Here is a 72,089-nt window from a genome sequence, read left to right as displayed (position 1 = left end):
CCTCGTATCTTCTCATGCTAAATTACTAATTTATCACAAGACATGAGCACCTATGATGTTCTAGGTTGGAAAGGATCTTCTTTTAGATGGTTTACATGTGCTTGGGAGAGACTCCGCCATGGCTGGTCCCAAGCCAGTCATACCGGTCCCAAGCCTTGATAAAGGGGGAGGGTTGTATTAGTGGGGCAGCCAACATAAACCTTTGCCACATCTTTTGATGAATCCTGGATCTGACTGAGGGATGACCCTTGATGTAGTAGAATGGCATAACAAGATCCATGTAGCCCACCCCATATAGTTGGGATAAGGCTTGGATGATTATGATGACCTGTGTTTGGGAGCATTTGAAACATTATTGTACCCTGTGCAAGGACATGGAGATGGCATCACTTTTTAATGCATTATGCATTTTATTCATTTCAATGTGCCATGGATGCCCATTCCACCCTAGGTCTAAGTTTATCTAACATCCATGGAAACTCTTTCTTAATTCCTCACCATTCTAGGGAATCCTTTTAGTTTCTTAATCTGGTTTGCCAACTGTCTTTAGTGACCTTATATAGCAACATGTAATAGATCTAGTTACTTGCCAAATTGTATTTTAGAAGCATGATGCTCGACTGTTATTGGACTCCGTGGAGTTTAAGGGGCACGCTCACAGAGTGTAAATCGTAAATATGATGATAATAAGACCACCTTATGCACACTTCACCCAGAGTCTTGGCTCTCAATGTATGGGCATCAATGCCCATCAGTTTGGATCATTCCAAATTTATTGTTTCTCCATAGCCTTGCCCAAAGCATTTAAACATGAATTTTAAATGGTAGCTGTTCAACTGAATCTTCTCCCTATATGTATGATTTTGCTCAGTTTTAGACATGACAAAAGGGGAGGGGCTTGATTCATCTTTGAAAAGAAACTTTCTACAGTGTCAGACAACATTCTCCATAGTAGCACCTTGACATGGAGCCAAGAGATGTCCTTGCCTAATACCTGGGTGTCACGTTTCCATTAGTCACGACGGGAAGATGTTATAGAAATTCAGCTTGCGTCCATAAGATCCATGATCCCCTAAAATCTTTCTCCTTATGCAGAAATAGCACGAGTTCCTAATCAATGTAGCCATATTCCTTTGGCATCTATCTTTTGGATTGAGCTCATGAGCAGGCCAGGAGCCCTCAAGAATGTGCCCAGCTTGCACTAATCGTCCTTGAGCTGAATGAATAACAACATGAACTCTTTGAGTCTCCTTGAGAGTGATGATCTTATAGAGGAATGAAACATCTTACCAATCCAGAATCTATTCTTTTTATTTGAATTCCCCACCTCTGAGGTACGTGGTGATAAAAGTAACATCAGAACATTCAGCCATCCAACTTCCATTATGGAATTCCTGAAACACTTCGTAAAATCCCTCTTAATGAACTTTCTAAAATTTTGAAGGTACATACCCAGGAACTCGACCATAACATCAAAGAAAATTTTTCTTACTTCTTCCCTAATGATGTTTATCTAGATCCATAAAGCACTTGTACATTTATTATTTTGAGATTATATTGCTCCAAAGGGGGTCTTACACCTTCGCTTTGTTAGAAAGTCAACTATTTCATCATTTATCTCATTACATCGACAAAAGGTCACCTGATTTACAGCAACTTAGATAACCGCTTCATTGCTTCTATTAGAATTTGAGAAGACATGATAAAATGGAGTGTTCCGATCTCCTTTAAGGCCTAGTGGTCTAGGATCCAGCCTCCAACTGAGTTGGTCGTGCCAATGAGCTCCTGAACAAGACCTTAAGATGGTCTCCATCCCCCATCTTCATCTACTAGCACACCTTGCTCTTCCTTCTATTGAGATTTCCAGTTTCCTTTTTGAAGAATTCTTGTTCTTTTTTCTCTTAGTTCTCTTTTTGTTCCATATCTGGACAATGTGATTTTGTTTTAAATGCCAATTAGTATCTATGAGAGAGCAAATGCATATGCTCAATTTTTAGATTTATGTAACTTGATTTGTTCCTGTTAGGATACAACTTAATATGTAGCCCTTTGTGTTGAGTTTTGAGAATCATGTTCACATTGAAGTCTGGTTAGGTAACTTTATCTGTTCATGTTGAGAATCGATATTTGAATTATAGCCATTTATGTTTCGGTTACCATATTTATGATGAAGTTTGGCACATATTAGTTGGAGAACATTGTTGCTTCACTCAGACTCTATCCAATTAATGGCCTCATCTACTATGTTCTAAATGTCTTTTCTTTTGTGTACATCACTCCTCATTTTCTACTTATTGTTCCCATCGTTGTGATGTGCATGTTGTACATGTGAAGGAGATCAATGTTAAGAGGAGTTGGCTTTTTTCTGCCCATCATTCACATTCCATTGTTGTCCTTGGGCCTATAAAAGGCACATTCTCGTAGAAAAATATTTTAATTACCAGAAAGGGTTGAGAATTTACCCGATTTGGATCCCATCCAGATCTGGATATGGATCCAAGATTTGGATCCGACGGGTTGGATCGGGATCCAAAATTTGGATCGAATAGCAATTTGGATTGGATCCGGTATTGGTGGATCTGATCTGGATCCGATCTAGTTATTAATATATTATATCTTATTTTATATATATACATGTATATGTATGTATTATATATATGTTATTTAGGATTTTTTGTTATATTATTTTATAGATATAAAATAATTTTTTTGGATCCGTATCCGAAAATATATCCTAGTGGATCTGGATCTGATCTGACCCATTCTCAGCCCTAACCAGATCATCCCTCTGACTTGAGGAACCTGCATGTCATTTCCTATTTGTTTTGTCAAAGAAACCTGCAGGTCATTTCCCGGTTGTTTTTTTACAACCTTGTTGTGGGCATATTTTCCCTAAAAAAGGTTGGGTCCATTTATTTTTTCTTATTTTGGGTTTTTTTGGAAGGCTAGATGGAAAAAATGCATAAATTTAGGCTACTCATCCTCTTGTTAGGTTACTTATTTTTGCGTATTCATAGACCCTTTCTACTTGGCATCCTTTTTCTTCCAAGCCATACTCAGAGCCTCACATGGTACCTCTTTGCTACTCTTCTTTTCTCTGTTAGATATTCTGTTCTCAATTATGTTTTGGCTGCAATCACCAAACATCACCTAGCATCCATTTTTATCATTTTTAGGCGGTTCTCTTGACTTTTGTTGCCTAGTTGTATATTTTTCTACTTTTCTCTACCAAGGGACTATTTTGTTCTAGTGCACTGACAGCCATGTGCACTCTATTTTTCGTCACTTGATGAATTCCTGGTCTATTTCTTTTGGAAGGGATAAAGATTCAAGAACTTTAGAACTGTGATTTGTCCATATTGAGTTTGAGAATATGAGTTGAACATCTCCCCACTTGATTCCAATGTTAAAGATTGTCATACTGATGTCCAACAAGTTTAGTTCTGGATAAGTTGGAGATATTCCAAAGGGTTTAAAATGTAACACCTATAGCTGTGGGGGGCACTTTCTCCGTAAGAGTTCCCAAGTGATGAAAATCATCCAGATATTAGGATGCTTAGTTTGTTATGATTGGTGATTAATATTTTTGTTTCTGCTTTTTCTCTTGGTATGTAATCTTAATCAATTTATAGCTAATGATGTTTAGAAGAAGAAATGAATTCATTCTGAGATTAGGATGGCTTGACGAGACTAGTAAAAACTAGACATCATGGAATCAGTTTACAAATAGAGGCTCATGTTTTCCCTTGAAGATTACCATGGTCAGTTAGGAGATTATGCTACTTTCTGTGTTGATACTGTAGATTACCTATTGTTTATTTGAATGCTGATTTAAATATTGCATCGAAATCCTCCAACTGCTTGTCTATTGTTATCCCATGGCCATATGGATATATGACATACTGGAATTTTTGGTATCTATCCCACTTCTCTATGTTGATAAAAAAATCATTTTTTAAAAAAAAAAATTTATGATGATTTTATCTGCTGCTTTTCTGGGAATCCTAACTACAAGGTCATTCACATAGTTATCTGTTTATCATTATTGAAATACTAGATTTATATGTGCCTGCTTTTAGCATTTCTTTACCCATGTATAGCATACAACATATATGTGAAATAAATCTATAGTTTTGTGTTCTTCTCATGCATTGCCGGCTTACTACTCAATGCTGATGATCCTTTTATGCTGAAAATTGTCATATTTGCTCCATAGAATTTTGACTCTTCTTACATCTTGTATACAGCTGGTGCTTCAGATATTTCTGGATCAAATTGCTCTTCTAAAGAGTTGGCAGTTGTGCAAAGAGATGTCTCTGGTCAACCTCCTGTCCATACTCAAGACCCTATTTATAGAGCCAACTCTTCTAGCATCAAAGGGGACATTCATAGGAATTCTAATAGCCATGAGAGAGTTACTGGTGAAGAAGTAGGGTTTCAGCGTAGTTTGTCAGAAAAGAAAGTCGGGTTTGATAGTTTGGAGGGTCTTGTGAAGATGAAAGAAGCAGAGGCAATAATGTTTCAGAGCCGAGCTGATGATGCCCAAAAGGAGGCAGAGGGGCTCAAGAGAATCGCTCGAGCAAAGAGTGCGAAACTCGAAGAAGAGTATGTTACCAAGCTTGCAAAGCTTTGCTTGAATGAAGCAGAGGACAAGCGTAAAAAGAAGATGGAGGAACTGAAAGTCTTGGAGAGCTCCCACTGTGATTACCACAATATGAAGATGAGGATGGAAGCAGAAATTGCAAGTTTACTTGAGAGAATGGAGGCGACAAAGAAGCAATGGGTGTAAGGTCCATGGGTTTTTTGTTGCTTTTCGTTTTGGTTCCCATGGCTCCTGGGCCTTGTATGATTGTGAGAGAGAGAGAGAAAGGGAGAGAGAGAGGGAGAGAGAGAGAGAGAGTGATTTCTGATGTTGCTATATTGTGTGATACTTTCCTAATTTCGGTCTATAATATTCGGGTAGTTCAAGCCTGCATGAAATTGGTAGTGTTCGTGTGATTCAGTGAGAGAGAGAGAGAGAGATTCTTCTGATAACATTAAAAAAGAGAGGGATTCTTCTGATAGATTCGTGATGTGGTGATAGATTTGTGATGTGGTAGGTTCAATTTCGTAGTGGATTCACACAAAGGTGACATGTCATTTGATAATGAAGGTCTTATGAACAGAAGTCATGAAAGTCTTGTGGGAGATGATAGCCTAGCAGAGCACATTCATGTCGAGCCGAAATAGATGGACTAGGCCAAGAGTGATGGTGAAGTAGAAGGGAAAGAGTGGTTGCCTCTGAACTACAGTTTACATTTGTTTCTTTCCTCTTATGGAATCATATCTCTCTCTCTCTCTCTGAGGGAAGATGGGCGACCAAGATCTTAGGCCTGCATCTTAAGCCTCCTTGATCTCTTTTGGATTTAACATCCAAATTAGAATTCCTATGCTGTTAACAAGTGTTTACTGAGTACTGAATGCTAAAGCCAAAGAGTTCTTTATATTCCTGAATGCACAGTAGAAACAATTCAATTGCCCAAGTGGACCACAACTTAAAAGAGGAATGACATCTAAATCATGCGTTGAAAAAAATAAAACAGAGGTGCTAGGATTTCAAAATACATCTAAAATGTGAACTAGTTCAAATATTAAGTGTGTTTTGATAATTTATTCGTTGGATTACGTGTGTTGTACATAAGAAAATGATCATGTAAATAATTATATAAATATGTGATAGAAACACAATGAAATATATAACATCATCGCAATAAAACAACAGCTGTTGTCATTGTTGTGATGGAAATATATACATGGTTTCTAAGGATTTTTTTACAAATTATTTTGATAAAAATATTTTTATTTTCTAATTATGATTTTTTATCCCATCTCCTCTAGCTTTCTCTCCCTGTTTTTCATTTGCACTATGTCTCTCTTGATTCCTCTATTTAAAACAACATTTAAAAAATTTTGGTCTGCATCTAATCTTATTTTATCACAAATAGTATATTTGAATTATTTCTTTCTTTCATAATTTTAAAGAAATTATATTATTCTCGTGTTGTTGCTAATATTATATTGCAATAATATTTAATATCATCTATAACTATTTAATAGAAGTTTTCAATTGTGAAGATAAATTCAATAGTCTTTAAGACCATGTTTTATTAAAAATGTTTTTCAATAAACAACCATGTTGAACATTAAAATAATTTGGAGATGTGACCAATCGAAGAACTCGACGTCGATTATGATCCTTCGGGTAAAAGAAGTCTGCCGCACAGGATCCGTCGGGTAAAAAAAGTCCGCCACACAAAATTCTCACTATTCTTGAGTTGATTATCGCTTGTTTCACAACACTGATTTGTAGGCGGAAGGTTAGTTGATTATTCAATTATCCTTCAAGTGATAAAAAGGCCAATTCAGATGATATAGCGGTGATTTGTAGGCAGAAGTTTAGTAGGTTAGTTGATTGAGTTGTGCTTCATGCGTTACAATTTCAAAATGTTCCCATAATCTCTTTCTCTCTCTCTCTCTCTCTCTCTCTCTCTCTCTCTATATATATATATATATATATATATATATATATATATATATATATATATATATATATATATATATATATATATATATATATATGATAATGCTAAGATTAGCTTATTGGTTTAACATATGAGCTCAATGGTCTAGATTGAATTTGGGTCGATCTAACGGTCGCAACTTCATTTCGTATTTGATTAATTTTTTTGTTTTTACAAATCTAAATAACTTAAAATATTAGGCGTCTATTATTCTCATCAAGGCACACCTAATAAAAATATTGAAAAAATAATTAAAAAAAAAATATGTTTCCTCAAAACATTTCAAAGGTATTTTGATCAATTTATTTATTGCAAATTATTTTTTTGATATTTTTATTAGATTCTGCTATTTTTGAAGGATACATAACTAAAATTGCAAGTTATTTGGATTTGTAGAAAAAAACTTAAAATTCAAATACAAAATGAAGTCGTGACCGTCAAATCGGCCCAGAATCAATCTGGGCCGTTGAATTTATATGTTCATATAAACTAGTGGGCTAATCCTAACATTTTTCATATATATATGTATATATATATATATATAAGTGGGCTAAAATATGCATAGAGGGACAATTTTGTTCAATATGCATAGAAGAACAATTTTACTCTATGGAGCGGAAGGTTGGGCGAATAAAAAACAATATACCCATATAATGAGCATAGCGGAGATGAAGATGTTGAAATGGATGAGGGGCATGACAAGAAATGATAGAATTCACAATAAATCTATTTGAGAGAATTTAGGCGTGACACCAATAGACGATAAAATGAGTGAAAGTAGACTTAGATAGGCTGGCCATGTATGCACCGATCAAGTACAACACCTGTTAGGAGGAGGTACAAATTAGTTCAAGTGAAAAGAACTGAAAAGGGCAAGGGGCAAGCCCAAAAGGAGATGGTTGGAAGTAGTCCAAAAAGATACGGAGACTTATGGTATGACATTTAATAGAACGGAATAAAGAACCTGAATTCATATAGCCGATTCCAATTAATTAGAATAAAAGCTAAAATAATGGGCAAGCAAAAGCTCTTACAGCTCTCAGTGAAAACACATTGTTGTACTTCAGTGAAAACACATTGTTGCAGTTTGCCAAGATTCTGATTGAAGTAAAACTCCTAAACTTATCCACATTTAGGTAATTTGTGCAACAATTAACCAAATTGATAACGACTATCCAATCCGGCAGCTATGTACCCGATTTCAAACCAAATTCTAATCTCTATAGAGATCATATTAATCATAACATATCGCGATCCCTATAGTTTGGTTTTAATGCAAACTGGATTTTTTATTTTATTTTATTTTTTAGAGCATTGAAATTTAGGTTTCGGTTATTCGGATTTATAGTTCTTCGAGACCTCGCCGTGTTGGACAAATGGGCTGATTCTATCAGCTCCTGATGCACTTCTCATCCTTCCTACCAATGAAGGGATTAAGACATGGTTTCAAAATTAACTTATCCCTTTTATGTTTTAGAAAATAACCAAATACCTCTTAATCTTTAATTCAAAAATCTAAAAATTACTTATCTAAAAATCCTCTCTCTCTCTTCAGTCTAATGACTATGCATATTGGAAATCCGAAATCAGGTAGAAGCATGACAAAACTATCTAATGAAAACACAGAATTTAACGAAATTGAACCAATATAACATAACAAAATCATAAAGCATAAGAGGGAACCATTACCTCAAAGAAAAACCATCTAGGCATGTTGGAAATCCAAAATCACGTAAAAGCATAACGAACAAATATAAAAGTATGAAAATACAAAATTTAACGAAACTGAACCAATATAACATAACAAAACCATAAATCATAAGGGGGAACCATTACCTCAAAGAAAAACTATCTATGCATATTGCAAATCCAAAATCACATAAGAGTATAATGAATAAATAATTATGAAAACACAAAATTTAACGGAACTAAACCAATATAACATATCAAAAGTTACAAAACTATAAAGTATGAACAGAACCATTACCTTAAAGAAGTCCAAAATCAAGTAAAAGTATGAGGAAACTATCTATGTATAATGGAAATCCAAAATCTCGTAAAACATTGCCGCACCGATATATAAAAAAACCATAAAGCACAATTGTTTTTTCATATGGTAAGGATATGGTATGTTTGATTTTTTATATATATATATATATATATATATATATAATTAGGATATCAAATCTCCCTCTCTCCTCCACGTCAATCTCTATCCCCCACGTCAATCTCAATCTCTGTTCCCCGCATCAATCATGTGTCTATATCTTTCTCCTCAAATATTTAACTCCCCAAGAAAATAAGAGATTTTTTTTCTCACTTTTCACCCTACTTCTCCATAGCAACTAACTAAATTATAATCATAGGATACAATATGGCAAATATCTCCCTCTCTCTCTTAGGACGCACCTATCTGTCTCTCTATATAATTAACATATAAAATCTCTCTTAGATCTCTCTCTAAATGAAAAATTAATCTGCATACTCTCTCTCTTAGCACGCACCTATATATATCTATCTCTCTCTTTAGCTAGCACTATTTTTAAGAGATTGCTTTTTTTTAGCTCTCTACCCTTAATACTCTCTTAGCACACACCTATATATCTATCTATTTTTTGGAGATTGATATTGCTATATTTGTCTCTCTCTTGTCTTCAAATCGATTTTTAAGAGATTGCTATCTTTCTCTTTCTGTTCCGTTAAAATCTATAACACTCGCTGTTTTTTGGAGATTGAGATTGCTCTCTTTCTCGCTCTTTCCTTAAAATCTATAGCACACACTATTGTTTGGAAATTGCTCTCTTTTTTTTGGGTACGTGGAATTGCTCTCTTTCCCTCTCTCCTCCCCCTAAAAGTGGGAATGTCTCCAACAACCTCTAATGAATTACGGTCTTTTCTTATTTTCATGACATGTGTCCACACCTTAACTCTAGCTTAATAATAAAACTAGTGATATGCATGTGTGTTGCACGTGAAATTACTTATTAACTACATAAATAATTCTTGATCTTGAAATTATATTTTTAAAATGGCGATCTATTATGGAAAGAAAGAGAGACATAATTAAAACATTTTAATTGCATAAGTAAATATATTATTTACTTATAAGTAAATATTATAAATTAGATAATATGAAAATATAAAAAATATGTCACATGATACTTATAAAAAACTCATAATAAACATGTATCTATTGCAATCAAAACTAATCATAATGGTAGCGAAATTTTTCTTTTCTCCTTTTCTTTTCAATTTTATTTTGGATTTTCAAAATTATAAAGAAATACAGACAAAAAAATAAAGAAATATAAAAAGAAAACAGAACTGAGAAAATAAAATTAGAAATTTGTTTGTGATTTAGAAAATTTTCATAATAAACATGTATTTATTGCAATCAAAACTAATCATAATGGTAGCGAATTTTTTCTTTTTTCCTTTTCTTTTCAATTTTATTTAGGATTTTCAAAATTATAAAGTAATACAGACATAAAATGAAAGAAATAGACAAAAATAATAAAAATAAATATAAAATTGCTTTTGATTTTGAAAATTTTGGAAATTATTTAGTTTTCTTTCTCAATAAATTTGCATTTGATTTTGAAAGTAGCAAGCTCAGATGATTTCTAATAGAAGCAGATAAGTTGTTTCTGTCATATGATTAAATCAATAGCATTGTCTGCATAATATCATACATTGTTTAGTCTTAAACTTGAGCCATCCAAATCAAGACATTGTTTTGCCCTTTTTTGATGAGATAAACAATGAAACCCATGTAAAGGTCAATAATATTTGTTCCAGAAAAGAAGAAAAAACTCATGATGCAACTAAACACCAAGATCTAAATTGTGACGAGAAAGCCTCATTTTCACTTCCTCGCTCTTTGGACGATTAAAATGAATAAATCTTGATTTATTGTAGATATTTGAGAGATTGCATTGGTGTTTCTGATGCTAAACTTGTCAAGCTTGAAACCATAACCCCATAAAAAAAAAGTTTGACAATAAAGGATAAGCAATTACTTAAGGCCAATAAATAGCTCAACTATTTAAAAATATTGCATGCATGATAGATAAACAATGGCTATATCTATGAAGCACGATCACCTTATTGAAATTTTAACAATTATGAAATAAAAATATTGTTTATAATTTATAATTTTATAATATTATCTATAAATTATAATTTTAGATTATTTTTAGTTTAATATATTATCATAATATCTCAAATAATATTTTTTGATTAAAATTATGCATTAATTAATTTAATTAATTATCTATATATATATATATATATATATATATATATATATATATATATATATATATATATATATATATATATATATATATATATATATATATATATATATATCATGGTGACGTTCTATCTCTATTCAAAATTGTCTCTCTTTGAAAACCCTCTCTCAAACATTGAAGCCACATCATCCCAAATAGATGATATATATATATATCATGGTGACATTCTATCTCTATTCAAAATTGTCTCTCTTTGAAAACCCTCTCTCAAACATTGAAGCCACATCATCCCAAATAGATGATATCACTCGTATAGTAGCAATTGCAAAAAGCATGAAAAAGCAGGAATTAAAAAACATGAATTTGAGAATGAATTAAAACTATTATCAACAATTTCTAGCATTAAAAAAAAAAGAAACCATACCCTAGTACATGTCTCCATGAAGTTAGATCAACAATAAATAAAATTAAAAATAGAATAACAAAATAAATAGACATAAACATACCTATTTAGAGAACACGCATCATCACCTTAGAGATAAATAGATAATCGCTAACACCGCGAATGAAAAATTAAAATATTAGATATATAAATCGTATCCATATAAAGTGTTTATACTAAGAGAGAGATAGAGGTGTGCATGTTTGAGAGACAGAGAGAAATGCATGTGAGTACTCGAGAGACAAAAAGGAGAGAGAATCCGTGAGAGAGAGAGAAAAAGCTATTGATGGTTAAATAAGGAGAGAATACCTGAGAAAGAGAATGGAAAGTCTCCCAATAAATAAAAAGCAACTTAAATTTATATTTAGTGCAAGATGCACATGGGAGAAGGCGTTGAAAGATGAGTAATTTGTATAATTCAGGGATTGCATGTATGTTATGGAGAGAGGATTTGAGATAATCAAGAAATGAATTTGAATGTAGAGAAAGAGAATAAAGATGAGGTAGCGTTACACATAAAAAGGATTTAATATGGTAGGTGAGAGAGAGAATAGTAATATTGGGTTACCTAAAACGAGTTTCTCATTATATAAATGAGGTGCTCTTTTCCAAAAAATTGAAAAACAAGGTCAAAATCGTAATAATAAGAAACTTAAAGGCTAAATATAAAAGATAAAAATACATAAAAAAAATCAATAAATTTAATAAAACAAAAACAAAGATTAATCTTTTCCTCTTTTTTTCATTCACCAATATAAATATTATTATTATTTTTATGAATAGTATATAATTATCATAAATAAAACTATGATTAACATTGTTACCATTCTAATTTTTATTTTAATAAATTGAAATTATAAATTATAAATGTTTCTATTATTATAATAATGAGTATTATTTATTTATAAATATGAATATAGTTATTGATAATTATTATGACATATTTGTAATAATTGTATAAATAATTTTAGAGAGATGGAGAGATGATTGGAGGAAGAGATGAGGAGAGGGACAAGAGGAGAGAGAGAGAGAGAGTAAATAAATATTTACTATAAATGCTTAATAAGAGTTATGAAAGAGAGAGAGAGGGAGGAGTTAAATGAGAGTATGGGGGAGGAGAGAGCTTTATTAGAAAGTATGGGGTAAGAGAGAGAAGAAAGAAAAATGTGGGGTGAGGAGTTCTTAGGAAATATGAGTTATGAAATATATATATATATATATATATATATATATATATATATATATATATATATATATATATATATATGAGTTACGTGAGAATATATGGGGGAGGAAAAAAAAGAAAGAAAACGTGGAGGGAGAAGTTATTACGAAAGATGGATGATTAAAAGAATGGAAAATTTGAGATGAGAGAGAAGTTGGATGGGCACTCACGGATGGAGGAAGAGAGAGAAGGGAGAAAACTTGAGGAGGGGGAGTTATTAGGAAAGATGGATAATTAAAGGAAAGGAGAAGGTGAGATAAGAGAAAAGAGGGATGGACATAAGATGACATGCATGAGCATGAGAGAAAAATATGGCGGGGACAGGGGATTTATTAAGAAAGATGGATGATTAAAAGAATGGAAAGAATGGGCGTGAGATGACATGCATGACATGAGAGATATGTGGGGAGAGAGTGACTTATTAATATGGTGGGACAGTGGCTCAAAAATAGAGAAAGTGTTGCTCTCGTTTAATATATAATAGAATATATAAATATACATACATATATGTAATGTAGTATGTAGTATATAGATATTTTTCATAAACCCTTATACATTTTGGGTAGTGATTTCATGCAACACTTGTATCATGATAGTATAATGCAACCACACTTTTAGAAAACCATGTTTGTAGTATTTGTATGAATCAAAATTTTGCCCCCAAGACAATCAGTGGCTCCAAGAAGTACTCAATTGACCGTCTAAGCCCACATTCATGCACCAAGTTCCTCCCGCCAACCAAAATCCCAGGCTTATATCTCAGTTTTGTCCCTGTAGTCAACAAACAAACATTAAAAACTCCAAAAAACCAGAAATCCCCAGTAACAGAAACTTATCATACTTATCAACATTACTCTCAACCCCATAACTTAGTAAGAGCCTAACATCCTAACTACATCTTCCCAGAATTATGAAATAAAAAAGAAACAAAAAACCTACTCCTAATTTCTGAAAGAGTATTACTGATTTTACCATTTATCAATTGCATTTATCCCTGTTATTAAAATAACTAAGATGGAAAAACCAAGCAAAAGCTCAAATTTTAAGCCAAAAAGTTTGAAATGAACTAACAAAGGTAATAGATGTACTACAATAGATTGACCAGTTTACAGAATTCGAAAGTCCCTTTGGTAATAACATTCCATTGATAAAAAGTAAACTAACAAACAACAAAAAATAAAAAACATAATCATAGCTCCATTTCTTGGATACTAAATTTTGCAGTAATAATCATTGCAGATGGTAATTGTGATGCTCAAAATATTTATCTAAGTTTTACATCAGTCGAAAGACAAAAGAAATGAACTCCAAATTAAGAGTAGAAAATTTCAAAAAAAAAAGAAAAGAAAAAGAAACTCACGACAACATAGCCCTAAATGCAACAGCGACCGACATCTAACCCCAACCCTGATAATTAGAATTGAAATGGAGACATTTAGACAAGGAAAGTACAACATGACATCCTTTGGCTATCCACCATCCATTCTCAACAATGGATGGAGAAAATTAAGGAAAGTTCTCAAGGACGGTAGTTGATCATCACTGTCCATCATCAATAATGGACAGTAGATTTCCCTATTGGGTACTGTATACCCTACTGGTAGATGGTATACTCTCCTATCACACAATTTTCAAGAAAAAATAGAAACTTAAATTTAAACAGAAGTTGATATCAGAATGTCATGAGTTTAATTACCAGTTTCATTGATTTCAACAGAGCAGTCATCGGAGATCTCTTCGATCAATCGGAGGAAGGAAACCTCATGTGGTTTGAGTCCTGGCGAAGAATCATCAGCTCGAATCTCTTTAATTACAATTGGAGTCACAGAGAGGGTGGATAAAAGAAGGCGAAGCCTGAATTGTCGGGAGCCTTTGATCCTTAAAAATGAGGTCTTCATAGCTCAAGAGCTGCTGTTTAACAATCTGAACAATAAAATTCAGGAAGAAATTGGAAAATATTTCAATTTTAAGGTTGAAAAACAAAAGAAATGGGTAACTTGAGAAATTCAGTAATTATCAATAAATCAGCCATGTATTATAAAATACAAATAAAGTGGTTCAAAAGCTACGGTTGCAAAAATATAACCAGAAAATTCATGAAAAATCGAAATTTATTTTTTGAATTTTATACTAAGAGGTAACAAAAGAGGCATTAAAGCAGAATCTCTCAAAAATATCAAAAAACCAAAAAAATTCAGTGACTAACATAAACAACAGTCTGATTACCATTAAAGACCAGCTTGGGATTCCAAAAGGCGCAGAAACTCAACGCTTCCAATCTAAATAAATTTTAATGCACATTTTTTTATTGGAAAAACGATCATTCAAAGCTCGCAATAACTCTCCATTAACAACAAAATTATACAGAAAAATATATTTTCTATCAATCGGAAGAATAAACTAATTTAGCGAAGCAAAAACAAATAACTTCAATAACTAAGACCTACGACGGATACGGAAGAATATGAAGCAGAAGAGAGAGAGAAAGAGAGAGAGAGAGAGAGAGAGAGAGAGAGAGAGAGTTGGGTACCCGATTGTAAGGAAGAAGACCTGCACCTCGCTACGGTGTGCGTGTGGAGATGGTGGCGGGGGGAGGAGAGAGAGCAGCGTTAGAGAGAGAGAGAGAGGGCGGGGTTTGGGGAGGGACAGGGACTCCAAGCGCTCCCGCGGGAGCATTTGTACATTTAATCCCTCGGCCTAAAGAGCTGGTAAAAAGGATTTTTTTTTTTTGAAAAACGTTTATATAAGGTTGAGGTCGGCACCATCAAACTAAGAAGCATCTTAAAAATTGACTAGAAGATGTTTTTTATGCTGAAAATTTATCAAATCCGATCATCTCGATCTTGAGATCCATAAAGGTCAAAAACATTGAACTTTAATTTTTATAAGTATTGCTTCTTGTATTGCATTGTCTAAACCGTCAATTTTTTTAAAAAAGTTGATATAAAACCTAGGCTCTAAAGTCTAAACAATCAAATTAGAGCTTATCTCAAAACTTTCATTAAAAGAGGTTGTTTTGATGCCCAAATATAATCAAATTGATCATCTTGATATCAAGATGCATGGACATGAAAAAAAAATGGATTGCAGGTTTTGGAAATAGTGCATCTTGTAACGCATTTTTGGACCATCAATTTTCAAGTTTTCATAGATATGCTCGAACTACTATTTTTTAAACTTTAAATTTTATTAAATAAAAATAAAAATATAATTTAAGGCTATCACAAAACTTTCTAGTATTGAAACCATATTTCTCGATACTATTTGAAGGTGGGCTCAAATTTGATCATTCAGAGCCTCAGCTCTATACAACCTGCACGCTTAAATTTTATAACCAAAGATAAAAATAAATTTGCAGGTCAACATAAAGATATTTGGTAATGAAACGACATCTTTTGACACTATTTGATGGTGCGCCTTATTTTGAGTGTTCAGGGCCTCATCCTTATACAAATCGGACCTCTTTTTTTAAATATACGAAATTATGATATGGAAAAAGGTATTCATATGAATATTTTCTTTAAAGTATTCAATATTTTTTTATATTTTTTGACACGTGATACCATTATCTACTATGTAATAACTTTTTTATCTAGAGGTATTTTAAATAATTAATTAAAGATAAAGTATAAATTCTTAATAGAAAGAAAAGTATTTATTAATTATAGTGGAGGATGACATCATTTGATATCATCACCACTTATAAAATGTCATTAATTTCTTATAAAAATATATATCTTACCCCTCCTAATACCGAAAAATACCTACTCAAAAAAATTTATATTACAAAACAAGGGATAATGAGTGTCAAAAAAGCTGATTATATATAGGAAATTCTAATTTATATGCACACCCTAACATAACCCAAAAAGAAAATAGAACTTAGCTTAAAAATAATCCTAAGATATCCTAAATTAAATAGAGCGGCCATATTATTTTTTTAGAGTTTCTAATAACTCAAGACCCTTTTATTATTTTTTATATTATTCATCCAATAATTCTTTTATCAGAGCAAGCGCGCGTGTGCACAGTAAGCTTGTGTAAGAGAACGCCACAAACTATATTTTTACAAATGAACAAATATCCTTAAAAGGAAAAGGAGTTCATTATTTAAAACAGGATGAATACATGGAATATATTATGGGATTATTTGATTACTTTCTCCTTTTCCTTTTGAGGATATTTGTTAATCTGTAATAATATAGTTTGTGGCGTTATCTTACACGAGCTTATTGTCGCACGCTCGCTTGCTCTGATAAAAGAATTATTGGATGAATAGGGTGCAGCTTGCATACGAACACCTCCGTAGGTGTAGAGGTACGATGTCCTTCAAATTTTATCGTAGTGTATAATTTTGATGTAAAATGTTATTAGGATTATCTCAAAATCTATTTTTATATATAATTATAAAATTTTAAATTTCGAAAATGGTTAAAATCAAATAGATCTATAAACATATGAAAATCTTGAAAATGGACAGTGTATATAATATGTTATAAAATACACTATTTTTTAGATTTAAAATCTTTTTATTTTTCATAGTCATAAATTTTGATGTCGAGATGATCAATTAGAGGGTTTTTCAACATTAAAACCATCTTTTTTGAAGGATTTGTGAGAAGCATCCCAAGTTCTACATTATAAGGTAGCATCTTTATATAAACTTTTTCTTTTAAATAAAAAGTACTTTAATCACACATCCCCAACTACGCCACGTCACATATTACCGTCAATAATAATTGTGGCTGTCTACACCAAATGTACGTGGTTTTATTGTATACATTTTCATATTACATTTCATGTTTTCATCGCATTTCATGCTATTATAACATGACTTAACGAAAAATGGATTAGTAGATCATAACTTCAGTGCTTTATGGGTACATAGAATCTAAAAATTGTAAAAGTGAATTAAAAATAAGGGATTGTCTACAAAAATATCATTTATCTTTCATACATGGAGGTCACAATCATTATTACTCATTAGATGTCAAATTGGATGGCTTGGGGTGAGTCGTGAAGTTCGATAAAAAAAAATTGAAACTTTTTGTCTGTTCAATGACACGTTTATAGCCACCCATTTTGTAATTTAAGGGACAAGAATGATTGTGGCCTCAATATACAAAAGATAAATAGTCTATTTGAAGACAATCCCTAAAAACAATGAAAAGTATTGAATCATAGTTGTTTATCCGTGTTTTCATACCCCGATCTAAAACCACAAATGGAATAGTCTAAGTCAATAAGCTAGGAGTCTATGTCGGCCTTGGCCAAGTATTTAAATCTTAAAAGGATGACAAAAAAAGTTGAGGAACTAGTATCCGAGTTCTCAAAGCTTTCCATTCTCACTCAACACCTCACGGGGTCAAATGTCATGGTTGAATCCGAATCAAACTCAAATTTAAGAAACACTAGCCTAAACTCAAGCTCGTGATGACTGAAGCAAGACTCAAACCATACATGTCAATACGGCTCTAGCGGGAAGGAAATACCCTAATAGGAAAGGAGTTATTCCCTTCCCTTGCAACATTTGGGCATTTGTATCAATATGAAAATGGGAAGAGCAGATCTCTTAATCATTCTCACTCATTAGATGTCAAATTGGATGGCTTGGGGTAAATCATGAAATCCAAAAAAAAAATTGTGTCTATTCAATAATACTCTTACAACCACCTATTTTGAAATTTAAAGGACAAAAATGATTGTGATCTCCATGTACAAAGATAAATAGTTTATATATATATATATATATATATATATATATACATTCTGAACCACATGATGAAGATCTGACAATTGGGATTCCACCTATATTACTATTCATTATAGCTCCTAAGTGTTTGAAAAATTTACTCATCTATTGGAAAAAGCTAACAAACACCTGCAGTTATAATGAATAGTAATATAGATGGAATCTCAGTCGTTAGATCTTTATCGAGTGGTGCAAAATACATATTACTATTTTAATTTTATTTATTTATTATAGATATGATTAAGATAAAATTTTGGATGTATATGCCTAACATTATTGCAAACCATATAAAAATAAAAAAGAATTATTTTCAATAATTTTAAATGACCAAATTACCCCTATCATTTTTCAAGGGTATTTCTATCATTTTATATTTTGAAAAATATTTTTTATATATTTTTTAATTGTGCGCCTTATTTTTTGATACCCACGTCTATCATTATGATCTGATTTCAAAAAAAAATATTAAAATTCATATAGTGATATGCATTCTGAACCACATGATGAAGATCTGATAGCTCGAATTCTACTTATATTACTATTCATTATAGCTATATGAGTAAACCTTCCAAACACTTGGCAGTTATAAATAAGTGTGTGGTATGCTTCTACAATATCATAGTACATTATGGGTTTCTTTTAGCCGTTGTTGATTGATAGATAAAGTCAGACATTTCAAAACTTGAATCGGTGGGTCGGATTCATCCACGTATCCATGTCGAATCGCTAGATTAGTGATTTAGATTGGGCATGGATGGGTATGAATTGTTGATCTAAAAAATATAATAAAAATAAATAAATAAGAATTAAAATTGGGTTTTATAGAATGGAGATTTAAAAGGTAACTAAAAAAATATTAGATAAGTTTAATATATATCTATATATATATATATGGGTGCAGTTTGTATAGAGCCTAGGCTCTAAACAATCAAATTAGAGCCTACCTTCAAATAGTGCCAAGAAATGTGGTTTCAATCCTGAAAATTTTTGTGATAGCCTTAAAATATATTTTCATCTTTATTTATAAAGTTTAAAGCTTCAAAAATAATGTACATTGACATATTTATGAAAACTTGAAAATCTTGAAAATTGACAGTCCAAAAATATGTTACAAAATATATTATTTCCAAACCTTGAAGTCCATTTTTTTTCTCTTGTCCATGCATCTTCATGTTGAGATGATCAATTTGAGGATATTTGGATATCAAAACAACCTCTTCTAGAATTTTGTGTGATAGGCTCCAATTTGATTGTTTAGAGCCTCGGCTCTATATAAACTTTTTCCTATATATATATATATATATATATGTGTGTGTGTGTGTGTGTGTGTACTATTTTAGGGTGTGGTTTGTTTAAGGTTGCACCCTTATGCAATCAAAGTAAGGTCCACCACCAATTTTATTGCAAGATGTAATTTTGGCATAAATTTTTTTTAGGTTGGATCAAATCAAGTAGATCTATAAACGCATGAAAATCTTGAAAATAGACGGTCCAAATAATATATTGTAAAATGCACTATTATTGAAACTCAAAAAATATTTTTACTTTTATATTCATACATCTTTATATCGAGATGATCAAGTAAGGGGCTTCCCAACTCCAAAATAGTATTTTATAATAGATTTTGTAGGTGCACATTAATTCTACATTTCAAAGTTGCAATTTTATATTAACTTTTTCCTTCATAATTTCATGCCTTTGGTCGAATAGATGACCATATAAAAGATAATAATTTCATGCTTATTGTTAATAGATTAAAATAACAAATATTTTATTTTTGAAACCGACCTCAAATAATTGAAAACCGACCCAAATAATTAAAAAGGATATGATGATGACATATATTCTTTTTTGAACCCTAGGAAGATAGAGATATTGCTAAAAAAAGAAGTGTAGACATGCATCGGATGATGACATATATTCTTTTTTGAACCCTAAGAAGATAGAGATATTGGTAAAAAAAGAAGTGTAGACATGCATCGGCTTATTGATGTCGTGCAAGAAGAACAGACGCGCCACTTCCCATTGTTGTTGTTTTTAGACGTGTTCATTAATAATGCATTCATGAACACATTTAGACACACGTATAGATGCATGCATGCATCTGCACGCATGCATATACCATATATGGATCCCAATGCCATATGTGGGAAATATGCATGCACATTGGCACATAACGATGATATCTACGTGTTCTTATAAGCCGTTGCATGCGTAATGAGGGGAACAGAACTTTGGATCAAGAGAAAAGAGAGAGATTTAGGAATTATTTGGAGAACAATAATTAAAAAAACACTTAGAGAGAGAATGTAGAGAGAGAGTATAGAGAGAGAAAGAGAGAGCCTCTAGAGAGAGAGATTTTGCACCGGATTTTGGGGTGTGTTGAAATTCGAGGGACCCAGCCTAAATGCGATGTATTTCTAATCCTCCTTTAAGTGATTACTAAATCTAAAATTACATTAAAAGAAGGTATAAGCCGTCCTTAATGATCTCGAAAACCCAGTTTGATATTTCACCGAAATTTCGTTGGATTTCGGGAAAGCAACTTCAATTGTGGTCGGAGAGTGAAGAGGAAGAGACATGGCCGCGTGCTATAAAAACCCACGCTTCCTCCTTCACAAATCCTTCCTACAAAGCGAGGACCCGCGGTTCAAAGGTATTCCTCCCCCTCTTTCTCTCTCTCTCCATCAATTTCTTTTAAAAAAAACAATTTTTTTGGTGATTTAGGGATTTTTCCTTTTTGTTTTTTTGTTTTTACTTAGGATGAGGGTTCATGGTAACCTAGTTTTTATATATATATATATATATATATATATATATATATATATATATATATATATATATATATATATATATATATATATATGTTAATGTTGGGAATGGAGCTTTAACCACAAATGCCCCGACCCAATTCCACGAGTAAACTTGTTTCTAATAGACATGCAAAACTCTTGGATGCAAATAAGAATTTTAGCCTTTTCAAGTAATCAAAATCTCTCAATGCTCGCTCCATAACCAGAAAAAAGTTTTTGTTAATTATCTAAATCAAAAGCTGGTTTGATGCGAACTAAAAGGAAGTCCTCTCTCTCTCTCTTAGTTGTGTAAAAGGGTTGAACTCAAGGGAAGTCCAGTCTCTTCATCTTTTGAGTGTTAATTCTTTTATTTATTTATTTAGTAGTTCAACGGTAAGAATTGAACTTAAAATGCAGTGTTTTTTTTGGGTAAGTCAATGAGATAGAAGGCCGTTTACCCATTTTTATTAATAAGAATGGAAGAAATACATATCATATCCTTATCCATTTTTATTAATAAGAATGGAAGAAATATAAATCATATCCTTACCCATTTTTATTAATAAGAATGAAAGAAATACAGATCATATCCTTACAAAATGTAGTGTTTCAATCGTGAACAACTAACTACTCAAACGAACACAATTCATAAGTCTTCTCTCTATCACATACACACACATTATGGGTAATTTAGAATCAAATGGACCCCGTAAACATATGCCAACACATACACTCAGCATACACTCCAGTGGGAGCATATAATCTTTCAAAAGGTTAGTGTAGGGCTACAATGAAGTCGGCGGCTTGGACACCATCGGATCGTAAATTATTTTGATGCTAAAAAATATCAAATTGATCATCTCGTCCTCCAAACTTACGGATACCAAAATAATACACTTGAAACACTAAAAATAATGTATCGTGTAACGCATTATATAGACCGTCCAATTTCAATAATCACATAATGAATATGCTAGATTTGTGTTATCTTTGGAGTTTTAGAATTCATTTCACCAGAAAAATTTATTCAACGGAGATTTCTGGTATCGAAACTGTATTTCCGTGTCAATTATGACTTGATTTTTTATGGTAAAACCGTGGCCTCAAGCTAACCACACCGTTATTCTTAGGGGTGCAGTTGACATACGGATGCATCCGTAGTTGTAGAGGTAAGGTGCACATTCAAATTTTATCATGGTATATAATTTTGACATAAAATGTTCTTAAGATTATCTCAAAATCTATTTTTATATCTAATTATAAAAGTTTGAATTTAAAAAATGGTCAAAATCAAGTAGATCTATAAACATATGAAAATCTTGAAAATGGACGGTGTAGATAATATGTTGTAAAATGTACTATTTTTTAGACTTAAAATCTTTGTATTTTTCATGGTCATATATCTCGATCTCGAGATGATCAATAAGAGGGTTTTCAACACTTAAACTACCTTTTCAGATGGATTTTTTAGGGGCATCCTCCGTTGTTCTACATTACAGGGTTACATCCTTTTATAAACCTTTTCCTATTCTTATAGCTTTAGGAAATGGGAGATTTTATGCAATTTTAGTACACATCTTTTCATAAATAGAAACGTAAATAACTGTTTGGCTATGTATCTTATTATTTTATTGGGAAAATGTTAAAAACTAAGGATGATTTCACTCTAATCTTCGTAGGAAGACGAAAATGGCATCTTGTTTAGTGCTCCGTTAATCCAAAAATAGCAATTTCGCGAAATTTATTCGAGAGGGTTTTATGCATACTATGCTCCCTTGGGCGCATTATTGTACACTTACTCTCTTGGGCAAGGACTACCTTGAAAGGATTTTTTTATTCAAAATTTTAGAAAGGGCAGGTTTCTTTGCGGTCAAGCAGCCTGCATATGTAAAAATGTGTGCCTCTTAATAAATTTATTTTTTAGATAGATTTTAAGGCTTAATTTTTTAAGGACATGTAATCTCTAACATGGAGATCATGAATATAAAAAAATAAATGAATTTTAAAACTAAAAATAATAATTATAATAAGAAAGCATTTGGACAGTTAATTTCTATTGTTTTTAGATGGAACGCCTAAAGATGGATGCTTTCACTTTCTGGACCGTATATGTAGAAATGCGATCCAGCTCGTATAAAACAATTTTCCTTTTAAAAAAGTGATTACTATTATTTTTTATAATTCAATGGGAAAGATAGAATGATAATTAGGTATGGAGGTGCTACCACCACGACCGAGCTCTTTTTCTAAAACCACCGGATGATTATATTCAAACAAAAATGTTTGAATTTTGACTTTTTAATACTTGAATCATGGGCCTCACAAGTTGGTTTTCAACTTTGAGGTATTATTTTTTTAAGACCATAAATAATATAATTTGGAATTTGTTTTTATTAACTATAGCATATAGTTAGAAAAGGTTGCACCCCCTAAAATTTGGAGTATGAAAATACTCATATTAGATTTTACTCGTGGGAGTAGATGGCTAGTATACTCCCTCAAGCGCGTAAAATCCTTTGGCTTATTGAAATGTGGGACCCGCCAAAAATAATTATTTCCCTTTTTTTTATTATTTTTGGCAGAGTTTCCATTTGTCCTTTTTTCTTGTCTTTTTCTACAATCGCTAACTTCCGATTTTGGCGCCAAAAGTTCCCAACGGCTACTTGCGCTCCAAGAATTCCACATTCTCTCTCTTCCCTTCCAACAAATTTCTCTCTCTCTCTCTCTCTTCTGCGTTCCGAGAAATCTCTTTCTCTCTCTTAATATATAGTAAGACTCCATTGTTTCCTATGCAGTTAGGAGAAACGAAGGTATAACGGAGAGAGAGGGGTAAAGTGGAGCGCAAGTTGGAATTCAAAACCAAGCCGAGGAGGAGCCGAAATCGGATTACGAAGAAGTAGTTTCCATGGATAATCTCAACTTGGCTCTTGTTTTCTTCTTAATCTTATCATCTTCTCCCTCTCAATCCTACTCATGGAGTTGGTTTTCTTCTTCAACTAATAATCAATATCAGTACGAGGTTTGGAACGCCCCCATAGGCATAGCAGCGGAATTCTCCATGGATTTTTCAAGCAATTCAAAGGGAAGAGAATTGACTGAGAATGCGAAAACTAAACTCACAGTTTCAAATTCGTGTTGGCAAAATGCTTATAAGGCCCTGTTTTCAAGTTGTAGAGAGATAATCAGTGACCAAGAGAAGAAATCAAGGCTTGCTTGGCATCTAAGTGATTGTTTTCATAAGGATTCAGGGAGGTCCCCTTTTCCTTACTGTGACTTGAAAAGCCCCATGTCTAAATGCCTAAAGAACATTGATGAAGGTGCCCATAAAGTGTACCTCGAGTTCTTCCTTGAAGTGAATTCTATTTGCCATCACTTACAGTTAAGTAATTTCTTTTTTTCTTATTTTCCTTATGAATTTGGTAAGTGTTTTTGCCTGGTTGAAATTGAAGTTCAATTTTTTAATTCTTATAGAAATTCGAAATTGGGTGTCACACTAATCGTTTGCTTTTACAAAATTCTTAATTAGGTTTTGGAAGAATCATAAATACAAGACCAAACCTGTTTCCTGGGTAATGCTTTGTTAGGTGTCGTTATCTTGAGTCCATAGGATGATTTGCTCCTTTCTCAAAGAGTGCTATTTGCATGTTTTGCTTGAATTTTCATTGTTTTCTGGAAAATCTTGAAATGGACCTATTTGTATGGTTGACAATTTCACTGGGTGCTCCAGTTTGTTTGACCACCCTCTGAACTTGGTTTTTGCATGAGTAGTGCTAACATGGTTTCTTTGCTTCTTTAGAACTTGGGACTTTTGAAGTATAATAATTCTAATCAGTGTCCAAAACCATGGAACCAGTTTCAGAACTGGGCAGGGGCCACATGGCCGTGTGACTTGGGTGAGTCCCAAGTTGGCTTGGCAGCTCCCTCTGTTTTGAAGACTCGGGCCAGACTTAGATCATCCTACTATGGCTCATCTGATCCGACTCTGGTCCATCTGGAACCAGCAGGGCACCGGTTCTGAGTGGACTTCGGTAACTCTGAGTCAGAGTTGATGAGTAATCAAAGATCTTATTTATGGTCTTGAGTTTCCAAAAGATGTTTCCTATGTCCTACAACTAAAGAATTCCATTATGAAAGAATGAGTTAATTTGTCCCCTTCTTCTATGGAATTATGATTTAATCTGGTAGAGTTGTATTTTACAGTGATATTCTATTGTTAAGGTTTATGTATTCTTTTGATTCCTTTACCAAATTTAGTTCAAATTTATGAATGTCTTTAGTTTAAAGTTTAATTGATCATTTTACAGGACTTTAGTTTTTGAGCACATATACTTCACAAGCTTTTACTTATTTAGATAATCGTATAGCCAGCATCTATATAACATTTTTAGGGAGTTTTCATGGAGATATTTTTAAGCATAGATTTTTCTTGTCTTTGAGGTAATCCATGTGATTTTCTTCCTATGTATAATCCTCAATTGAATCTAGTGGGCAGAACAATTCAGTCATGGTTTCACATTTTTCTGCTTCCTTTTTTTTTCTTTTTTAATGTTTTACTTGTGCAGATTTGAAGCACTGTACAGCAATATCCTCTGTTTTGCTACAAACTCTATCTACTTTGAAATACCACACTTCCAAATAATTCCTCTATTGAATTTTTCAAGATCAATTAGGATTATTTATTTCCTTTATTTTTAAGACTCGTTTTTCATATTTGCAGGACTGATGCATTCAAGCATGAAACAGAGAGGCTAGTAAACGACTTGCAAAAGTCAGCCAGATATGCAGAGGAAAAGTTAGAAACCATTGAGGAGAGATCGAAATCCTTGCTGCAAAACTCAAATCAGATTTTTGATTCTTTGACTTCCATAGATATTCAAGCAACAGAAGTGGCTAAAAAGACAATGGCCATAGAAGATCAGATTATCAACTTAATGAGGCAATCCACTACTATTTTCGAGCAATCAAGAGAGATAGTTTCTTCTCAATCAGAGTTACAGGAGGGGAATGAAAGGATGAGGGAGAGACTGGACTTAAACATGGGCTTTCTTCATGAGTCTCATGAGAGCTTGGAGAAGGGCATTTCAAGCCTTTCAGAAAAAGCCATAGAAACACAGAGAGAAATCAATCGAGTTGGGGAGTCCATGTCTTCAAAGTTGCAGAGCCTTCAAAACAAAGCAGATGATATTGGGAATGCTGCTGCTATGTCATTGATCAAGCAGAAGCAACTTCTTGATGGACAATCCCAAGCGCTCGAAGGGCTTGGTCATCTCACCCAATTTCAGTCTCAAGCTCTTGAAGAGAGCAGGTACAAATAGCATTAATTACTTGTTTTGCTTTTGATCTTCATAGATTTACTTAATAATGAATATTGTTTATTATCAAGCTCTTGACGGAATTGTAATCTTAACCAATTTCATTCTCAAGCCTTGGAAGAAAGAAGCTTAAATATCAAGCCTCTTTAATTGTTTATACTACAATAGCAAGCATTTTTTATTGCCAATCTCAATGTGAAATGTAGTCCTTATAAATCAAAAAAAATGTGGACTGTAGTCCTTGCATGGTTCATTTAATCTTGGATTTTTGCAGGTCCACTCTGAAAAAATTAACTGATTTTGGTCAAGAACAACAACTTGAGCTCATTCATAGGGAAGAACAACTTCGTCAGGCTCATGACCACCTGATTCAAAACTCTCTAAGCATATTGGCTGCACAGGTATAAAAGACAGTTGGAACTTGTGAAAGTACACTATAATCTAGGAAAGTATACTATAATATAGTGGTTGCAGTGTACCTATAGTCCATTTGGGTCATCATTGTCCAATGAAAAAATGGAAAGTGAATGAGAGATAGTGAGACCGACCAGAACAAGAGTGAAAATAGCGACGGCTCCCATGCTCTCATCAACACCAACCATCTTTTCTTTGGACAGCGGTGACCGTAGTGGGCTACAGCTTTCTATAGTCCTTTGGATTGTAGTATGCTTCCCCATGCTTCTTTAGGATATAATATTGGGAAGTCTATCATTGTTTAAGGGATTTTTCTATATTGTAGTCCAAAGGTGAATCCAATGTCTGTCATAAGGAATGGACAGTGGATAACTCTTTGATGTAATAGACCATAGTCCATTGGATTGTTGTGTACTTTCCAACACATGCTTATTCTAGATGAATCACTTAATAAAGATAGTGATCACTGACTCATTATTCATATGTTCATTTCTTTTTCTCAGGAAGCATTTGAATTAAAGCAAGCAACCATTTTCACAGCTTTGGATAAGCTTTTCTCCCTGCACAAAGCAATTCTATCGGAGTCCCGTGCCATCAAGGCCTTCTTCTTGTACTTGGGAATGATGGTTTTTATATATATGATCACAAGTACGAAGCAAACATGTGGCATAAGAGCACGCCTATATTTAGGTTGGTTTCAGCAAGAGCACCATATTCAATTTGTTATTTCTTTGATGTCGTTATATATCTAAACATAAATTATATTTGATTCTATTTTCAATTGATAACATGACTATTTTTTACCTATATTCATTTACATCAATAAAAACATTGAATCATTTAGGTCTTCTTCCTTTCCAACAATTTTTCTTCGCAGCAGCTAGAGCTCTTAAGTACTCTTGAACCTAGTGATTGCTGAATCTATGATTAGCTTTTGCATTTTCTGTTGACTGCTTGCCTGTTCTAAATACATATAATAGTGTGTGCATGTGATTGCACACCATGGCACATGCATGTGTACATAAACGTATGGATTGGAATTTGAGAACTTTCTTGCTTCATATATGGAGGCAACTTCATGTATCACCTCTGAGTGGTCTAACCAAGTTTGGTTATGTCAGGTCTCTGTGTCATTTTTGCTATGGAGTTTGCAATCATCCGGTTTGGAAGTGATGAACTTGATCAACATATTCAGTTTGCAGAAAAAGTTTTGTACTTGCGAATTTCTTTTGTGGTCATTGCCTTTGTCCAACTTCTCTACTCTGTTTTGACTTTCAGGTACTATTCTTAGCCACTAAATCCTACTGCCTGCACATGTGCACACACAAGCCCACCCACGCACACTTGCAAACACACATACGCACATATATTTTCAAGTTGTCATCGTTATTTTCCTGATTGAGGTCTAATTTCAGGGATTACGAAGTTCTAAACCATCAGATGCTATTGACTGTGGTCGAGAAACTTAATGCCATGGAAGCATACACAGGTATTGTTTCATTTGGATCTTGAAGTTGAATTCCTGATGGTCTTTAATATTGCGAAATGATATATAACTTCCAATAAAAAGGGCACAACTGGACTGCCCTTTCTTTTCTTTTCTTTTTTTTTTTTTTTTTTTTTGTTGAACGTTAATTTGGGACCTCGGTAGGACTGGAATTCTAGATATCATGTTGTGGCACCTAGCCACTCTAATGACCCAAACCTAAAAGTCATTCCTAAAATTGATTGGCTGTCCATTTCTGTGGCCAACCAATCAATCAGTGCGAGTACCACCCAATTGCTTGAATGTGGGCCCCACCTTACTATCATGCAATCAGTCCCCATATTTTTTTCGGATTCTGATTTTTCTCTTATTTTTACTGTTTTGCAGAGAAGAAGAAGCTGTCTATAGGGACAAATAATGATACAAAATTCCTTTCATGGATAAACAAAGAATTGCAAGAGGATGAGAGCTTAGACGATGATCCTGATTATATACCAATCCTACATGATGAAGAGGAGTCAGTTTCCACAATCACTCTAAAGACATATAATCTACGTCCTCGGAAGCATAACTAGATAGATATAGTTTGAAAAGATTACATGTGGGGTTACTTAATTTTGTTCGTTCCCGATACATAGAAAGAATGAGCCCCTTTTATAAGCAAAAGAAGCATATTTTGCAGTATAGACGGGTATATATTTTTACCGGTTTGGCTTGCAGCAGACATGGAGAGCTTTGGACTTTGAAAGAGAAGGTGCAACTGAACTTGTTAGTTAATATGGTTTCCAAAATTCATTTGGGGACTTGAAATATTGTATCCTTTTATATCTTTGTATAGACAATTCAGATCTTTTCTTGTGATTGATTTAACTATCAATATAGCAAAACTGTTGTCTGTTTCTCACTTGTGAAATTTTATATCCGAAGTTTCATCTCAAATATCGAATATTGAAAGCAGACGCATATAAATATGGATGCAATAAAGATTTATCCTATAACGAGTGGGTTGGGGTTTTAATCCCTGGAAAATGTTTAGATAAGGTTGCAGCCCTATACTATTGAAGTAAGGTGCATGTCAAAAAATCCAATAGAAAAGAGAGTTTCAAAGTTGAAAAACCTTCCAATTGATTACCTTGAACTCAAGATGTATGAATATAAAGAGAAAAAAAGAATTTCACAAAAGCGCATCTTGTAACAAGTTTTATGGATCATCTATTTTCAAGATTTTTAAGTTTTTATAGATTTGCACGATCAACAACATTCTTTTAGAATTTTAAATTTCATAATTAAAGTTGAACATAAATTTTCAAGCTATTCTAATATTGAAACTACATCTTCTAGCAAAATTTAGAGGTGCACCTTACTTGTATAGTATACGGTGGGCACATTGTACAAACCTTACCCTTTTTTAAAGAAATGATTATTTTATTTTGGTATAAGGAAGTAATAATCATTGTTGACACTTAGATGTGAAATTAGGTGATTATAGGTGTGCAACTAACTTTGCACAAAGTCCAAAATAAAATTTCACACACTACGTACATACCTAAAGGCATTAGATTTCACATCTGATGGCTAAAGATGATTATGACTTCATTGTATCAAAAATAAATGATCTTTATATTATCCAATCCTTTATTTTAATATTGGGGCTTTAATGTTTAATGCTTTTCAAATTGAAATACCCTCGGACCCTCCTGTTATATGCCCTGTTAGAACATATTCTATACTTACTCTTGAGGGCAAAACACTTACTTAGCGGCATTAGTTTGGCTTTAAATTTTGAAATCACCTTGGAATCATAATATGATCAATATTTAGAAGAAAATAAAAAAAAATATGAATCTTTAAACATTCCCAATATATGGAGTTCAAATAATCTTCCAAAGTGAATGTACCTATACATTTTGTCTCTTGTGACATAATGGAAGCTTTTCTAGTTGCTAGAGCAAGTAGGAAAGTTATATTTCTATATTTAAAATTTCACATGTTGATAATCTCTACTGCCGTTATCATGAATATGAAAACCAAAACAAATGCTAAACTTTTAAATATGGTTTATTTTAAATGAATGAAAATAAGTAGTCCAAATATGTTCCAATAAAAAATTTAAATCATTTTAGTATTTAGAATTTAAATTTTTTCACATTCATGTTCATGATAGTCGACATTATCGAACAATCAGTTTTATACATGAGTTGACTGTTGTGCTAAAACCCCTCCATTGAAAATGGGGTGTGGTTTACATAAAGTGCCCACCTTAATTAAAGTAAGGAAATGGGGGTGTGGTTTAAATAAGGTGCCCACCTAAAACAATTAAAGTAAGGAATGCCTTCAAACCCTGGAGGATAAAATTACGGTACCAAACCTCTTATGATGGCTTGAAAATGTGTTTCAATTCCCTAATATTAAATATTAGAGCTTTTTAAATAATAAAGATCAAGCACATTTATAAATACATGAAAGTATTGAAAATAAACGATCTATATAATGTATTACAATATGCATTATTTTAAGACTTGAAATCCTCTTTTTTCCATATCTAAATATCTCGAGGTTGAGATATTAATTGGAAAGTTTTATAATTTCAAAACAGCCATTTTCCAACAAAATTTTGGGTGTTCATCTTCTAACACATTATCTAAACCGTCTATTTTCAAAATTTTCAAGTATTTATGGATCTGCTTGATCATCATCATTTATGGAACTTTAACTTTCATAATGGGGTGATTTTCATATCATTGCAAGGTTTTGAGGCACTGAAACTGCATTTGGCATAGTTGAGGTACACCTTACTTCAATGATATAAGGTTTATACCAATGGTTTAAAAAAAGGATCGTTGACCCGGATCGAGCTTCCAAAAAATCGATACGGATCGGCGAATCGGCGATCCGGATCCGGAATCGGGTGAATCGATCAGAATAAAGCTTAAAAAAAATCCGAAAAAATTATTAAAATTCATTATAAATATTGTTTTTTAGGAATTCAATAAGAAATGAGGGTACTCCATTAAGAATTTTCATGTTTTGAATGAATATGTGAATATTGATATGTTCTTTCCTTGCATGAACCGCCATTCAGCATTTAATTTACATCACACAAAAGGATAAACATATAATTATCATGGAATAAGTATATCAACATACATGGACTACAATAAAACATAAAATTAGTAACATATAATCTAAAAATAAAATGATAGACGACGTTATTGTTCTTCTCGGTCACGCTGGTGCCATTGATTGAATTCGTTTAACAATTCATTGATTCGATCTAAAAACGAATCATCGATATTAGCAGGCGCTGACTATTCCCAAATCCCTGAGTGTTAGTGTTTTATTGTGTTCCCAATCTAAAATCCTCGAAGATTGTCCATCCTTCATGCTCACCTGCACTGTCGTGCTCATCCCTACACTGTTGCTGTTGGGACTCGATATGTGAATAATATGGCTGTGATAGGGTGGCCTCAGAATCATCATCTCTCTCATTTTCTCTTTGAATAATATGGATTAAACAAAAAAAATAACAAATTTTCAAAAAAATCGATCATGGATTAAAAAAAAAAAATCACAAATTTTCAAAAAATTCTATCATGGATTAAAAAAAAAAATCACAAATTTTCAAAAAATTCAATCATGGATTACAAAAAATTCGATCATGGATTACATAAAATTCGATTATGGATTACACAAAATTCGATCATGGATTACAAAAAAAAACAAACAAACAAAAACAAAAAATTCAATCGTGGATTACAAAAAAAGAAAAAAACAATTCGATCATGGAATACAAAAAATTCAATCATGGATTACAAAAAACTCTATCGTGGGTTACAAAAAAAACAAAAAACAAAAAATTCGATCATGGATTACAAAAAAAAAAAAAACATTTCGATCATGGATTACAAAAAAAAAACAAACATTTCGATCACGTATTACAAAACATTCGATCATGGATTACAAAAAATTCTATCATGGGTTACAAAAACAAAAAATTCGATCATGGATTACAAGAAAAAAAAACAAACATTTCGATCATGGATTACAAAAAATTCGATCATGGATTACAAAAAAACGATCAAGTATTACAAAAAAATCTATCATGGATTACAAACAAACAAAAAAAAAAAAAATTCTGTATCACTGTACGGACTCGCCGATTCCGTACAGTGAATCGGCGAGTCACTGTACAGAATCATCCGGTTCTCTCTAGAACCAGACGATTACCGTTTTTTTCGCAGATTTGATCCGTCCATGGCGATTCCCGAGTCGAACCGGGCGACCGGTTCGACTCGACGTTTTTTTAAACACTTGTTTATACCTTAAACAAACGTCACCCGATAAAATACGAAAAATTGTTTCATGCAGGCTGGACCACATATCTATATATGCTATCCAGAAAGTGTAAACCATCCATTTTAAAAATAGATGCAATTAGGTGTTCCATCTAAAAACAATGAAAACTAATGGTCTAAATGTTTTCTTACAAGAAATATTATTTTTAGTTTTTAAAATTTATTTATTTTTTTATATTCATGATCTCCATGGTGGAGATTACGTATCTTTAAAAATTACGTCTTAAAATCTACTATAAATATAGATTTATTAATAGGCCCGGATTTCTATATATGGAGGCTTGACCGCATAAAAACCAGGTCCCTAAAACCTCTCCCTTGAAATTTGAAAACAATAACTTCAACATCACGTAAAATGATTGAAAATGATTGAAGGAGAATAGGATGAGGTCGTGTCTCCTGTGGGTCTCAAACTTATTTCCCATTTTGTCGCGTTAATGAGCAATAATGATTCAACGGACAACCCTGGTTTTGGGTGAATAATGGACTATGCTGTTTTCGTTCTCAAAAGGTAAGATTAAATGTTACAAGATGGCTATAGTCAACAAATAATCACTGCCCAATAAATTAATCGACGGAGATGGATAGTAGACTGGGAAGAACATGACATGACCTTGGTGGTAGTTCTCAATCTCCCTATCACCGCCCATCGATAAAATTGGACCATGATAACGATTGTTAGTATATCTTTTTTGGAAAAATATAGCATGATCCACAAGGTCAAAGTAACACCAGGGACCATGCCATTTATCACCATGAACCTGCCGTGGGATGGTGATGGTTTAGCAGGGACAGACCATGTAAACCCCCCATCTCTAAAATTATAATCCTAAACATCCCATGAAACACTCAAGTTAAAAATAAAAGATGGCGTCTAATCCTTCCTTACATTTTTCATTGTCTAAATTACCTAATTTATCTTTCATTTTTTTCTTAATCACCGTATCATATAAAGGGTGCGGTTTGTATAGAGCCTAGGCTCTAAACAATCAAATTAGAGCCTACCTTCAAATATTGTCAAAAAATGTACTTTTAATATTGAAAATCTTTGTGATAGCCTTAAAATATATTTTCATATTTAAAGCTTGAAAATTAGTGTGGATCGACATATCTATGAAAACTTGAAAATCTTGAAAATTGAGAATCCAAAAATGCGTTACAAAATATACTATTTCAAAACTTGCAATCCATTTTTTTCTCATGTCCATACATCTTGATGTGGAGAAGATCAATTTCAAGATATTTGGGCATCACAACCATCTCTTCTAGTGAAATTTTTAAGGTAGGCTCAAATTTGATTGTTTAGAACCTCGGCTCTATATAAACTTTTCTCTTATCTAAATCCTGGAAAAGTTTTCATTGTCTTTATATTTCTTCCTCACTCGTGGATCTCTTCCTTCCTCTTTTTAGCAACATTTCCTCAATATTTATCTATCTCTCATCTCGTGAATCTCATAAGTAAGTTAAAAGAGGCATCACAAACTCAATATTTATGACAAGGTTATTGAAAAAAATAAGAAAGATAAATTCTGTAATTTGGACAATAGAAAAAGATAAAGAAGGGGTTAAACGTTATTATTTGTTTAACAAGGGTTCCATGAGATGTTTATATGACCAGGGGGTTATTTGAAATTACGATTTTAAAGAGAGTGGTTTAGGTATTTTTCCCATTCATCTAATGAAGTTGTACATTAAGATCCACTTCCCTCCATCACCATCCAATCCATATGTGGGTCGGTGACAGCCTCATGGTCCTGGTACTCGTTTTATGGGAGAATGTTTTAAATGGCCATATCAAAAACATGTTAGCTACACCGCAGTTCTCACACAAAATATGATCTTAGTTCCAGAAAGGTGTAAATCAATATCGACCACAACAAAGAAAATATTCAAGTCTTGAAAATAGTCTATCTTGTAACGTGCTTTGTAGGCCATTCATTTCAAGTGTTCACAAATTCACAAGATCTATGCCATTATCGAAACTTCAAACTCCATAGCATGAGGCAAAAATATGGATTTATAGACCCTCACAAAAATTTATCAAAAATTTATAGTGCAAGTTTTTAGGTACGGCTCGAACAATATTTTAAGAAAAAGTATATAATGAGATCATTTACCAACGGTATAAAGCAGTCACGATTAATCTTGACCATTGGATGTGAAATTGGGTTACTACATTTATTTCATTGACCAAACTCAAAGTTCAAAATGAATTTTCACGAACTTTGTGACACACACGAGCTATCAGATTTCACGTCAAATGATTGTAAGTAATTGTGACCTCTTGGTACCAAAGATAAATAGTATCACTGTAAACAACCCCACATTTTAAAAGAAGAGTTTCTTTCCTCGTAGGGACCAGTAGGTTAGATTGGACAAGGCCCCATCCAACCTTCACAAAATAGCTTTGTTTTTCATATTTTATTTTTATTTAAAAATAATTTGATCTTAAATTTAGGGTGTATCCATTTTTTTAAAGTGCGCCCAATAAAAGTAGTAAGAAAATAAATAAAAAATGAATCTATTTCAGATAAATATAATTTTTAAACAAAAATAAAAATGCCCCAAATTTTGAATAAATATCATTTTTAAATTAAAAAAAGACAGCTATTTCATGACCGTTGGATGATGCTAGATTCAATCCGAACTATTCAAGCATCCACATCATGTGGACACCACACCTCGCAATTGGTAGACCTACAAGAACCACAACCTTCATTGTTGATCTCACCCACGCATTAGGCTTACAAGTTTATCTCAAATGGCATCTTCTAAATCCTACCCTAAAATCTAATTTTTTTTTATAGAAAACCCTTATGATGATCTAGAAATTTATATTGGACGTTTGATTATGAAATTTAAAGTTCAAAGAATAGTATTGATGTAGTTGAAACGTGAATATTTGAAAAAAAAACAGCCCCAACATGTTACAAGATACATTATTTTTAGGGTCTGAAATCTATTTTATTTTTAAATCTATGATCGTCAAGGTTGAAATGAATATTTGTGGGTTTCTCGATGGTTAAATTACATTTTTTGTGCTAAAAATTACTTCTTCTTTTTTTTTTATGATATTTGATATATATTTTTACTTTTATTAGTGTTTTAAAAATTGCCAAACATAACCAATAGGTACTAATCGAGGTCTAAGACCTCCCAATTTCACCATGTTCTGTAATCCTCGAGGGGTTTTTTTTTTTATTCATTGATACAAAAACCTTTGAGAAGCATCAAGCTGCTTGAAAGTATTGTGTAATTGATTTGGCCCACCAATTCATTTTTTAAAAAAAAACTGATCGAGCTACATATAAAAGATGAATTATTCAACATTTCACCTTATTGCAACTATTATATGATCATGTGTAATAAAAAATATTTGTAAAATATTAAATAGCCATATCTTATAATTATTTTGATAAATTATCCTTTTTATAAAACACAAACACAATTTTTTTTTTTTTTTTTTATGACAAATAACACAAACACAACTTTTATTGCAAAACCTAAGGCTTAGGCTTATGGTAACCTAGATTAAAAGATTTCTCTCTACATGACTATTTACACAGCTTACATATGACGGTCATAAGCTATGCATATGATCAACATAACAATTTGAGCGTGCGGATTATCACCTTCCAATCTTGATGGTGACAGAAGAGAGAAGGACTTACAGTTATAATATTTTTTGGGGACCCTGTCTCTCCATCACCTTCGTACCCATGCTGGGACGGTGATAACCACATGGTCATAATGTTAACCATGCGGATCTCATTTTTATTGTTCTCATCATTTCTCCTTCAAGACCGTAGTCCATAGGGCGATGGAGTACATGACAATTTCATGACTACGTAATTTTCAAACGCATAAATCATGACTACGGGTGGCAATGGACCAGGTGGCTCAGCCTTCAAAACTAGGGCCTAAGCCACAAAATTTGGTGGGTTTGGCCCGACCCGTATTTTTTTCATTTTTTTTTTTCTTTGTTTTATTTTAATTTCACCCTACCAAGCTGCGCCTTGATAAGAACTAACCTGGGGTTGGCCCTCATGGGAATAGGGCCAGGGCAGGGCCGCCCCCGTTCCAAGCTCGGTCCGTTGGCAGCCCTAATCACGACGTGACTACAACAAAAGAACGGTAACATAACATGTGATCTTGTAGCCAGTGCCTCTCGGTTTGTCATCTGCACGGTCCAGCCATTTAGTGGACGGCGATTGCCCGGATGAGCACCTAACTTTTATATAGTAAGAAGGAGCACTATAAAATATTAAATGAATTGAAGCCCAACCCCCCCTTCTTCTTCTTCATTTCTCTCCTCCGATCTCGTAGTTTCAGGCGATACCATGATCCAACGGAGTAGGGTTCACGGTAGCCAAAGGATCTTTAACCGTTGGATATTGATAAGTGACAGCGGTACGAACGGTGGATGATCCTTTAGAGTACCGTATACCATAGTTTCCCATTGGATCACGATAAACTTTCCCTTCTGTCTCTGGATTTTCTCGTGCTCTCCCTCTCTCTTCCGTTGTAGTCCAGGAAACCCTAGCCCCTCTCTGTCTCTCTCTCTTCGAATTGTTCCTGTGCGATCGAAGAAGCAAATAGGTGTTTCTCTCTCTAAGCTGCCATGGAGGAAGCCTCACTCTCTGCAGATCCTCCGACAGTCAGAGATGAAAGCAGATCCCTTCCAGCCTCTAATCAGGTATGCAGAAATGCCTCTCTCTCTCTCTCTCTCTCTCTCTCTCTCTCTCTCTAGAATTCGACACCGGGCCGCGGGTGTCTTGCAGAACTCAGAGAGGTTCCCGTTCCTCTCTCTCTCTTTCTGAAAGTTCAAATATTTCTTCCGTTTGATGGTGGATCCCACAAACCTCTTCCATTTGGAGCTCTCTCTCTCTCTCTCTCTCTCTCTCTCTCTCTCTCTCTCTCTCTCTCTCTGAATCAGGAAGTGGGGTCTGGCATTAAACTATGGCGTGGTCTTGTTTATTCATTCTATTATTTTTGTTTCAATTTTTTCTGATTGTTATTTGAGTATATTAATTCTGTGTATTTTCGACCTATCCCTGCATGCATATATTCTGTTATTTTAATGCTACTGCAACAATGTTTTACTTTTTCTCTATGACCACTCTGAGTATTAATCTGTTTATTTTTTGTTTTTACCCCCTTTTCCTTTTTCTACCAAAGTGTCTTTCATTGAGTCTCTTGATTTTTGAGTTGTTATATGTTTGTGAAATTGATTTTTCCACCATATTTAGGAATGGGTTTGAAAAGCTTGTCTATGTGAAATCTTTCCTCTGATATCTTTGACAATAATTTAGCTGTCTTTCAAATCCTTTTATCCTTTTCATTGTATCCACATTGTGGTTTCTTCTTATCAATGATTAGATCTTTCATTTCTGTCTTTAAAGTTCAAATCATTCTTAAAGGACTCATTCAGGTGAGGTGCATTATTGATCTTGTTAAATGTTTTATTTACTGAACATTCTCTTTTATGTGATTAGTATAAGTATATTTTTTTTCATTCTTGTCAAATGGTTTTTGTTACACTTTTTTTGGTACTTTTATAATGTTATTCTCATTTATGTAAGAAAAGAGCCAAGTTGTTTGAGAGCAAGTTGTCATATACTATATCTTTGTTTAGCTGATTTTTGTGTTGGAAGCACCATATTCCACCTTAATTTATTAGAGTATATTGTTGTTTTGAAGTTTTTAGCAGCTCACATAAAGACACTCGTTGTAGGGTTTGGATAATACCGTAATGGAGAGCACCATAAATCAAGGCGTTACATCCACTGAAAATTCTGTGGGCTCTGAAAATGGTGACATGAGTGGGAAAATGATCGTGGGTGTCGAGTCTCTTTCAGAGAATGCTCAAAATGAAACTGAAAGACTTGAGAACGTGGATCCCAATTTGATTATGGAGCATGGAACTGAGGGTGCGCATGAATCTGAAAGTCTTGTAAATATTAACCCAAATGTGGTTGTCAAGCTGTGTCCTGAGGGTGCCAAGGAATCTGAAAAACTTGCAAATGTCAATCCAAATGTGGTTATGGAGCTTGATTCCAGGGCTGCTAACGAATCTCAAAGTCTTGCAACCAATGATCCAAATTTGGTTATGGAGCTCAATGTCGGGTTTGCTAATGGATGCAGAAGCCTTGCAAATGTTGATCCAAATGAAGTTATGGAGATAGATTCTGATAGTGCTGGAAAAGAAATCGTAGTCAATGTGAACCCTATTCCTTTGGGCAGTGTTGACAAACCATATATAGGTATGGTTTTCGACTCCGAGGAAGCTGCGAGGGAATTTTATGATGCATATGCCCGGCACGTGGGGTTTATTAGTCGAGCCAGTAAAACCGCACGTTCTATGCGCGATGGAACATTCATTCGACGAGATCTTGTATGCTCAAAAGAGGGTTTTCGTGCACAAAAGTACCAAGCAAAATTGAGGCCACGACCACAAACAAGGGAGGGATGCAAGGCAATGGTAAGAGTAAAGAAGGAAGGGTCTAAGTGGATTCTTACTAGATTTATTGAGGAGCATAATCATCCCTTGGGGAATGCTAGAAAACTAGATCCTATGAGACCGCTTGATCCTATGAAAGGGAAAATGGTAGCAGATGTTGACTCATCTTATGTAGGGAATTCATTGGATGAACCTGGAAGACTTGAGAATGTTGATGCACCTGCAGTTATGGAGCTCTGTTCTGGGCGTGCTAATGAAGAAATGGCGGTGGATGTTAACCCCCCTGATGAGAATGCTGATGAGCCAAAGGTGGGCATGCTATTTGAATCTGAGGCAGCTGCAAAGGAGTTCTATAATGCATATGCTAGGCAAATGGGGTTTAGCACTCGTTCTAGTAAGACCATACGTTCAATGCGTGATGGGAGGTTTATTCGTCGAGATTTTGTATGCTCCAAAGAGGGTTTTCGTTCATCAAAGAACCCTGCTACTTTGCGGCCACGAGCACAAACAAGGGAAGGCTGCAATGCCATGATAAGGGTGAAGAGGGAAGGTAACAAGTGGCTCCTTACAAAATTTATTAAGGAACATAACCATGCAATGGTACCCCAAGGAAAAGTACATCTTCTAAGATCACATAGGCGCTCATCAGGTATGATGAGAAGCCCAATGCTTACTTTGGATGATCCAAGTGCCACACCTTTCAGTGCAAACCGTATTGAAATTCATCCTAGTTGGGACCCTATTCAGACCACGCGATACAATGAACTGTGCAACCTAGCGGTCAAATGTGCAACAGAAGGGGCAGTAAATGAACTTGTGTACAATTTTGCAATGAAAACTCTACGAAAGGCTCAAGAAGATATTTCTTTTGTGAGGAAAAATATTGGGTCACCCACACAAGCAACTTCCAGATCTAAACCTGTTTCGGAGGATCAAGCGAAGAAGAAAAGACAATGCCTTACATGCAGGGATTTCGGTCATGACCAGCGGAACTGTCCAAATAAAGGAAATGTTGGGTAATACGATATGCTTCTCCTTAGTTTCCACAAAAAATAATAATAATAAAAAAATGATACTATTCTTCTTGAATTTCCTTCTTTTTTCTCTCTTTCTTTCTATTATTTATTGAAAAATATTTATTTATTTCTTTATTATTTCTGGTGTGGGAATGGGAGTGGGTGTACTTTTTGTTGTTGGGGCATTTGAATCTGTATTGTTTTCTTGCTTTCTAGGCCCAATTTTAACCTAGTCGGGTACATGTCCCCAACAAGTGAACAGAGCCATGGTGGGATAGGTGAAGAAAATCCAGAATTCTTCAACAGAACTTCATGAGTTAGGATTTGTTCTTTCTTTCTCTTTTAGGTCTGACTTCATTCATACATCCATGCAGATATGGTTTTGCACATATTTGCAACTTCAAGTATGATACATCTATGCACATATGATATTTCCTTTTTTATTTTTTGGATTTGTTTTTGTCCTGTGACTCTCATTTTCAAACCATTTTGAGTATTTGGTTTACATGTAATGTTGGAATGGTTAGAATAAAACATTGTTGTTTTGATTGGAACAGGGTTGTTCTGACGACAAATGGTAGCCTTGATATGAATCAACCCTTTGCCTACCCTGATACTCAGACTGTTCGCCCTTCCCCGTTTGCTGCAATTTGACGAAAATCCTTTGTTGGGCATGTAAGTTATGATCCCCTCCATTTTGAAGCATTCCTTTTAAGTCTTGGACAATCATATGTATAGGAGAAGCTTGATAGGTCACCAGTTTATCTTAGTTGCATGTCCTGGTTGGCATTAAGTTTATTTATTCCTGATGCATCTCTGTTGTCTTTTGTTAGATAACCTTCCATATGAGTGTGCTAGACGTATGCATCGGGAATTTAATGTAAGCCAGTTGATCATTGAAGAATGAAATGATCAGATAGATATATGCATGGGAACATGTTTGTTGTTTTCTTTTAAATTTTGGGAAGAGATATGGTGATCTCACCAGACTGTTGTCAACACAAGTTCCACCCCGAAACATAGGGGTATTTTTCTCATCTGAAAATTTTCAAATCATTTTTACTCACCCCAAAGATCAATGCTTCTTTCTCCTTTTTTGTTTTTTTAAAAAAAAGTGAAAAAAAAAAGATTGTCTACAAAGAGACTATTTATCTTGTCACAATCATTTTTGTCCCTTTTATTTCAAAATGGGTGGTTGTAAGAGAGTTATTGAATAGACACAAAGTTCCAAAAAAAAATTCTCAGACTTCGCGATTCACCCCAGGCCATCCAATTTAACATCTAATGAGTGAGAATGATTTTGACCTCCATGTACAAAAGATAAATGATTTCTTTGTAGACAATCCCTCTTCTTCTTGTTTTTTTTTTTTTTAAACTGTTCACAAGGTGAATCAAAATAGATATCATCAGTACAAGAAAGGCCCCCTCGTGTGTTATGGGCAAGAGTCCATGTGATGACGTCCCATACATTTGCTGGTTTTAACATTGTGAAACCAGTTTTGATATGTTTTCGAGGATGTGGTTTGTTGCTCAAACAAAGTTGCTGGAGGCATTTCACGTGTTAGGTGATCAACACAGGAGATATCAAATCGGCTGTTCTTTAAATTTGGTATAAACCTGTGGTAAGGATCTTGGAAGGATTCAGTGGTCAAGGAGATTGTACTTGATTATTGGAAACAGTTGGTTCTTGTTCCAAACTTTATGAAAATGATATTTTGGTTGTAGACAAAGTATGGGAAGATGCATGATTGGTAGGACCCATATACAATTATACTCTCTCTGTCTCTCTCTCTCTCTCATACACAGCAATGTGTTCTTATAATGGAGTACATGATGTGATCAAAATCATAAGTTTTCTTATTTATGTTTACCTGATGTTTGGAATGCCTGAGTCCTTTCCTTTTTCCCCTACACTTTTGGGTAAATATAACATGACACCATGTGATCATAATACCCATGTGGATCAAATATTGAGGTCCCTTTTCTGTTTTCTTGTGAGATTGTGCATTTTGGATCTTTTGGGTGAGTTGAAATGTTAAAGATTCAGTGCGGTGCAGTTGGTAGCAGTACAGGGTAATGCACAAACTTCTAACTAATGTACTTTGGAGGGGCTTATGCCTGGCCAGGGGTGATTGACCCCACCCCAAAAAGAAAGGCCTTATTTTATATGTGCTTGAAAAGAATAACATCCTATTAAGGGAAAAAAGAAAAAGCTCATTTTATACGTACTTGAAAAGAACAACCTCCTAGAGCAAAGACATCATAAAGTCAAGCAATGACCATCTATTTTTTGGATGGCAAGTGTCCTATTTTTTAAAATATTTTATGATGCCCTTCTTAATGGGAAAAGCTTATAAAAGGATGGTATAGATTTGATACTATTTGAAAGGACGTCACTTTTAAACAATATTTAAAAAAAAACGTGTTATAATTGTCCTTTCTAACTAAAATGGATTAAAATGGACGATTTAAAATATTGCTACATAACTCCTACAAGTAAAGCTACAATTTCATATAAAGGCATACCCTTCTCAATAAATTCTTGGTAATTTTTCTTCAATAATGTTTTTATGGAAGTACTCGACTGGTGATTCTTAACCAGATATCAAAAATCCTCAGAAGTATCTCTTCTGGCCAAAAAGAATAAATCGGCATGCTCTTATAATTTGTGCTAACACTAGTGCGATTGCACATATTGACGTCACCCAAAATATACTCATAAGAAAGGGGTGTGAGCAAAGCAAAAGATATGTAGCATGACACAAAGTAGTATCAAGGTGTGCTCCATTTTACTCTTTATCATCCTGATGCTGAACTAATGGCGGGATGCATTCTCCATCCCTTGTACAGAAGTATAATAAGCCAAGTTTACATAGTATAATAGTGGTAGAAAACATGAAATCATGGTAATTGGTAAACTGCAAATCAATTATATCCATTCAAGTAAAATTCGAAATGAAAGATGAAAGAGATTAAATCAAAATGCAAGGAAATTGGCAACAGATTAATGGATTATACACGAGTACCTTTAAACATGTCTGATTCTATACCAGATTGTAAAATAAACAGCACTAATACCTTCAAATTGTAGCAGTTGACATTGGCAATATTAGATCTTAAGTTCAATTCCTACTGCTGAGCTTACTAAGCAAAAAAAAAAAAAACTACCCTATTACTTCAGCTTAATAGCATGAATTCAAGAGTAAACACCAAAAGAAGAAATTCCAACTGGTACATAAGGAACCCAACAACATGAATTAATTTTATTGATTACAGAACACATCAAAGCCTGAAATTTTTCGAAAATCACAGGGGAAGTTACACAAAGGCACGCACTACAATCCCGGAAATGGTGGCGAATACAAAAGCCACTAAGGAATACAACCAAGACGTAACCCCACCCATTTGCTTCTATAAAAAGAGCAAGCCCCTGCACCACATTAAGAAAGCACATGACTGGTAGATAGAGAGAGAGAGAGAGAGAGGTACAAAGGAAAAACAAATAAAATAATTTATTTTCGACAGTCAAACAACATTCCAGTACAAAAAACCAAACAAGTAATCCCACAATGTACAAAAACACCAGGTCGCCCCCCATAAGCACACATTCAGAACCCCTGTTAGGGCTTCGTTCCTAAAAGTCTTATCTGGCTTTTTTAAAAGCCCTCCAAATCCCTAGGAGACTTCAATCTCCCAAAAATCTAGGACCCATTATTCACCAAACTGGGGGTTCCAACTGCTCGAAGCCCCCTCTCTCTCAACAAATAACAAATGAAAACTGCTCACAGAGGGTCCTAGCCTTCGATCTCTCTCGTTACTGTACAAACCTTAAGGTTCTCTCACTCTCTCTCTCAACATCCACCTCAATCTTGCCTCACATAAGGAGAGGAGCTCACATCCGTACTGTAAAATGAATCATCCCCAACTCCATAGTTCACATCCTTCTCATCATCCCATTTCAAAACCTCCCTTATGTATTTGAATGCCTCATCAACTGTTTTTCTCTCTCTGGCCTTCGCTTGCCACACAAAGAGCTTTCGGTTACTAATAGAAGCGTATAAGTCCTTGAACTTCATGGCCACATAGTAGTAGGCCTGGTGGGCTAAAGACTGGCTGCTATTGTGGGGCTTCACCGGAGAGAAGTCCTCGAACCATTCACAAACTGTTAGGGGAACCTTATTGATCTTCTCCTCAAAGGCATCATATTTGTTAAGGATGAGAACAAAGGGAGTGTCTCGAAAAGATGGGTGCCTTACCACATTTTCAAATAGCTCTTTGCTCACCATCATCTTGTTACGAAGAGGGGCAGGGCCATCAGTCCACATGAGGTCGTAATCGCTGAGGGCCACACAGAAAACTAAGGCTCGGATGTCCTCGAACATCTCAAGCCATTTACATCTCTCATTCAGGCCTTTTGCACTAACTCTGATTATCTGGAATCTGGTAGGAGTGGGAAACTGGGTGAACAAACAAATAGAGGAAAGAGAAAATAATAGTTGGGGATATTTTTTGGGACTGGGAAATTGTACAATAACTCAATGGACTTGGAAAACCACAAACCAAACAAAACTATGTCGGTTGATGAACAGCAGTGGACAGAAATTGGAATGCGTCCAAACAAATTATGACAGCCAATTGCAGGTCTCATCCTCTCTCCATTACCATAGCATATCATTTCATCACGTGGTTATGACCCCAAATGCAGTGGAAAAGCAGAGTCTGTTGGACTGTATTACTGTTTATATCTAAAAGAAAAGTATTTTTTGAGTCAGCAGGTGAATCTGCTAACTCACAAACGTCCATATTTAAGATGAACTTCCACAACTAAAGATTCCTATCTAATGGATAGGAAAAAAAATTAAAAAAGAAAAAAATTTATTTTATTTTATTTTATTTTTTAAATTCATGATCATCGTAGTGTAGTTCATGGATTTCTACAAATTTGGATCCACGAACTATACAAAAAATGGGTGCTAGAGTGAGCCTGCACGAGAATAGTATGAGTTGGGGGACTCATAAAAACTGGGTCCATATCTAAAACTTATCAAGAAGGAAAAAGAAAGCATGGTGGGGATGATTTTAATGAAGTCCATAGATTGTATGCTCCAGGGGGAGCATTTTCTCATTCACATCCTTGAGTAAAACCCATTCTAGGAGTAATTCTAAGATTGAAACAGAGGACGTCCAATATCTGGTATAGCCCCATGTGTTTCAAAACTCAAAATCCATTTTTTTGAAGTTGGTGTATCATATGGTGATTCTGCAGTGTATCCCAGAATTTCATATTGAAAAAACTCTCCTAAGCAGCACTTTCACCCAAGGGGGAAAATGTAAACGTGGGAGCATAGACACTCTCTCTAATGATTTTATTATAACAAAGCTGTATCTGTAATAACAAAGGGCACTCAATAACCATCAAAAGAATTAGAAAGAAAAAAAAGAAGCAAATGCATAAAGGTATCCTAGATCACCTGGATAAGGGCGGTGGACCCTCAAAGTTCTCATTGTATGGCTCGGACATGGGACTCCGATCATCCAATGAGAATTCAACAAAGGCAAGCCCGTTGCTCTGGTTGACTCCTTCAGCATATAATATGTCTCTTTCTGAAGGTTCATATTCATTACTTGATACCTCTACAGCCTGCAGAAATACATATATCATATTTTGTCAGTACAGATTGATAACACAATCAGTATTATTGTAATGGCCCTTGGGGGGGATAATTTGGACATTGAAAGTACTAAAAAGCGCAGAAGTCCCCTTCAGGTCAACTGAAGGAACAAGTAAATGAAATCATGCAGACACTAATGATATCATCAATCGGATCATGAAATTATCGCTCATATAGAGTCATTTTTGAAGAAGTGGATATGTGGAATTCCTAGTAGTAAAATATTAGTAACTCTGAATTCCACTTACAGGTGCTACTATACATTGCTGTAGGTAACAAAAAAAGCCTAAATACAACCTCAGATCTTTCTTTTTACTGCCAAATAAGTATGGCTCTCTATCTTGAACCGAAAAACAAGCTTAAACTGTGAATTTTAAAACATGACGGGCCAATGAAAAAACACATCTCAAATGCCACACGGGCACCATCAATGGGGAGCCCACCACCTCTAAGAGGCCACAAAGGCACAACCAATGGGAATCCATAGCCTCTTGGCCCTCCTCAACAAACAAGGATCCTTAGCCTCATTTAAGAGGTATTGAAGAGAATACTTGCTGGAGAGAAAAAAAGAGAAAAGACGAGTGCTAAAGAAGGGAGACTTAAAGAGAGGAACTTCAAAGACAACTGGAGGCATGCCCAAGGCAGCCATATGACTCTACCAACCTCAAGAGCAGAACCAATATCCTTGAAGGGATCTTGACCTCAAAATAATGATATGCTTAAAGTGGCACCTCGCAACTCGTCCCCGACCATGAAGAGAACTTGTGATCCTTTGAGGTATTGCAATCTCAATAAGTTGATCAAGCCCACAAGCTCATAAACATAACCAGTTATTCTTATGATTCTTCTCAACTTATGGAGATTATGACCTTTTAGCAAAGAGAGGGCAAAAACCACATTTTCATGTCGCCTCTTTTCTTCTTATTTTTATATTTGGGTTCCAGGATGGTTGACATTTCTAGGAAGCATGCATGAGATGTGTTAAACTTGCACATTAAATTGGTTCTACCCATAAATATAGCTCACAGATAAATGAAATAGAAGGCCTACATGAGCAACATATAACCCATGAAAGGGCCACAGCAGGCAAGAAAATTCATGTATATTACAAATTAGAATAAGGAATCACAGATATATTAATGAAGAAATTCAGTAAATAAATTATTCATGAAAATGAAATAAGGGAATTGCCATGGAAAACTTGAAACACGTAGGTCCAAAAAGAAAAATGCTTCACTAGCATGGCAACAAAAAAGAAAATTCAAAAGCAATCTAGGAACAAGCATTTATCCATGGCATATATCTCTGAAACAGCTTTAAAATAATGACAGTGTTGAAGTATACTCGCTCTAAGAAGTAGTGAGCCACATCAGGGAGAAAGTGCAGTTCATCTCTTCGCTTGTATGTCTCCTGGATGGCAGGGTCCCTCCAAACTTCTTCAACAAGTGGGGCATACTCCCGAGTTGCAGCAGGAAAGAATGCATCCAAATCCCCCATAGCCATAATGTCGAGAAGCCAATCAGAAAAATGCTTCAACCTTGGGTTGATGGAATAGATGCACTGATGACTTTCATTTACCACATGTCCCCCTGATTAAGAAGAAAGCGACAACAATAAGTGCAAGGACAGAACATCAATGGTACAACTAAGAATTTAAAAACATATTCATTAAAGAAAAGAAAAATGACATAAAAAAAAGTGGGAAGCAGCTTAAAAAAAAACAACAATGTAAGTCCAAAGATAAACAAGTCAACGATGTCATTTATGGAATCAATGAGTAGTTTGAACTTTGAAGAGATTCATATACATAGCAAAACAAGATACCAATTCCAGCACTATAAATTAACCTGTGCTGGGAATTTGATGAGGTGAACCAGATATATTTGTTTCATTCAATGCCTCTTCTTCAAATCTCTCTCGCCCTTCAAGCAAGATTCCAAGATATTTATACAGGTTGCTTTGAATCATTAGCTTGATATTCTGCACTTCTTCTTGTAAGAATCGGCACCCATATAAAAATTTTGCCTGTTCAATGCAAGCCAATCCATCAAAACAAGAAAAAGGAAAGAAAACCAATGACAAGGTCGATGTTATAATTGCATTGGGCCAAATAATATTTTATTTTGATAAATATCAGTTGCCAAAAATGGTAGAACAAACAAAAAGACATGCCAAAAGTTCATCTCATATAAAACAAGTGGATTGCAAATGAAAATCATTATGTGCAAAAAGGTTATATAAGCAAAGCTTAGGTCCAACACAGTCTCTGGTGATATGTTATCCTCTTTACATCTAGTGATAGAAGCTATACTGAAATAAGAAACACAAAAGTACCAACAAGCAAATAGTATTAAAAGCAAACATGCATATGAATATATGATCAATCATGACAGTAAGAAAAAGCGTGTTGGAATTACTTCAAACACAAAAAGAAAAAGAATAAGAGTGTTAAAATCAGCAATAATTATATTATCCATTTGTAAGGTTTTATTGTCTATTAGTATAGGAGTAGTTGATCCAAGCATATGGCATCAATAGTTCACACCATGGCATTGTACCTGCTTGACTATAGTGCTAGTTCCGGAACCCTGAAGTCCAAGTAACAGGAGTTTCTGAACAATTCTCTGCTCCAAATACTCTGGGACAGACCTGCTAGAATGATTAGTTGATTCCTCTCTTGACCCATTAGAAACTCCATGTGGTACAGGCAATGATAATAATGAACAAAGGAGCCGGGTTGATGCCTGCCTAGCAAAGACCACATCCAAACTGTTTAAAAAATAAAGGTAAAAACTGTCTCCAAATGTTTAATCATATTGCAGAAGGAGGTAAAAAGTGCAGAGCTTCCAAATGATGACAGGGAAGTATGCAATAGTCCAATGAACCATGGAAAAAGCACAGTTGACTGGGTCCTCACTGTGGAGTGATTACTAGTGAACAATAATTTCGCCATAGTCCATTAGATTATATTTTTCCCATTGATGACATAATGATCTGAGCAGCAAATCTACCTTTCCCCAGATGTTCCCCTTTATGTTATTCTGGCCTTCTTCCTCATATGATCCATCCTCATAAACCCAAAAATGAGTATCCCTAGGGCACTGCACCTTGGCCAGCTGAAATTCAAATTTTTTAATAAATTCATCAATTGTACATATCTAATAGAGCATACATCTAAACGTAAGATATGTCCTTGTTACTGCACGCACAATGTAAAAAGATGTAATCAATCAGATAGAAAAGAAATCAGAAACAGTGAAAAGAAATGCAGAAGTTCAATACATCCCATGAATTGGGTTTGGGCTTGAGCGGTTAGCAGTTGACGTCAAGCAACGCTACATCTCAAGTTTGATTCCTACCAAACTATCCAAAAAACGTTTTATACACCCCCTGGGGAAGCAACATTAGGCTAGAAAATATTGAAGGTGTTCAAGAAACAAATTACATATACTCTTTGTCCTTTCGATTATGGCATTGCAAACATTATATTCTGTATCTTCCTCTAAATTCTTCAATATTCAGCTGGCATGCATTTGATACAGAAAACTTGACTGTTATTACTTTGACTGTTAATTTCAACTTGTACAAAATTAAAATTATCAATGCAGATTTCTACAAGGTGAGAGATGGAATTTTTTATCTGCAATAAATGCCAATTACTCAAAATAGTACACGAAAATGCGTTGATGGATAGACATGTCTTTTATACATAACTAAGACTTCATTGGAAAAAACAAAGATACAACCAAGAGAGACAACATATAAAGAAAGAGAATTGGAAAATGTGCAGAGCATCAAGGAGGTGTAATGGAGATATCACAGTGAAGAAAGACCATGTGTTTATCACTAAATGTCCCTACTAGCCACACCACCCCAAAAACATTAGCAAAGGAGATGAATGCTAAGTCCCAAATACCATAAACTTGCCCCTGGAATCTTCAATACATGCCACTGGATAGATCTATGCATGCAAAACTCCTTTACGTTGTTGATACATGCACCCTTGAGGCATGTTCAAGAAGACGGGGGGCAGCTGCCGCTGGGTGGCCACTATGTAGGGGTGGGGGTGGAGGGGAGCGTTTTCATAAATGCTAATTTTGCATTACAAATTAGAAACATGGCCAAACATAGCCAAAAATATATGATCGAACATAGCCAGAAATATATTTTAAATTTTTAAAATTGCATTATCAATCAGAAACAAATCCAAACATAGGGTAATATTTTCAAATTAGAAATTAGAAACAAAGCCATAGCCAAGAGTATATTATAAATTTTCAGTTTTGCATTATAAATTATAAACATAGGCAAACATTGAGTATATTTTCAAATTTGTATTATAAATTAGAAACAAAGCCAAACATAGCCAAAAATATACTATAAATTTTCAGTTTTGCATTATAAATTATAAACATAGGCAAACATCAAGTATATTTTCAAATTTGTATTATAAATTAGAAACAAAGCCAAACATAGCCAAACATAGCCAAAAATATATTATAACTTTTCAGTTTGCATTAAAAATTATAAACATAGCCAAACATAGAGTAATATTTTCAAATTTGCATTATAAATTAGAAACAAAGCCAAAAATATATTATAAATTTTCAAATTTACATTATAAATTATACATATAGCCAAACATAGTAAAAAATATATTATAATCACAAAAATAGCCTTTCAATTTTGCAACAAATTGAGAACTTTGTATTCGAATTCATCCATAAAAAAATTGAACTTAAACTAAACAAGTAGTTTTCAAGGCACAAGAGAGTTATCTAGGTTTTGGGGAGCCAAAATTCCCTCAAATACTATTTCCCCCATTTTAAAGGACGAAAAATTACATTTTTTAACCCTTTTGGCGAGGGAAAATTCTACGATCGCCAAAAGGGCTCTAGGTGGGTGCTGGGCGACTAGTCGGCCACCCCAGGTCATTACCCCGCACTGGGCCGCATATGTGCAGGTCATGGCAGTGAGGCCTGTGGCTGGGCAGGCGACTCTTTGAACCATGATTTGAGGAATGCGCCCCTACTTAAATAGTGGTCGCCAAGCCAAGGGGGAATTCTTAGGGCCCATGATAAGCATTCTCATCTTAGCCTCAATAGACCAAAAACATCCATATGACCTGATGAAGGCTTCAGTGCCTAGGAGAATGCTTCCCACCACTCTTCGACCCAAGCCACTCTGTGAATAACCATTGAAATTGTGCACAAAAAGACTTAGAGGCTTCATCCAAGTTAAAATGGGGGAATCTGAAAGAGGAGTAAAGACTACCATATTCCATCCTTTGATGAATTTGGCTACACCAAGGCTTTGAAAATCTAACAAAACCAATGCCCATGCATCATCATCATCATCATCATCATCATTCAAGCCTTATCCCAACTATTTAGGGTTGGTCACACGAATCACATTCCGTCATTCCACCCTATCAAGGGTCACACCCTCAGTTAGACCATAAGTCAACCATATCTTTTTTAGTATTTCCATCCATATCTTTTAGGGCCTTTCCCTTGCCCTTTTACAGCGCTTTCCATTTGAATCAAATCACCCCTCCTAACCGGTGTTGTTCTAGGTCGGCACTACATATGCCCAGACCACCTAAGTCTACTTTCCCTCATTTTGTTGTCTATTGGAATTACCCCTAAGTTCCCTCAAATGTATTCATTTCGAACCCTATTTTTCCTTGTTTTCTCACTCATCCATATCAACATCCTCATCTCAGATACACTCATTCTATGAATGTCGTTTCTTGATCACCCAACATTTTGTTCCATAAAGCATGGCTGTTCTTACAGCCATCCTATAGAACTTGCCCTTCAGTTTTATTGGTCTGAGACAATCACATAAAACTCCAGAATCACATCTCCACTTCATCCACCCAGCTCTAATTCTATTGGCAACATCTTCATCAAACCAATCATCATCATCATCATCATCATAGCCTTTTCCTAATTAATTGGGTCAGCTACACAAATCTTGGTCTGCTTTATTAAAGACCATACCCACAATGAGGCCATAAGTCCCCATATCTTTTTGGTACTTCTTGGAAGAGATTATTTTTTATACCTTGGGTCGATAATCCATGAGAAATTAGAGATTAAAGAAGATGTTGTTCATGGAATTAGAGCTGAATGGACATAGTGGAGATGTTGAATCAATGCCCCTACATACCATAACCAAATATTGAATCCTTCAATGGAATTAGGAGGAGTCCCCCACCCTGGACCCCTCTAAAGATGTGGATGTTGCATTACTTCCAACTGCCCTAAAGAATAGCAAGGGACTGCACCTTCCAAAGCGCATGGTCCCTTGGACATTGAGACACAGTTGGACAACACGAAGCAGAGAATCATCCACCACCAACCTTTTTTTATCAGGGAAGGCACGACTCAGTCAATGTCAAATATTTGCATCACATAAAGGACCAAGTAGGCTTAAAATAACTTAATTAGATAAACAGCAGATCCGTAGTCTTGGCCTCCCACTTTTTTTGAGAAAAAGGATTCACATGCAGCAGCTATGGTAGGGCATGCCAGGTATTGAAATTCAGAAATAATAATAATAATAAATAAATAAAACAAGCAAGCAAACAAACGAACAAACAGCAATTTTGTAACACAGACAAACAACTAGACTTTTAGAAAGGAAAACAAGGAGAAAACCAGAACCTGGTTGATTGCCACATTGTCATAGAAACAAACCAAACTGAAAACAAAAACAGCAAGAACCAGAAAACCAAAACTTACAGTGAAAGCTACCTAGTTACATATCTCATCAAAGTAATGGGGCAACACACGCGAGCAAAAGTTTTCTTCAACTCCTCTTTTTGGGAAATAAAAACCAGATGCAAACCGGAAAAACCAGGCCCTACACCTCTCGAGTTTCTCCCTCAATATTTAGGCTCTCCCTTTCTCAGTCTCTCATGCACACACCCCCAAAACCATGATGCTCTTTATCTCGCAATTTTCTCACACCCTAACCTCTCTTTTTTTGTCTTTCGGTCTCACATGATATTCAGAAGGGGATAGAGCCTCATGTGATAGGCATAACAGAATTGGATGCACGGGACAGTTGGTTCAAGGCCTTTAGACATGTTTTGGGTTACGGGTATAGAGGAGATCACTTTGCCTTCAAATAGGGTTCTGTGGGGTGAGAGAGAGGAATGCAACCTCTTCTGTCCATTCTTTAGATCAGCGATCATATGATCTGACATCACACCATTATTCCTAGTTGCCCTCATCACACACTTCTTCAACTTCAAGAAGAACTTGAATTCCAATCCAATTAAGATTCACTTAGTTTCCAAGGTTTCCTTCAAATCTAATCTTTCCATAATCTTTAATCTTCCTTATATTATATCAATACATGTCCAAAAAAAAGTTAATTTCAATTTATCTTTTGAATCCCTGAAGAGGAATCTTGAAAAGAAAATGTTTTCTATAAATCACGGCACGGCCCAATTCTTATTGAACTAGGACCTCAATGCCACATAGGAGGGCCCCGTACATTTCATAAGTGATGACAAGGATACAAGTGCCTAAACACCACCCTCATGTGACCAAACCATAATAATTCCATCAATTAAAAATTTTAAAATTTGCAGAGGACAAAACAATATTAATAATTCCAAAACAGTCCCCATGTGGAAATAAAAAAATAATTCAACATAGGATCCTCATCTATTTTTAGAGCACAAGAAGTAATAATTCAAGCTAAATATTGAGAAAAGCAATTCTTATTTGATCTCTTCAAAAAAAAATATGATGCTCCTCATTAAACTATACTAGAAATCTCGAAGGAGTGGCATATTAGACTCAGCAAACCTAAAAGGAGAAGCTTATTTGATCTCTTCAACCATGCAATCACATTCTACCCCTTAAAACTAACCCATCAGGACCTATAACTCATCGTCTATCTCATGGGGATTCATGACTGGTCTATTAGAGTTAGCAAATAAGTAAGATGGATTACAAGGCCGCTATAGATTACAGGTGTCCCCAAGGACAAGTTATGCATATCCTTCAAGGTGCAGGCCTCTCAACACATGATGACTCCCATGGTCGCCTCCCCAACGTGGCTACCGCTTGTGCATGCTGTAAGGGTGGTGCGTCAAGGATCTGACCCTCACCTTCACAAGGCTCTACACCCTTACACAGGAGTATCCTTTCTGCTAACTACCTCTGACCACTGGGCTTACTTCAACCTCAACAAGGGATGAGCCACAAACCCGCCTCAATTGGTGGCCTCATTTATCTAGCCACAGTCTAAGATTTTTCACTAAATCAGCCCTAGGCCTAAACCGCCAAACCTCCGGTGAGTCCTGCAGGCACTCATACTCCCTTGGTCCCACATGGACCACATTCCCACTAAACTGAAGTGCCTTTCTTTGTTTTATTACTACCATGAGTGTTTAAATGGGTTAAAACTTAAAACAAGAGCTAAGGCCTTTAAAGGCCGCAAAATCCCAACAACAAGGTTATTATCCAAGTGGACAAACCCATCATATGCATACCTTTGGTAGGAAAGGAGACTCTAGATGATGCTAGTTAGCGTTAGGGTCTTAGGGAAGGGATGATAATCAGTACCCACAAGAGCTCAACAGAAGGATCTCTTACAGAACCAACCCAACTCTCTCTAGTCCAAACATGTTATCCACACACATCCTCAAAATTTAAAACTTCCTCCAACACTCTAATCAATCCCAGTTACTCCTCTGCTTCCATGTCTTTGAGATTCTTTGGGAGTACATATAATAAAACACATAGGCTGCATCCCATTCTCCAGAAAATCAGTCACATGCATTGAGATCCACAACAGATTCGATGGTCACAACTCACACTACACATTAACTCAAAAAGCATAAACTGATACGACACTGATCTACCACCGCAAGTCTCATGACTTTATTAAACAATCCATATCAACCCCATAGCTCCCCTTGCAAATCCCCTAAACCCTCATTAATCTCCTTAGCAAACTGCTGCCCTACCTGATGTAGCCATATTCACCCCAGATAATATATATCCGAAGGCAATCACCCCCCCTCCTCTCCTTTCACACACGAGAAGTCTTTTTCCCAAGAGACCTATACTGCCAAACAGTGATCTCCTTCAATACCCTCACCCAAAAAAAAAAAAAAAACACATTCTTCATATAATAGAATTCTCATATGTTAAAGGCACACCAACAACCAACAACTAAACCCACACTTCCTATAAAACAAATGAGTTTTCCCTAAAATCTTAAAGCCTCAAAATAGCATGCATTATATATTGTTCACATAAAAAAGACAGAAACATGCATCATGCCGCAAGATTATACATAAGACAGCAACGCATATACGTTGTCAACTTTTGAAAAAAAAAGATTATACAAAGACTGTTGTTACAGCAGCTCATGAAAATCATGAGCATGCATTATGTCATGAGAGAGCTGCCAAACCTATCTTGTTACCTTCAGGACCCTGAGCTCTACTTTCGTGATCTCCCGGCCATTAATGTATACTTCAGTGTTTCCATTGCTTGCATCAGAACGAAGCTTGCCCCCAACATTCAGTTTAGAACTTATGATCCAATCAGGCTTCTCACCTTCCTGTTTTTCAACTAAAAGAAGTAAGAATAAGGAAAACACTAAGATATATTGACGCCCATTTCCAGGGATGCACTCTTAATATCATGTAATAAAAGTTCAGCAGAAAGTAAACATGCCCAAAAACCAACTTCATTGATCCAAAGCACACGGAATATGAGCTATTTAATCTTTTTGCTCACTTGTTAGATCGTTTGAAGGGGATATTGTAAGTTTGTATCAACAGATTTGTCACATCAAATTAGAGGCATCTACATCCCTACGATTGACCTCCCTATAGCATTAGTCACCTTTTTAAATATTAAATATAAAAGATAATTCAATGTAACTATTATACCTGGACCCTAGCGGAAAAAATTGACACATGGAATTGATCAGCTAGCCTAGTGTGAGCTTAATCAAAGGAGAAACAGTAAAAATGAACTGAGAAAAAAAAAATGAAGGGGAAGTGTGCCATGATTCGATGCACCATGGGAAAACCATAATCTCTTGTTCGAAATCATGAACGGTGATGTGAAGAGAGTAACACCCACCAGCACAGGACATTACTCAAGTGGTGCAACCCACCATCCATCCATCACTGAAGCATCACTTCAGTGAACGGTCATGAGCAAATAGGCCATGGTTTTTCCAAGTCGATAGGATTATATTATACTGCACCCAAAAATAAAGTACCAAATATAGGAAACTTTCACCTTTCCCCAGAGTCCCGAGTCCTTGTCATACCAGTACCTCCCAGGCTTCAACTTTGGTGGTGGCATCGGACATCCAAGAATTTCAGCTAATTCCTCTTGTCTAAGAGGCCTGCCATTCACAAAAAGCTGCTCAGGCCGGAGCTGATTTGCCAAGCACTCCTTCTCTGCCTTCATCATTTGCCTGACCTCTAATGGACTGCAAAGGTGACCTAACATCCTCGAGCACTTTCCAAGATTTGACCTCTTTGATTCATCAATGGGTTTCCCTATGCAGCTCACACACTTTCGCCCCTCAGGCATCGATCCCATGGCTTTAAGCACGCAGTTACTGCAATACTTTGAGTCACATACCAGACAAGATTCCCTCTCCTTGAACCTGTTTTTCTTTCCACATCGACTACACACCCCTCTCTTCCTGTCTTTCCTTGAATGTTTGCTATAATCAACCCCTCTTTCAATTGAAGGAGACCCGATACTGGACTTTTCGGATTCATCTAACGTGTTGAAGGTCACGACTGCTGTTCTCTTCGCTTCAATTTGGGGTTCATAGGGGCTTTCATGGTAGCTATGGGAAGAACCAGAAGCAGAAGGGGAAGGAAGACTGGTTAATACGCTGGGGCTAAACGATTCTTCTTCAACTGATTCATGGTCAGTGTGAGATTTAACTGCTAAATTTGAAATGGATGGTCTCACTGGTAGAGAGATCGGTTCGACAATGGCCACAGGTGAGGATTCGGCTAATGAAGCAGGAGGAATAGTTGCAGAGCTCATGTCTAATGGTTCAACCTTTGGGGGGTCATAGGGAACAGGAGGACCCTGATACTCCATGGCTATGGAGTAATCCAACCGTTCATGATCTGGTAATGAAGCACCATGGGGGAGCATTTTTTTCAGGAACCCTTCCCATGTCTTCTCATCTTTCTCCTCAGCCATTACTGAAACCTACGGTTTCAACAACCCGTAGTTCCTGCAAATGTGGGTTTTTTAACTGATCTAGGGTTTCTATAATTTGGTGATCAAACAATCAGGGAAAAGAATTGGACTAAATGATCACCAGGGAATGGTTGGTAGTTTCAAGACAAATGGCCATGTTCCACTTTACTGCAAGCTACGGTTCTTGGCAATCTATGTTCTCCAAAAGTTACTCATCCTGTTACTTAGAACTTCTGTAAACACTTAAAATGAAGGTTCAGACCAAAAGGACCCGCCTTTAGTGTAATGTAGGTATAAAAATATACTTTCCTATATATGAGAATTGAGTAAACCTAGGGTCTGTGATATAACATCCATATAAGCAAACTGAGCTGAAAATATATTTGATGAGAATTAAGGTTCAGAATCGCGATGTCATTAACCTCTAGGATCTCTGTAACTTAACAAAGGACATAGCTACAGAACATAAACAGATAATAAAAATCAAGAGAACAAATCAAGTTTTTAGAGGCACAGTGACAATTTCTTTTCATAGTAGAGCCAATAAATAAAAAAGAGGGATTAATAGAAATTTACGCAAATAGGGAGGACACATCAATTTGAATCTCAAAGGATGAATCAAACTTATTGAAGTGAACCAGTGCTTCAGTAATAAAGCTACTGAAACAAAAAAAAGAACAACCTGAATGAAAAAGATCACAAATTGGAAGCAGAAACTACGAATTTATAGTCAAAAAATGGAAGTTGGAGTTCACGAAGTTGATCCCAAAGCAGATCAGTAAACCAAAAGGATCTACTGAAAGCAAACTACAGTCTTAGAAACAGATGCACCAGCACGAGAGAGCTCATATTACAAACCTAGGGTTTCAGAATAAACTATACGTCGAATCTGAAACAAAGAGATACGATTTCAGAATGGGAGAAAAAGAAGACTAGATGCATAAAATGGAGCGATTGTACCAGGTTATAGCGTCCGTTATTAGAGAAAATTGGACCTTTATAAACCAAGCAAGCAACAACTTACAGACACCGACTCTAGGGTTTCACAGGCAATACCAAAACATCCAATCTGAAACAAACGTTGCAGGAACCTAGGGTTTCAGAGCGTTAGGTAAGGTCTCGGAAACAGAGACGGAAACGGAAGACGAAGATAGGAGGCATAAATTGGAGAGAGTGTACCCGGGTTTATTGTTGCCAGTCAATGACTCTGAGCTCAGAGGGGGGCCCATCCGCCATTAAAGCTCTCTGCAACTCTCTTGTCGGGTTTCAGAGAGAGATTGTCGGTTTAGAGAGAGAAGAGAGTTACGAGTAGAGAGAGATTAGAGAGACAATAAAGTGTCGGATTCGTAGAGAGAGAAACAGAGAGCAGTTAGCCAGACAGCGGATAAAAGTGTAGAGAGAGAAAGAGAAAGCAGCGCGGATAGAGAGAGAAAGTTCAGAGATGGGTAGAGAGAGAATAAAACGAGTACAGAGAGAGAGCGAATCGGACACGGTGATTGAACCATTGACAAGGTATATAAGGCTACCGCCGGCTAGTGTCCGGATGCCGTTAACTTGACGGCGTGAGTGGAAAGAGAGAGAAAAGGGCTTGCGTTGACGTAACGTGCAGTTTGGTAGCATGACGGCTTGCCGTTAAAGTCCAAATGACCTTAACTAAACTCCGTATCCCAATATAGTCCCTTACTGAGTGAGATGCTGGAAATAACTATCATGTCCCTGTCGATGGGGCCCACAGGGGATGCGTGATTCCCCTGCCCAAGCAGTGGTGCGCCCAGTTGTGTGGGGACAGGATTGGAATTTGTCCACGTGGAAATTCCTTGGCGGCAAGATATTCATTTGGCTGATGTAGTAAACAGTAGAGCACCGTCTGGCCCGCCCTGGCTTGATCGGCCCAATAAGCCCTGGCCTTGGCTTATCCGGGTGTTTTGGATTAGATAATAAACAAAAAAGAGTAAAGAAACAATAGCATTGGCTCGGGCCGAACCCGAGCTGGCTCTGGCCTTGGCCTCGGGCCTAGCCCTGCCTGGTCCAGGGCATATTTTGTGTCTCACACCCTAATTTTTTATAGGCAAGCTGAACTATATATATATATATATATATATATATATATATATATATATAAATGAGTAATGATCCTATTGGAACATCCCCCACCCATATGTGTAGGATCTCAAACGATCACCATTAAAATTGACACATATTTTTAAAAAAGTTATCACATGGGTGTGGGATTTGATTTTTTTAGATATCCGTACCAACTTTAATGGTGATCTTTTGAGGGTCCTACACGCATGGGTGGGGGAAGGTCATATAGGATCTTTAATCATATTATATGATTAAAGATCCTATATGACCTTCCCCCACCCATGCGTGTAGGACTCCCAAAAGATCATTAAGTACGGATCTCTATAAAGTTATTAGATGGGTGTGGTATTTGACTTTTATATAGATCTGTACCAAATTTAATAATAATCTTTTGATGTCTTACACACATAGATGAGGGTGTAGGACATCAAAAGATTACCATTACATTTTACTGAAAAAAATGCATTTCGACACCACATTCAAAGAAAAAGTAAGGATGCCATAGCTCAGAGGAAAAGTATATCATATACTTGTCATATTAAAAAGAGGGGCACAACAAGGACTATCATAATCCATTCCTAATGATACATTATGTAGTTCAGATATTGGAGATTGAATATATCTGAAAAAAAAAATCATTTTTTTTAGAAATCTACGCTGCCGCCCCCTTCTAAAATAATGATATCAAATAACCTCCCGCCAATGAAAAACCCCATCGATTATCTTTCAAATTAAAAGAAAATAATATTTAACATATTATATTGAAATTGTGCTGGTCCGGCACAAACTGGCTTCTATATTTAAGTTGTGATGATCCGACGCATTTGCGACAAACTGGCTTAGAGAGAGTTTGTCTTAGAGAGAGAGCGGGAAACCTGGTAAAAAACAAAGGTACTTTGGTCAAAAAAATATATAACTTTTTTTATTAAGGGGTGGGTATTTAAAAAAAAAAACAGCATTGGCATTAATGTATGGTATCAAAAATTGGTAAGGGGCAACATCTAGAAAGTCCAATTTGGTGGCAAGGGGGTATTTATAATTCTTTATTGTCTAAATTATGATGTATATCATTTTTATTTTTTCTAATGACCCTTGGTTGAAAATCGAGGAATGCTTTACCCGTGCTTTCTCTTACCTCTTCTTCCCTTTCTCTTGCAACCTCCCTTGAGTCCTAATCTCCCTCTATTATCTCATAAACCTCACAAGTAAGCTAAAAGATGCAACTCAAGGTCCATTCATGTCGTAAGGTTAAAAAATATATATATATCTATATAATTTGGGCAATAAAAAATATAAAAATGAGGTTAAATATTATTTTCGCGTACATGGGCCTTTCATGGAATCAAAGGGTTATTTAGAATTATAATTTTAGATATGGCGTATACGACTTTTTCCATTAGAAATAGATGGTACATGCACCTGAGGTGTAAACACCATTCGTGTATGATATTCTCTTGCTAGTAAAAAGGTCAAATTTGCATTATGACAAAAGGATAATGGGATTTATAACACGAGGCAAATTAGCAATGTGTAGGTCGTGTTGGCATGAAAATGAATGTGTTTTTTTTGTACATGAATAACCAAAATCTCCGGAAAGAATGATAAAGGTAGACGCATGTTCTATCATTTTAATGGTTGTTAGGTTTGGAATCCAATGATCCATGTTTAGCCCTTCAATAAAACTATGGAGTTCATCTTAAAGGTGGGGTTTCTATGAGTGAGCTGATTCATTTATTCATGTGTCTCCCCCTCTAAAATTCACCCTAAAGATGGAGAATGATCTAGGACATGGTGATCATGAGAAACAAAATACTAAAATTCAAAACTGTTTTTTTTTTTTACCCATCTATTTAAGCCACTCTACTCTTGTTTCCCTCCACAAGAGTGGCCTTCGCGCTAGTGTGGCATGACTCATTGTTTCTCTCGACAAGAGGGGCCTTTATGTCCGCTTCGGCCGAAGAGGGTGAAGCTTTCGGATTTTAAGTTTAGACCGAAGTGAAGTGAAGCTTGGTGCTTCATCTTCGGGCCGTTTCGATTAGCTTCAGTATGCTTTGGGCCGATTTAGTCAAAGCAAACAAATATCGGCATTTTCGGCTAAAGCAAGGAAATATCTATATAAAAATATTTTTTAATTTTTTTTATTAATTGTATATATTTATATAAAAATATATATTTTATTATATTAAATTTTTTTAAAAAAGTCCAAAGTCTTCCTCCTGAATCAACTAAAACACCAAATTATTTTGTTTTTCTCACCAAATCAAATAAAACTCTGAAGCGAATTTGACAACATTACTTTTCTAAATGTTTCTTAAATACGCAATTCCTTCGAGAGGCAAGAAAAGTATCATCCCATATTTATTGGAAAGATTTCACAAAGCAGACATCGGTAGATTTCGCTTCAATTAGGAGTTAAAAAGTAGCATTGCTCTAGGCTTTGAGTGCAAAACAAATGCCTCTTTATAGGCCTTCAATTAAAGATGGAAATAATCATTGGATTGCTCAAGTCCCCCATATTCACATGTTAGGTGAATCTGAACTATTATGCATTTTTTAATTGAAATTTATGAAAATATGCATAAGATTTAATATTCTACCTATTTAAAACTATTCCAACTCAAAGTCATATGTTTTTTTTTTTTTTTTAAGGAATTTTGAAATCAAATCAAAAGCTATGCACAAGGTGTTAAATTGCTCATATCTCGTGCATAATTTGATAAATTTCCTTTTGGTGAGAATCATCTTCATATCCCCTCACTAACTACTCTTGAACTCGAAACCCTAAACCTAAACTCTAGTATTTAAAGTCTCAAAAGCATTAAAGACCAAGACAATAACTTCCAACATTTGAGTCTCAGCTAACCAACCTCAACCTTAGAAAGAGAGTTACATAAATGAAATTGAGAATGTCTTAGGCCAAAAATATTGTTTACATGAATTAAGAGGCTTTTAGTTATTGAATGCTAGTTGGTATCATTATTTATTTTTAAAGAACCAAAAGGTATTCCTAGCCGTTCTCCAACATTCTTTTTTTCTATTGGAAAAGGATTGGTGTCGTGGTGGTAACACCCCATACCTTAGTCACCACGTATATATATATATAAAATAATGACCCTATGAGACCCTCCCACACCTATGTGGGTAGGATCCCAAATGATCACCATTAAATTTAACACAAATCTCTAAAAAAGTTATCACATGTGTGTGTGATTTGACTTTTCCAGATATTTGTGCCAAATTTAGTGGTGATCTTTTGGAGTCCTACACATATGGGTGTGGGAGGGTCTAACAAGAACATTTCTCATATATATATATATATATTGCCGAGGTTTTGGAAACTTCAACTACACTAGAAAGTAATTACCAGAATACCCTTCGAGTTTTAGACTCTCCTACTGCTTGCAATTGGAAAAGGGGATGGGGTTGTGGTGATAGCATCCCCCACCCTAGTCACCACGTTGTGCTTTCCATTCTCACCACTAACACCACCCCACCAACGCTTTCAAAAAACTAACTTCTAGTCTACTTGAAAATACGGGTAGGAGTTTGTCTTCCCCACTAAATTACCCAAAAAAAAAAACTTGTTTGCAATTGGTAAATTGATATATGCCCATAATATAGGACTTATGCCGTTCAATAATTCAAGTGGCATAGAATAAAACAAAAAAAAACTCATGTCACCCACTCTAAGTTGAAGAGTGAATTACACTCACGTGGAGGCAAGAAACTCACCCTCTTCAAAACTATAAAGTAGAACAATATTTTTTGGTGGATACAAATATTGACATAAGAAATGGAGGACATGATGCTCCTATGAACTTAATCATATAGCATAATGAAATAAAATGAAAGAAGTGACAACTTAATAGTTTTCATTAGTGTTTAAAAATCGAAGATCCAACTGAGAACCGCCCAAGCCAGCTCGAATCTAGTGGGATACATTTTTTTGTTTTACTTTTTGTAATTCAGTGGGAAAGACAAAGCCTTACCCATTTTTCAAATAGTTTAAGAGTTAGTTTTTTTTAAGGTGTTAGTAAGGTGGTGTCAGTGATAATGAAAACTACAACGTGGTAACTCGAGTGTGGGGGTACTACCACCACAACCCAGCCCCCTTTCCCATGGGGCATTGGTTTTAGGTCTAAAGAACCCTAGTTTCCACTAGTTCCCGAGGTTTTCTTTATTACTATTTTTGTGTATAAAGTTTCATTTCAGAACTGTTTGAACTGGCTCAAAACTACACCCGAGCCAGCCCGAAACCACCCAAGCCGGTTATCAACAATAAATAAATAGTTACAACAATTCACAAACACGATAATCTCCACTATCATGATCATGAATATGCGAATGAAAGGAATTTGAACTTATAAGTAAATAGTTACAACAATTCAAAAACTTTAAAAAATAGTTTACAACAATTCCCCTGCTCCTCATAGCCTTATTCTCATTTGCTCCATGTGCACAATGCAAAATAGGCTTTGCGCATATACTTGATTCTCTCATTATAATTTGTCAATATAGGGCTAACAACCAGTATTTTCTTTCTCTATAATTGACAAAATAAACGTCTTACAAAAGGGTGGAAATGGACCCGGACCCAACTCGGGATTGGATGGGTAGACCCGACCTTGGTCCTGCGGGTATAGGTCCAAAAATTGGACCCGGCGGGTTGGGTTGGGTTTGAGTCTAAATCTTGGACCCGAACACTATTCGGGCCTAGGTCCATCTCGACCGGACCTGGAGTTGACTCGAATAGTATTTATATTTAAATAATATTTAATATATAATATTTAATTAATTAAATAATGCATGTATATATTTAATAAATTCATTTAACATATTTATATACATAGATATTTTGATTTTTGGGTAGATCTGAGTCCCATAATATTTTTCGGGTACCTCACCTGACCCGACCCGTTGCTACCCTTGAAAACTACAACTTTCGAATGATTTTATTTTGGACTAATCCAACGTACTTTTCTTACACAGTTGCTAGCAAACAATAATGAAAGGCTTCTGGCAAGAGAGAGAGAGAGAAAGAGAGAGGGACTCTGGTTTTGAGTGGTGCAAAAGGGTGACCGTACAAGGCTCAAAACTAATGCAGCAAATGCTTTGGCCAGTGGAGTAGAGAAAGAGAAAGTGTATAGGTGGTAAATGTGACAGAGGTTTGGATAGTGGAGAGAAAGTTCAAAGGTTCCAAACTAACACAGACAAAGGCTTTGCATGGTGGAGAGGGAAAGTGGGGCTTTGGGTGGTAGAGAGAGAGAGGACGAAAGTGGAATACATACGAGCTAATAGAGATAGACAAGGTCACAGTTTATATGAGAATTCATACGTGGATGTTCTTTTTCTTCTTTTTTTTCTTTTTTTTTAAAGTTCACCGCAAATTTCATTGTTTCTTTTTTTTTTTTTTGGAAAGTTCACCTCAAATTTCATTGCCTCAAAAGAAAATACAAATAAAATTACAGAAGGATGAGACTATCAATGATGATTGGTGTACTCCCTTTAGCAAGAACATCAGCCTCAACATTACGCTCTCTATAGCAATGCACAAGATCAAAGGAAGAAAAAAGCAAAATAAAATCAATTTTGTCAACATTACCCTCTCTATAACAATGCATAAGATCAAATGAAGAAAAAAGCAAAAAAAATCAATTTCATCACACAAGCACTGAAGTCTCCAAGGCAGATTCATCTCTCATTTTGCCCACACAATAACATTAGAGGAGTCCCTTCAATAGTATTATAAGCACCCAACTTCATAAGAATTTTTAGGCCTTCTAAAAGTCATCTCAATTTAGCCTCTGGATTGCCACACGGACTTGAGAATGTCCTTAAAATACAACCAGTGTGGTCTCTAATGAGTCATCCAAAACCCGTTGGTCTTGGGTTGCCTAGAGAACTACCATCAAAATTTAAGTTTTAGACCATTCAAAGGAGATGATATCCAAATAGTTCTAATCGTATTGGAATATGGACAAAATTTTAACACCTAGATTTTGAAATACGTGGCTTTTGGATATACTATTGCACTATTTGTGCATTGAGAACCAATCTACTGCCATTGCTAAAATATTTGACTTGAAGACATCCAAATCTAAGCACACACTATCAAAGATTCTCCTATTGCGCTCTCTCCATATATTCCATACTATACTCGTCCACAAAGATCGCCATAGAATAGTGCCAATCTTTGAAAGGCCTGGGTACATCCATTTTTTGAATAATAAAATTCATTGATTGAGGGATTTGAACTTGAAGTTGAATCATTTGTTGGCACCAATTCTACAGGTTATGGGAGAATGGGCAATGCAACAGAAGATGGACAAGATAGTCTACCATTTCATCATCTTGCAAACACAGTAAACAACCATTTGTTAAAATGAATCCCTTCCTTCGAAGATTATCCATGGTGGGAATCTTCTTTTGGCATGCAATCCACAAGAATGGTTTTACTTTCAACGGAATGTGGAGACTCCAAATATTTTTTAGATTTGGGTCTATATCTCGATAAGTATCATCATAAAGCAGATGATAGATGGACTTTACCGATAAGTCACCATGAGGATTTAGATCCCAAATAATAGAATCTTCTCTATTTGGAACATATAAAAAGTGTTGCAAGATATCATTAGACATTGGAACTCATGAACGAAAGCATCAGACATACTTCTGTACCAGCACACAATAGACCATGAAGGGTTGAAGCATTGTCCACTCTCGACTCCTTTACTGAGGCTAGTGGATTTAGCACTTTAGAAATAACATCAAGAAATAAGTTTTGAAGGGGGTAGTCTCCCATCCACTTATCAAACCAAAAAACAATTTGATCTCCCTTTCCCACCAACTTTCTACGGTGTTGAAAATATAAATGTCTACAGTAATCGATCACTTTCCAAACACTTGACATTGCTGTTTTAGATCTCGGGCTTCCAATTATTCTATATTTTTCTGATCAATTTTTAAGATGGACTTTGAACTAATTAGTTATGTAAAAGAATTTTAAAAATTTAAGAGCCCTGTATCTCTCTTATGAGATATAATAAAATAGTTGTTCTTTCTAATCTAAGCAACGTGGGACTAAGGACATGTTTGGTACGCGTAAAAGTATCTTTCTGCTAATAGTTTATATTTTCATGAAATTATTTTCACATGAAAAGACTCCTTCATGTGATTAGGTATGAAATTTTTTCATACTAGTTATTCCCCGTGCATTTTTCAAACCATTGGCAGCTAATTGGTAAGAAAAAACTCCCACATCTAATCACAACTAATAAATAATATAAAATTTTAGTTAAAGATCATAGTTAAATGTCATATTCTATATTGATAAAACTTCAATTTATAATTAACTAAAGGGTGTGGTTTGTATGAGATTGCAACCTTAAACCAATTAAGGCGCACCTCCAAATTTTATCATAATATGTAATTTTGGTGTAAAAACATCTTAGGATTATCTGAAAATCGATTTTCATTTGTAATTATAAAATTTTAAACTCCAAAAATGGTTAAAATCAAATAGATCTATAAATATATGAAAATCTAGAAAATGGATGGTGTCGATAATGTGTTGCAAGATGCACTATTTATGGGATTCGAAATCTTTTTTATTCTCTTCATATTCATACATTTTGACTTCTAAATTATCAATTAGATGGTTTTTCAACATTAAAACAATATTTTCCAATGGATTTTTTGGGTGCAACTTTAATTCAACATTTTAGGGTTGCAACCTTAAAACTTTTTCCTTAACTAAAAAACTTACTAAAATATCCAAATAGTGAAAAGGCACTTAACTTTGATTTGAAAATAGAAAATTAATCTGATTCCTGATGCAAGGAAATCTTATTTCTCAGTTACTCATTGCGGAAATTTAATAATAGATTCCTACAATTGAAAACAATGGCAGATTTTTACAATTAAAAATAACGGAAGAGTTCCCTTACTTCGCAGTCATATATATTAGCTATATGCTAAATAATGAAGATCATTACTAAAAATACATAGAAAAAGAAAGAAAAAAAAAAGGTGTAATATCCTAGTCTTTTTTTGAAATGTTAAAAATTCAAGAAACTAAATACATTAGGTATCTTATTTTTTTTTTCTGAATGGTAAAATACTATGTATAATATATCTAGGAATTTAGAGAGGCAATCCTAATCATGTGGTATTTAGAATTTAAATTGAATGCATTCATCCCATTAGCAATAATCTTCACCCTTGGGATAATTCTATTAGCTTTGGGTTGGTGGATTTTCAGCTTCATAAAAAGCTCCTCAATATTAAACGTAAATTGCTACTGTGGAGATATGAGAATTAGTATTCGATTAAAACAAAAATTGATAATGTCCTTGGTGAGATTCAGATGTGGGATCAGGATATTCAACAATCGGGCCTCATGTTTGAGGCAGATTTGGGTTCAGAGATAATTTGATGTCGTCCTTGGATGCCTTATTAGAATGGAGGAGATTTGTTGGAAACAGAGGTTTAGGGTGAAATGACTTAAAGAATGATATCATAATACAAAGTTTTTTCATGCTATAGCTAGTGCAGGCAGGAAACAGAATGATCTGTATGGTCTGGTGACTCCCGGGGTTGCTGGAGATGATAACATAGAATGGGAGAACAATATTTTGTCTCATTTTCATAAAGCTTTCTCTACAGAAATACCGTTCAAGCCCAAATTGGTCAGGCTGGCCTTTTCGTCTATCCCCTCCTTAATAGCGGACAATCTGGAAATAAGCGTTTCGATGGAAGAATTAAAGCAAGCGGTGTTTAAACTCCCTGGAGATAAGGCACCAGGTCTGGATAGTTGCCCCTTAGCTTTCTTCTAGAGATTCTGTCCTTTGGTTAAAGTTATTGGAGATGGTTAGGGATTTCATGAAGACGGGGGAATTTTTAAAAGGTGTAAATGTTACTTTTATAGCATTGATTCCTAAGAGGTCTGTTATTTCATCTCTATCAGATATTAGGCCAATCAGTCTCCTCACTAGCCTCTATAAAATTATGGCTAAAATCTTTGTTGAAAGATTGAAAATGGTCCTCCCTATGCTTATCGCGGATATGCAGTCGGCCTTTATTCAAAATAGGCTGATTTCAAATAGGATCTTAATTGCTCAAGAATGTATCTACTCAAGACTGATGAGCAGAGAACCGAGTGTAATGATTAAGCTGGGTTTGAAGAAGCTTATGACAGAGTGGAACGGTGCATACTGTTAGAGGTTATGAAACATATGGGTTTTGGACATAGATGGAGAAATTGGATCTTTGGATGTCTTTCGATGACACACTTCTCTATTCTCATTAATGGAAGACCGAAAGGCTTTTTTCAGAGCTTCTAGGGGTCTAAGACAGGGTGACCTACTATCACCCTTTCTTTTTACTTTGTATGCGGAATGCTTTAGTAAAATGATTTGCAATATTGTGCATCGAGTGCATTTTTCAGGCTTTAAGGTATATCGGAATGGTCTTTAAATTTCTCATCTACAATATAATGATGATACATTGCTCTTTTGTGATGCAAATAGAGAGCAAATTGATAAGATTGAAAGATTTTTATTTGTTGTGAGGTGTTAATGGGGTTGAAAGTTAACTTTGGGAAAACGATAATGATTGGGGTGAATTGTGATAAGAAGCTGGTTAGAACTTTAGCCTTGAGATTTGGGCGTAGGGTCGACAAGGTTCCGTTCAAATATTTGGGTTTGCCGATCTCAGATGGGAGCCTACCCATTGCTATTTGGGACAGTGTCATACAAAGGGTACAAGTTAAGCTTGATCTGTGGAAGCCAAAGTACCTATCTACCGGGGGGTCGAGTTACCTTGCTACCAATATACCAAATGTCTCTGTTGCGAATGCCAAGGGCAGTGACAAGGCATATAGAATGTATGATGCATAATTTTCTATGGCACTCATTTGGAGACGAAAAAAAATATCACCTCATTCGGTGGGACAAGGTTTGCACAACAAAGAGAGATGAAGGCTTAGGGGTGAGAAGACTGTCGCTAATGAATGTAGCACTGCTATGTAAATGGGTGGCGGAGTCTTACATGCAAAAAGCAGCTTTGGTGTAAAATGCTCCTCTCAAAGTACGGTGTGGATGGTTTTGGGATGTGGATAAACAGAGGAGAGGGGAGGGAGATTATCTCCCCTTTATTGAGAGATATTTATGCCCTCAAACAGATTGTAGATCGCAATGTTTGATGGCTGGCTGGCTTGGGAACTGCGGTTTCATTCTACCACCATAAATGGTTGGGAGATGAATTCTTGAAATATGTATATCCCCTCTTATTTGATAAGGTCAATCTCCCCTAGGCAACGGTGGCAGAGTTGATGGAAGTTAGAGGCGACAAGGTTAGCTGGAATATCAACTTCCCTTATGAGTCTCGACCTGTTACAAGAGCTTGAGCAAACATTCATTGGGCAGCATTTATGAGGATGAAGTGGTTTGAGAAATTGAAAATGATGGCTAATTCTCTGTTAAGTCTGTCTATAGATTACTTTTCTTTGACAGAGTGCGTTGGTCTCTTCTGAAGATAATACAGCTATAGAAATGGCCTATTTCTCATAAAGTGTAAGTTTTTCTTTGGTTAGCGGTCCAAGATAAAATCTTAACTGTTGATAATCTGATTAAAAGAGGGAATGTTATCACAACTGTATGCCTAATGTATAAGGAAGATGGCGAGAGTGGGGCGCACCTGTTTATACATTGTTCCTTTATATCCAAAATCTGGTGGTGGTACTTTCAATTGCTGGGGATAAACCTAACTTTACCACAATATGTCTTGGACTCGATAATTTAACTTGAGGTGCATTTATCTGAGAGCTCTATTTGGAGGATTCTTCATGATGTCATTTTGTGGGAAGTGAGGTTGGAGAGAAATCGAAAAACCTTTGAAAGGAGAGTTTGTAGCTATGATAGGGTATTAAATAATATCAAACTCTCTATGTGGTCGTGGTTAGTTGTTACCAAGGAAGGCAGGGGTTTATCTAAGATTGATGTTTTTATTAACCTCTCCAATCTTTTTCAATTGGATGTGCCAAAGATTAGACCTTGTACCAGATGGAAGCCATTGAATCAAGGAGTGCTAAAACTGAATTTTGATGGGAGTTTGTTGGGCAACCCAGGTCCAGCTGGTTTTTGGTGGTGCTATCCGGGATTGGCAAGGACATGTAATAGTCGCATATGCTGGACTATGTGAAGTTATAATGGCAAATCATGTGCAATTTATTGCGATTTTACATGGTCTGAAATTATTAGTGGTGAAAAATACAGTGGAAGGTATTATCATTGAAGGGGATTCAATGAATGTGATCAAATGGTGTAAGAAAGAGTAATATTTTACTTGGCAACTTAAAGTCATCGGGATTCAGATCTTTGAGTTGATGTCCGCTTTGACCTTATCCTTAGCTTATGTGTATAGGGAGGTCAATGAATTAACTGATTCTTTAACTAAAAGGGGTGTTACTTTGGTCACACCTGCGATTGCTGATGATGTCCTTGCTATTTTGTAATATGGTTTAATATCAATAAAATTTGAACGTCGTCAAAAAAAAAAGAAAAAAAATAAAAGAAGTCTACGAATTGGGGGAGGCATTTCTAGGGGCAAGCTTTTTATACTTCCCTTATTGAATAAAACTTATAACTTCCCCCTATCCAAAGGTCCATTTTGAATGCATGGCTGAGTCACGCCTCTACACTATTTTATTTTTAATTTTTTTATAAAATATTTTAACACCAAATTGGGCACCCACGCTCCTCTCTTAAACTCACACCTATAATAAATATAAAACATATTCCTAATAAAATAAAATGACAAAAAATGCCCTTGAAAGTTTCAAGGGTATTTTGGTCATTTTATGTTATAACAAAAATTTATTTAATATATTTTTCAGGTGCACCCTATTAAGATGGCGATGCATACCAAATTTCATATTCATATAAATTTTAGAGAATAATTAAAAATAAAATACTTTGAGACATTGGATCTAAATTAAACGGTCAATAGCTCACTTGATCTGAATTGGACAGCTACATGGGGGGAAGTATATATCTTCTATACAATAAGGGAAGTATTGAAACCTTTCTCTATATTTTTGTCCTCCAAGTATCAAGGGTATGGTTTGTATATAGTCGAGGCTCTAAACAATAAAAGCAAAGCGCACCTTCAAATAGTGTCGAGAAATATAGTTTCAATACTGTAAATCTTTGTGATAGCCTTAAAATGTATTTTCATCTTTAATTATAAAATTTAAAGCTTAAAAAATAGTGTAGATGATGCAAATATGTGAAAACTTGAAAATCTTAAAAATTGATTGTCAAAAAATGCGTTACAAGATGTATTATTTCCAAAACTTGAAATCCATTTTTTTTCTCATGTACATTCATCCTGAAGTCGAGATGATCAAATTGAGGATATTTGGGCATCAAAACAAATTCTTTTAGTGAAAATTTTGAGTGGGCTCTAATTTGATTGCTTAGAGCCTCGACTCTATATAAACCTTTTCGAAGTATAAAACATCCGTCTTTAAGATAGATGTAAAGGTAGGAAAGGGATCGGGGTGGGTCGTGGCGTTAGTATCCCCACACCTAGTCATAACATTGTGGTTTTCATTCCCACAATGACACCACCCCACTAACACCTTCAAAATTTTAATTCATAATCTACTTAAAAAAATAGGTAGGGGCATGTCTTCCCCACAAATTACTCAAAAAACGAAGAAGAAGAAAATATAGATATAAAGGTTTGGTCCTTCATAAAAGAATAGAATCTAACGTTTCAAAACATTTATCTTATTATAGCTCATCTAAAGTATAATTTTTATTTTTATTTATTTTATCTTTCTAAAAATCCAAATGGTAAGAATTGAGCAAACAAATCCGAAACCAATATAAAGAAAGCATAATAAAATAAAGAAAAATACCTCACAGCCGCCAAACTTAATGAAAGAGATAACAATTGAAATGAAATAGCAACTTAACATTAAAAAAATTAAAAGTAAAATGACATAGAAACTAATTGCTAAGAGGAGACCCTTTACATAG

General features: G+C 35.0%; 4 protein-coding genes and 1 long non-coding RNA gene across 21 annotated transcripts in view; 3 read left to right on the top strand and 2 right to left on the bottom strand.

Annotated features, from left to right (window-relative positions):
- The window catches only part of TTA1 (class I heat shock protein, putative (DUF1423)), an 8,417-nt gene extending 3,437 nt beyond the window's left edge, over positions 1-4,980 (top strand). Inside the window, exon 2 of the mRNA XM_006849358.4 lies at positions 4,248-4,980. Coding sequence (XP_006849421.2) covers positions 4,248-4,789 — 542 coding nt within the window. The 3' untranslated portion in view covers positions 4,790-4,980. The remainder of the gene's footprint in view (positions 1-4,247) is intronic.
- A 7,945-nt stretch (positions 4,981-12,925) lies between these two features.
- On the bottom strand, positions 12,926-15,182 carry LOC110007730 (uncharacterized). Of its 3 annotated transcripts, none has more exons than XR_016053958.1 (3): positions 15,014-15,182; positions 14,180-14,406; positions 12,926-13,254 (listed from the first exon to the last, which is right to left on the bottom strand). It is a non-coding gene; the product is annotated as an uncharacterized LOC110007730 (long non-coding RNA). The 3 variants fall into 3 exon arrangements; XR_016053960.1 differs by having other exon boundaries at positions 14,180-14,394; XR_016053959.1 differs by having other exon boundaries at positions 14,180-14,391.
- Positions 15,183-23,822: 8,640 nt separating this feature from the next.
- GEX1 (gamete expressed protein 1) lies at positions 23,823-29,138 on the top strand. Its single transcript, XM_011627037.3, has 7 exons — positions 23,823-24,405; positions 25,745-26,332; positions 26,614-26,740; positions 27,257-27,443; positions 27,875-28,031; positions 28,169-28,242; positions 28,627-29,138. Exons 1-7 carry the CDS (start codon positions 23,933-23,935, stop codon positions 28,812-28,814), a joined length of 1,794 nt encoding a protein of 597 aa, XP_011625339.1. The 5' UTR covers positions 23,823-23,932; the 3' UTR covers positions 28,815-29,138.
- Positions 29,139-37,095: 7,957 nt separating this feature from the next.
- On the top strand, positions 37,096-41,028 carry LOC18439188 (uncharacterized). 14 transcript variants are annotated; one of them, XR_966835.3, is made up of 5 exons: positions 37,096-37,290; positions 38,329-40,070; positions 40,287-40,386; positions 40,628-40,745; positions 40,904-41,028. XR_966835.3 is itself a non-coding variant. In XM_006849361.4 (4 exons), exons 1-3 carry the CDS (start codon positions 37,216-37,218, stop codon positions 40,722-40,724), a joined length of 1,914 nt encoding a protein of 637 aa, XP_006849424.2. In that variant the 5' UTR covers positions 37,096-37,215; the 3' UTR covers positions 40,725-40,745; positions 40,904-41,028. The 14 variants fall into 14 exon arrangements, 6 of the variants coding, with proteins under 6 accessions (XP_006849424.2, XP_011625234.1, XP_088720708.1 ...); XR_016053952.1 differs by having other exon boundaries at positions 40,287-40,416; XR_016053953.1 differs by having other exon boundaries at positions 40,287-40,474.
- A 2,278-nt stretch (positions 41,029-43,306) lies between these two features.
- LOC18439189 (extra-large guanine nucleotide-binding protein 3) lies at positions 43,307-57,142 on the bottom strand. Of its 2 annotated transcripts, none has more exons than XM_088864579.1 (8): positions 56,029-57,142; positions 55,199-55,336; positions 48,754-48,858; positions 48,301-48,486; positions 47,590-47,767; positions 47,087-47,331; positions 45,542-45,711; positions 43,307-43,500 (listed from the first exon to the last, which is right to left on the bottom strand). In XM_088864579.1, exons 1-8 carry the CDS (start codon positions 56,959-56,961, stop codon positions 43,482-43,484), a joined length of 1,974 nt encoding a protein of 657 aa, XP_088720705.1. In that variant the 5' UTR covers positions 56,962-57,142; the 3' UTR covers positions 43,307-43,481. The 2 variants fall into 2 exon arrangements, with proteins under 2 accessions (XP_088720705.1, XP_006849425.1); XM_006849362.4 differs by lacking the exon at positions 43,307-43,500 and adding an exon at positions 43,563-44,510.
- Positions 57,143-72,089: the final 14,947 nt, after the last annotated feature.

The sequence above is a fragment of the Amborella trichopoda genome, chromosome 4, assembly GCF_054954075.1.
Source record: "Amborella trichopoda isolate Santa Cruz 75 chromosome 4, AtrichopodaSantaCruz75HAP2 v2.0, whole genome shotgun sequence".
Lineage (NCBI taxonomy): Eukaryota > Viridiplantae > Streptophyta > Magnoliopsida > Amborellales > Amborellaceae > Amborella > Amborella trichopoda.
The sequence above is the reverse complement of the archived record's forward strand: the minus strand, read 5'-3'. Positions and strand labels throughout refer to the sequence as shown.

Coding starts and splice junctions, on each gene's coding strand:
- GEX1 (XM_011627037.3), top strand. CDS start 23,933: ATGGATAATCTCAACTTGGCTCTTGTTTTCTTCTTAATCTTATCATCT. Junction 24,406..25,744: donor TCTATTTGCCATCACTTACA/GTTAAGTAATTT, acceptor TCATATTTGCAG/GACTGATGCATTCAAGCATG. Junction 28,032..28,168: donor TACTCTGTTTTGACTTTCAG/GTACTATTCTTA, acceptor GTCTAATTTCAG/GGATTACGAAGTTCTAAACC.
- LOC18439188 (XM_011626932.3), top strand. CDS start 37,216: ATGGAGGAAGCCTCACTCTCTGCAGATCCTCCGACAGTCAGAGATGAA. Junction 37,291..38,328: donor CCCTTCCAGCCTCTAATCAG/GTATGCAGAAAT, acceptor CACTCGTTGTAG/GGTTTGGATAATACCGTAAT. Junction 40,071..40,286: donor CCAAATAAAGGAAATGTTGG/GTAATACGATAT, acceptor CTTGCTTTCTAG/GCCCAATTTTAACCTAGTCG.
- LOC18439189 (XM_006849362.4), bottom strand. CDS start 56,961: ATGGCTGAGGAGAAAGATGAGAAGACATGGGAAGGGTTCCTGAAAAAA. Junction 48,859..55,198: donor TAGAGCTCAGGGTCCTGAAG/GTAACAAGATAG, acceptor TTTGAATTTCAG/CTGGCCAAGGTGCAGTGCCC. Junction 45,712..47,086: donor CTCACTACTTCTTAGAGCGA/GTATACTTCAAC, acceptor GTATTTCTGCAG/GCTGTAGAGGTATCAAGTAA.